This window comes from Nicotiana tomentosiformis, chromosome 9, assembly GCF_000390325.3.
Source record: "Nicotiana tomentosiformis chromosome 9, ASM39032v3, whole genome shotgun sequence".
NCBI classification, from domain to species: Eukaryota; Viridiplantae; Streptophyta; class Magnoliopsida; order Solanales; family Solanaceae; genus Nicotiana; species Nicotiana tomentosiformis.
The window spans coordinates 67,834,820-67,906,908 of record NC_090820.1 but is presented as its reverse complement, the minus strand read 5'-3'; the positions used below and the strand labels follow the sequence as shown (position 1 = coordinate 67,906,908).

At 38.9% G+C, this 72,089-nt stretch overlaps 1 pseudogene; it reads left to right on the top strand.

Moving 5' to 3' along the window:
• The first annotated feature begins 30,872 nt into the window (after positions 1–30,872).
• Positions 30,873–44,472, top strand: LOC104112950 (pescadillo homolog; annotated as a pseudogene).
• Positions 44,473–72,089: the final 27,617 nt, after the last annotated feature.

Genomic DNA, 72,089 nt, shown 5'->3' with positions numbered 1-72,089 from the left:
TGATATACAGGCCTATAAGGCTGACATGATCATTTGTATACTCAAAACATAAGTCGATAAGGCCATACAAGTATCCATATACAAGACATATGTATACAAGCCTCTAAGAGTACATAAATGTCATAAATGTCGGGACATGGCCTCGCCATATCAATCAATACATGTCCAAATCATACTGACCAAATAGGCAACTCCGGAGCAAGTGGAGTGCACAAACACCTTCCGCTGAGTTGATAGCCTACTAGGAGAACTCTTAACCTGTCTATCGGGACCTGCGGGCATGAAACGCAGCGTCCCCAGACAAAAGGGACATCAGTACAAATAAAGTACCGAGTATGTAAGGCATGAAAGTAGTATATAAAAGACATGAAAGAAACATGGAGTAAAGAACTCAACCTGTAATTCTGAATAGCTCTGTGAATCATAAAAACCTTATAATGTCATGTATATGTGCATAAATGCCATACCATGCATAGGTATATGCGTACATAACATCATCAAGCCTCTGGAGTCATCCCATAATATCATCTCAGCCACTATGGGCGAAATAAACAACGTATACCAGCTGATCAGGTGGTGGTGCGTATATAACGCCATAACCTTTCCCCATACCCCATATACATATAATATACGCGTATACAACGCCATCTGGATATGGGTCAATGTACAAGTATAAATGGATGCAATGTATAATGAAGTAAGTCAATAAGATTTCTCAGAATGTCATAAGATCAATATGCCTTCGGATGAACTTTAGAAACTTATGTATTTTTTGGATACCCATGAGCAAAAGATATAATAATCGAACACATGGGGGAATCAAGACATAGGAATAGAATCATTTATAAAAGTTGTGTGCTTTCTCGTTTCATTTGAATCATATGGATCATGCCAAAAGGAAAGAAGGGATAGCCTTAACATACCTCAAGTCGTCAATGCAACTCAACAAAAAGCGTATGACAACTAGCGCACCAACCCTATAAGAAATAAATACATTTACAACTAAGATGGCGGTGGTATATCACGTATCTCAAATGATAACTTGATTCTAACATAAAACGGGCAGCATTTCCCCTGATTTCACTGCTCCCTTAAGCCTACTATAGGCGAGATACAAACACAATACAATAATCAACTCAAAAACAACCCAACTACAATTGGGGACCTTCAATACAACAAAACCCCCCAAATATACCATAACACACCCAATCAATAAGTTATCAATTAACCTGAAATTGCAACGACGAGCGACCAGCCTACTACCCTACCACATGTGGCATTTATCCACGCCCATCATTCTTCCAAAATCTATAAATCTGCATCACAATAGAACAATAAGAGTAGACTACAAAACAGTCCACTAAAAGTGAAATAAATCGAACTCACGGCTTCCGATCACCGTCCCGTGAATTCTAACTGTTAGGAAACGAATTTATCAACCTTCTTTGATATATAAAATCTTAAATACAGAAATTAGACATTTTCCTAACTATGAAATACTATCCAAAACTAAAACTATAAAGAAAAGGAGAGGCGATATAGCGATACTTACGTCCTAGGGATCGTTCTATTGTTATCGCTTTTTGATTTCGTGCACGGGATGCTAATATCCTTTGAAACCCTAGAAGAGAGCTTGTGGATATATTTATGGATGTTCTTAGGTTGTGTTCTATGTCAAAATGAAGATAAACACGACCTAAGACCTATATATATCAGGTTTGAAAAAGTCAAAGAGGTGCTAGCTTGCCACCCTCTCATTGGCCCATCTTCCGACGCTTATATTTTTTTATCCGTATGTTTTATGAAAGAATGGTTAAGAGCGTTGGCAACTAAATTCCAAGAACTTCAATTTGGTATATAATATGTCCCAAAAGATACCCCATATAGCACACGAAATATATTGCTCAAAAAGCTCTGTTACTAGGCAAATCCTTTGTCGGTTTTTCCGCAACTTAAATCCGACTTTTCCCAAACTTTATATTTTCTATCCAAACATCATATATAGTTATATTAAGACATTAAACCTATTTAATAATGATTAACAAGTCTCATATTCATTATACGTCACCTTGGGACGCACAGGGTATAACAATCTCCCCCCTAGAAACATTCGTCCTCGAATGTTATAACTCCTAGAGATCTATAGAAATTTTGGCAGAGTCTCCTCTATAACGGTACTACTACCAACCTGTCAGACAGAAAACCCAACAAAATAAATTCACACAGTTCCACAATCATCAATAACACTAATGGCCTCGCACGACCAATGACAATAACTAACATAAGCATCAAATACCATATACGTACCTAAAGGCTGTGATGTCTCAGTCCGATCCTCCTCCGGAAGCAGAAATAAGTGAGGATACCTAGACTTCATGTCTTTTTTAGCTTCCCAAGTCATCTACTCCACATTCCTGTTCCTCCAAAGTACTTTAACTGAAGCTACGTCCTAAATTCTCAATCACCGAACTTGTCTATCTAGTATAGCAATGGGAGATTCCTCATATGATAGTTGCTCTATGACTACACCATCTATATTGCAAACTCAATAAGTGGAGGATGATAATCCCATCTACCCCTAAAGTCCATCACACAAGCCTGTAGCATATGCTTCAGTGTTTGAATAGTATGCTCAGCATGACCATCTGTCTGGGATGAAATGTTGTACTAAGACTTACCTGAGTCCCCAATCCTTTTTGGAAGGACCTCCAGAAAGTTGCTATAAACTGAGTACCTATGTCTGAGATAATAGATATAGGGACACCATGAAGTCGTATTATCTCATTAATGTAAAGCCTTGCATAATCCTCGGTTGCATACGTAGTCCTGACAGGCAGAAAATGGGCTGATTTTGTAAGTCTATCAACAATAACCCATATAGAATCGAACTTACGCTGGGTACGAGGTAAGCCTATGATGAAATCCATATTAATGACTTACCATTTCCAAGTCAGGATCTCAATAGCCTACAATAATCCACCGGGTTTTTGATGTTCAATCTTAACCTGCTGATAATTAGGGCACTGAGCAACAAACTCTGATATATCCTTCTTCATTTCATCCTACAAGTATATTTCTTTGACATCATGATACATCTATGTCGCTCCTGGATGAATAGAATAACGAGAATAGTGAGCTTCTCCCATAACCTGTTAGCGCAACCCTGCCACATTAGGAACACATAATCGACCTCGATATCTAAGGACTCAATCTCTTGTAATCTCAAATGGTGTATTATCCTTTTGAGGGGATGTATCTCTGTAATGAGCTAGCACAGGATCCTCATACTGGCGTTCCTTCACTTCAGGTACTAAAGAGGATATTGGCGTGTTGTGAATAGTAACTCCGGTATCACCTGAGTCTAGTAATCAAACTCTAAGACTAGCTAGCTGATGAATCTCATGGGCTATCTCACTCTTCTCTGGTTGTAATTATGACAGTCTACCCATAGATCTATGGCTTAGGGCGTCGACTACTACATTTGCCTTCCCCAGATGGTATAAAATATCAACGTCATAGTCTATCAGTAGCTCCAACCATCTCCTTTGGCATAAATTTAATTCCTTTTGCTTGAAGATATATTGAAGGCTTTTATGATCCATATAGATATCAACATTAATGCCATATAAATAGTGCCTCCACATCTTTAGTGCATGAATCACCGTGGCTAACTCTAAATCGTGGGTCGGGTAATTCTTCTCGTGCTTTCTTAGTTGTCTTAAACATAAGCAATAACTTTTCATGGTCGTTCTGTCACTTGTTGCATTAATACATGGCTTATCTCATTTCCCACAAATACTAGAATTTTCTGTAACTCATATGATCTCAAATATCATCTTTTGATTTTTTTTACTTCCCGTTCATTAGCCACGATAGGTGCCACTTTCTTATGGAGTGCATACAATATTGTTGTGAGACTATTGTTACAAGACCATTTCTTCTTTATGTCACTATGCTTAAGTTGAAGCATTCTTCCTTATTCCCTCAGCTAGTCTTTCTTTGTAGTACTTAAGAGAGACCCTTTGACTCCTGTAAAGCTGCGAGCTTATTACATCGTATACCCGAAAGAATTTTTGATGTTCTTACTCGCCTATAATTATCCTTAATTACTTACCTCTATGCCCCTGCGCTCGTAAGGTTGATTCTGAACTGAAATTTTTGACTATCTTTTGAGTGGCACCATTTTTTATTTTCGTAACACTTATAAGGTACCTTTAACAACCCCAACTCATTTCTAAATATTTATCAAGGATTACAATGTCATCATGTTTACGAGACCGAATTCACTATGTTTATCTTGCACAACCTACTGATTTGTCTGTATCCTCTTGTTTAGCCATGGCTAGGCTCTTCCTGAATCAACTACTTACTACTCGTTAGTCCATTCTCATATTTATATTCTGTGTAATCTCTCTTGGGTTATATCCTTTGTCTTAACTTACCCCGCACACAAGCTCCTTATGTATCCAGTGTTCATTTGCACTTATTTATCAATAACATCTGATGAGGGAACCCTTACTGCCTCTCCCCGTCGTCATGCTTACATAATGTTCTGGAGTCGTATCATATCCGTAGGATCTGAATAAATGCAATCTCATTCCTTTCGCCTTTCTACCACCTTCTTCCTTTACTATTCCATAGTTACCTGCACCACATAACTCCGACTTAATACCATATCACACCATATTCCCCCTTTAGGGGAGTACTAACATTTAATGCTATGAAGATTTACTTGTAAATGTTTTACCTCTTCATCTTTGGCGTCTTTTCACATTTCCACGGACTTTTACTTGCCTTGTGGTAACCTTTTTGCACCATGGATAACTGAATTTCTTACGTATGAAGGTGACACCTAGTGTAACTTGCACACTTAGTCCCTTAAGCTTAACTCTGCTCACATTTCTTGCTTTAGGGAAGCGTCTTCCTGAATGACCTTTAAAGGTTATTCTTTTGTTGTCCATTCAATTATCGCCGAAATGCGATCTTTAAAATTCTCATGATGTTGACTATTATCAAATCCTTCAGTCTCGAATTCATGTTCAGTTTATCTTATTCACTAGTCCATACTAATTTCTATTACTCCAGGGGTCTAACTTTTCCTTCTGGTAATCACGTACGAGTCACTAACTCATTTCTCAAAATGGGGACATGACTTTATGGCTTATACTCTTTTATTGTCTTTAAAGGCCTATAACCTCTTGTCTTTTCCTTCACTTGACTATAGAATATGTAGTCCTCTCATATTTTGATTTACCGTTATCATCCATTTATCACATTTTACTCATAATGCTTCATTTACTTTCTTCTTATTCTCCTGCTAATATTTTTGTCTATCACCTTATTATGAAAACTTCAACAAAATATTCTTTCACCTTTAGCCCCCTTGATTCACCTTACTGGCTCTTCGGGTCGTCTAACACTCTCTTTTTACTAGGGACGGAAGTCATACAAAGGTAAATATTTATCCCTTCTAAGATTCCAATGCCAATCTTCCAAAATTTCTGAACATTCTAGTATTCATATCTGATTGTACTATTCTAGAGTGCACCATTTGGGTGTCTCGCAATGAGAACTATTACCACGTTTGCAATATCCTTCGTAAATGTGAGCTAATGATAACAATCCATCCACAATTTTGGGTTACTCTAACCCCAACTGGATGTTGATATCCCATCATTCTCTTAAATTGTATATTTTAGCTCCCACGGGGCATAACTAAAATGAGTGTTGTCAAGTGAATATATCTTTGTTATTGTTGAAAGTAACTCAGAATGCTTATATTTCTCTGTCTGAATTATAAATATAGATAATCTTCACTATCTAGGTACCTCGTATCCTTCTTCACCTAGCCTCTTTTACTTGTTGAAACTTGTAACTACCTTCTGATTCTCTCATTGATTTTTACCATAGGGGTGGATATATATTCATTCCTTAGGGCTCCTTATCAAGAATCTTACACATCGTAGTACACACATAATCTACTGAAGACCTTACATTTACTCATCATAAGCATGATGCAAAATCGAGTTCCTCTGACACTACTCTTCCACAACCACATTCAATCTCTTATCAACTGTCTTTCTGGATATAGATATCTTTGTATAACGAATAAAATAGAATTTCGGAGTTTGAATTTCTTACAACTGAGCTCTACCACACGATCTAGAGTAAGAAGAAAGAGTGACAGTCCTAAATGCCCCGTAGCCTCCTACTTATAAGTGTGGTGCACAACACACCCATAAACAAGACTCTAATATACACGGCTTGTAGACTCCCTAGGACAGAACTGCTCTGATACAACTTTTGTCATGACCCAAACTGAAGGGCCGCGACGGCCACCCGATGCCTTACACAACCGAGTACCAACGTAACATATCTTTATTATCATACCGTCATGGGTAAGTGGGCTAGAATGGCCATCATGAGATAAAGGGAATAAAATATAAGGGAATACTAGACATAGGACGACCAAACATGATATAGAAACTTATACATGTGACATACGGGACTATAAGGCCGACATGATCATTTGTACACTCAAAACATAGGCCGATAAGGACATACAAGTATCCATATACATGACATTTGTCTACAAGCCTCTAAGAGTACATAAATGTCGGAACAGGGCCCCGCCATATCAATCAATACATGTCCAAATCATACTAACCAAATAGGCAACTCCAGAGCAAGTGGAGTGCACAAACACCTTCCGCTAAGCTGATAGCCTACTAGGAGAACTCTTAACCTGTCTATCGGGACCTGCGGGCATGAAACGCAGCGTCCCTAGGCAAAAGGGACGGCAGTACAAATAAAGTACCGAGTATGTAAGGCATGAAAGTAGTATATAAAAGACATGAAAGAAACATGGAGTAAAGAACCCAACCTGTAATTATGAATAGCTCTGTGAATCATAAAAACCTTATAATATCATGCATATGCATATAAATGTCATACCATGCATAGGTATATGCGTACATAACATCATCAAGCCTCTGGGGCATCCCATAATATCATCTCAGCCACTATGGACGAAATCATCAATGTATACCAGCTGATCAGGTGGTGGTGCGTATATAACGACATAACCTTTCCCCATACCCCATCTACATATAATATACGCGTATATAATCCCATCTGGATATGGGTCAATGTACAAGTAGAAATGGATGCAATGTATAATGAAGTAAGTCAATAAGATTTCTCGGAATGTCATAAGATCAATATGCCTACAGATAAACTTTAGCAGCTTACGTATTATTTGGATACCCATGAACAGAAGATATAATAATCGAACACATGGGGGAATCAAGATATAGGCACCCCTAGTACTTTTAAGAATAGAATCATTTATGAAAGTTGTGTGCTTGCTTGTTTCATTTGTATCATATGAATCATGCCAAAAGGAAAGAAGGGATAGCCTTAACATACCTCAAGTCGTTAATGCAACTCAACAAAAAGCTTATGACAACTAGTTCACCAACCCTATAACAAAGAAATACATTTACAACTTAGATGGCAGTGGTATATCACGTATCGCAAATGATAACTCGATTCTAAAATAAAACGGGTAGCATTTCCCCTGATTTCGCTGCTAACTCGAGCCTACTATAGGCGAGATACAAATACAATACAATCAGCAACTCAAAAACAACTCAACTACTATTCGGGACCTTCAATACAACAAAACCCCCAAATATACCATAACATACCCAATCAATAAGTTATCAATTAACCTGAAATTGCAACGACGAGCGACCAGCCTACTACCCTACCACATGTGGCATTTCTCCACGCCCTTCATTCTTCCAAACTCCATAAATCTTCAGCACAATAGGCCAACACGAGTGGACTACAAAACAATCCACTAAAAGTGAAATAAATCAAACTCACGGCTTTCGATCACCGTCCCATGAGTTCTAACTATTAGAAAATGAATTTATCAACCTTTTTTGATATATAAAAGCTTAAATACAGAAAGTAGATGTTTTTCTAACTATAAATTACCTTCCAAAACTCAAACTACAAAGAAAAAGAGAGGCGATATAGTGATACTTACGGCGTAGGGGTCGTTCTTATGTTATCGCTTCTTGATTTCGTGCCCGGGATGCTAAAATCCTTTAAAACCCTAGAAGAGAGCTTGTGGATATGTTTATGGATGTTATCAGGTCGTGTTCTATGGTAAAATAAAGATAAACACGGCCTAAGACCTATATATATCAAGTTTGGAAAAGTCAAAGAGGTCCTAGCTTGGCACCCTCTCATTGGCCCATCTTCCGACGCTTATATCTTTTTATCTGGATGTCGTATGAATGAATGGTTAAGAGCGTTGGAAACTACAATTCAAGAACTTAAATTTGTTATATAATATGTCCAAAAAGAGACCCCATAGAGCACACGAAATATGTTGCTCAAAAAGCTCTGTTACATGGCAAATCCTTTGTCGGATTTTTCGCAACTTAAATCCGACTTTTCTCAAACTTTATATTTTTTATCCAAACATTATATATAGTCATATTAAGACTTTAAACCTATTTAAATAATGATTAATAAGTCTCATATTCATTTTACGTCACCTTGGGATGCATAGGGTGTAACACCACCAATCTTCTCATCTTCATGAAATATCACATTGAAGTCTCCACCTACCACCCAAGGCAGCTTCATATCACTTGCAAGGTAATACAAATTATCCCGCAACTCTAATATCTCAAGTGCAGAACACTTTGCAGACACAAAAGTCATCATAACATGGTGTCCAATGTCTTGATGAAACATTTTAATTGTCACTTGTTTCTCAGTATCCATCACAAGTTCCCATTCCACCACAGCATCTATAAATAGCCAAATCTTACCATTAATATTTGACAATGCAGCTGCCATGTTTAGCCTTCTCGTATACCTCTAAATATGTTTTTATTTCTGAAATGTTTCCATCAAAGCAATCACAAAAAATCCATGTTCCCTTTGCATATTGATCACCCTCTGAAAGGCCTGTTGAGTTTTCACATACCTTATGTTCCAAATCAAGGCTTTAATCATCATTTGGATTGTGATACTGCCCTCTTGGGAAATATTCTTGTAGGTTGAGGTACATCTTTAGTCTTACCTTGCTTCTTACCTTTTTTAGCACTTTTATCAGTAGCTCTAGGTGATAAGTCTGTCTCTCTTGCCACTGCCTTAAAGTTCCCTACAATTGATCCTTCTTCTGCTTCCTCCTCAAGCTGACTTTGTTCGACTACTTCATTCTCAATTTACACAGGACTCACATTGTTTGTGATAATGTCATATAGAATTTGGTTTGGTAATTTCAATGGCACCTTAACTTGAATTTGCATATTTTGTCTAGTTCCTAAACTACAGGCCTTTGGAATTGCCTCAACTTCACCTGAAGCCTTAGGAATAATGGCTTGTTCCATTTGATCATGTGACAAACTATTCACCTCATTATATACCATTTCATTCTCTTCCTTGCCACCCAGTACCTCATGCATCACCTTAAACTGTAAATCATCCATTGTTCTAAAGCTAGGGTTCATTGTTGCATTGGATGCAGAAATTATTGTTCCATTAGTTTCATGAATCTTTCCATCAGCTGTTTGGTTCTGGGTCCTCACTGAATCATGTAATACCATTATAGGAGCATTATTAGTAGGCCCAAAACCTTCACCCTCCATCACTTGATTTGCAACTGAAGCAAAATTCTTGGCAGTGTTCCTAGGGTTCACTATAGCAACAGTTGCAGGAATTATTATTCCATTGAGAAGAGGGATTCTGCCTTCTGTTGTTTGTTGGTTTGGCCTCACTGTATCACCTAAGACCTAAACATTATCATTACCAATCTGATCACCACCTAAAAGCTCCACTGGATCACCTTCAGAAGTTGCAAAACCCTAAACAGTTCCACGAGGGTTTACTGTTCCATTGGAATTCTTCTTCCCAGATTCATCAACAACGTATCCACATGTGATTTTATCTTCCCCTAGTACTCCTTTATCAACTCCAATTGGTTGCATTGCATGTTGCTTCCTTGTTCCTTCAATAACATCAACCCTAGTTTTTTGAGAAATAGGGTTTACTGTAGCACTGTCCTCAATTGTTAGATTGCTTTTCATGTGTGTTGCTTTGTCTTTGGTTCTAGCACCTACATTAGCTCTAGAACTATCCTCCATATGTTCCACTTTATCACTCCACAATGCATTGCCATTATTTGTTGTTCCATTATGCTCTACTACATTTGTTTTGTGAGGGTACATCTTGACTCGACTGGTTCATGGTGACCTCTTTAGGAGCCCCAAACCTTCTTTGTACCCAATCAACTGTCCTTTCCTTACTAGCCTCCACCCCAATCCCTGTAGAAATAGGATTAGGGTATCCATTCTTTGCCGCTACAGTAATCCCAGTTGTCTTAGGAATGGAGCTGGAATTTTTAACATTCTCGAACTTATTCTTCTCCTGGTCCTTCTTGGATTCATTCTCCATTTGTTTCTTCTCGTTCTCTCTAACATTCACTTCTACCTTGCCATCAGTAAGCATCACAATTGGTTGTTCAATTTCTTCAACTTCCAATACATCAAATTTGTTTCTTGTAGACACTACCTCTTTATTTATCTTTCCATTCAATTTGTCAGCCTCTTGTTCCTTTTCATTGTCGATTGTATAGCCCCTCTTATCCCTTTGGTGCTTGTTTTGTCTTCTTTTCATCCACTCTTGCTTTGCAGGGTTAGGAATAAGTTTTCCAATCACCTTAACACTTGTGAGAACCTTAGTAGTGTTAGTTGCAGTTCCAACAACTTCCTTTCCTTTACTTTGATTTTCAATAGCTTCATCAAATTTCTTGTGTGACTCAAAATGTATCACCCAGCAGTCCAGTTCATTATGGCTTTGCTTCTTACATGTTTTACAATACTTTGACATGTAATCATACTTTATCTCGATCCACTTAGAATCCTCAGGCCCAGATTCATCTTCTTCCTCCACAATTTTAATTCTTTGATGCAACTTTGCTAACAAGTTCACCTGAACCTGCACCTTTGCACAACTAGATCTAGTACCATTTTGAGTAGCTAAATCCACATGTAGTGTCTTTCCTACTACACTTTCCAACGAAAAGACAAATTCCTTACAAAAATATTTTGAGGCAATAATGGAAAACTAAACCAAGCAATTAGAATTGGAGTTTCTTTATCAGGTTTCAACTTTGTACACCTCATCTGCCACATCTCGTCTTGTGTTTTCAAATAATACCAAATAATAAGAACGCTTTGAAAGTAAGTGAAAATAATCTTCCATCAGTGACAGTCTGATCAAGACATGATTGTCTTCAATAAGACCAATCAAACAAGCACCTTTGAGTTCACATTAAATAGTAATAGCTTTACATAATTCAGTGATCACAAGTTTTCCATAAGAGAATTTTCCAAGCACTTCCAATTGCAATCCTTTTTGAACGATGGATTGCTAAATTTCTATCTTCTTCCACTTGATTATAGGCTCACCGCGTAAAAACTCGACAAGTTTGATAGGTATTTTGGTGAGGGTTTGCATGGACGCATTTATGCTTTTGGTTGTAATAATTGTACATAGTTTTGCAGTGGATAAGGCTTGTAGGTGTTGTTTGGGGCTGTGAGGATGGTAGGGACAACTGACCATCCTCACTAGGAGGCTGGCCAGTGACCGACGAAGCCATGAATGTCCTGCTCGAGCGACGACTGCTTTTCTTCGCAAATTGACAATCACTAGAGCCCTAGGATTTTTCTTCTTTTGAGGGGTTCGGAGTTGATTTAAAAGAGTAGTTTTCAATTCGAAAGCTTAAGTTGGAAGAGTTTATCAAGGTTTAACTTTTGGGTAAACAATCTCAGAATAAGGATTTGATGGTTTCAATAGGTTCGTATGGTGATTTTGGACTTGGGCGTATGTTCAAAATTGAATTTGGACGTTCCTAGTAGGTTTTGGATCTATTTGTCGAAAGTTGGCAATTTGAAGGATGGGAGAGTTCACAAGTTTGATTGGGAGTTGACTTTGAGGCTATCGGGTCGAATTATTGTTTTGAGAATTATCACGAATCAAATTCCATAATAGGTCGTGATGGCGCCCAACTATGTTGCTGGGAAAGCCGATGCATGAACCTCCTCTAAATTTTCTATTTTATATTTTTAAATTCTTTCGAAGACACTCTTCTTCTTATGAAGACCCTCTTCTCTATATGACTTCCAAGTGGGAAACAAGAGAGAAACGTGAGGGTTTCTAAGTGTTTCAAACAGGGGCTAAGGCTGGGCATTGGGCAGGTCTTAGTGTGCAAGATCGACTTGTGATCTTTGCTAGACGAAGTGGACTGTGAACGAATTGTGTTCATAGTAAAGTGGGAAACAAGAAAGAAACGTGAGGGTTTCTGAGTGTTTCAGAAGTGGGCTAAGTCTAGGCCTTCGGGCAGGTCTTAGTGTGACAAGATCGACTTGTGATCTTGGCTGGTCGAAGTGGGCTATGAACGACTTGTGTTCATAGCAAAGTGAGGGGTCCTTTGTATATTTTCATATTAATACAAAGGTTGGGATTTTCCCGTACTTGTTTGTGTTCTCTTTATGTTGCTATCGAATTTTGCTTAAGGCCGAACTTGTTGGAAAGTTGGCCAAGTGTTGGAAAAGGCTGAGTAACTTGAGTGTCAGGTTGCTGCCGCACAGTGTCAATTAGGCGCGAAAATTTGGCCCAATTTGACCCTGTGACAAGCTGGGAATTTCATTAAATAAATAAAATAAAATTTGGAACTCATAGAAACATGTGCTTTTATTTACCAAATTTTCGAATATAAATAAATCATAATGTGAAGTGATCATAATAACGTGAATTACAATAATGAACAACCACTAGGAAACCCCAAAACTCAGTGTCACAAGTGCATGAGCATCTATTAGGAGGTACCATAATAATACAACATCTATCTAAAATGTAAAATAGACAGGATAACAATAACGAACATGAAGAAGACTCCGTGTGCTGTGGATCGTGACATGGGATGCAGCTCACCGTAAAGTCCCCGCAATAGCTGCGCCTTTGCGCCCAACGACCACTAGAAATATATACCTGCACAATAAGTGTAGAAGTGTAGCATGAGTACGTAAATTAATGCATACCCAGTAAGTATCTAGCCTAACCCCGGAGAAGTAGTGACGAGGGGTCAACATTGACACTTACTAGTAGTTCAATAAACCAAGTACAGTAAACGTATACAAGTACAAAGCATGGTAATTCAATAGTGAAAAAAAATATATGTACATGATACGATCCTCATCTGAACAATAAACACGAAGTCCTCAAATGGAGTATATAATATGGTCCCCACCAGATAAATCGTTACATCTCAAGTCAGAAAAACTCACGAGTACGCTGGCTTCTTGTCAAATATTATGCATAATTCTGCCGAGGCGAGCGGCCCGATCCCATAAGAGTATTTCATGAAATTTTCGAGGTGAACGGACCGATCCCATAAGAATATGTACATCATACTATCGAGGCAAACAACCCGATCCCACAAGAGTGTGTTAAATATCCTAGCGAGGTGAACGGCTTGATCCCATAAGAGTGTGATATATGATACTGCCGAGGAGAATGGCCTGATCCCATAAGAGTATGATACATGATACTGTCAAGGCGAACGGCCCGATCCCATTAGAGTGTTGTTGAGGCGTTCAACCTGATACCATTATAATGTGAAGCTTTTACGGGTCTTTAACCCCACTCACGAATATACGTGTAAGTTATGAGATTCAAGAAAACTTTCGATGAATACGCACAATACGGGAGAAATCCATAGGGGAAGTACAATTTTGACGGCTAAACAAGTAGCTCATCAAGTATCTAAACTAGCGAGTTTATTACTCTACGCGAGTCTAGTCTCAGGTCATAATGCAAATTAAAGCAATTATATAGGCAAGAATAACTCAAATAGTACAATTAAAGCATGTCGTGAGTCTAAGTCTACCCGGACATAATCAAGAATTCTAGCATACGCATGGACAGGCATCACCTAATATATGCGTAGCTCCCACAACATGTAGCATGTAATAAATATAACACCTACGGTGTAATGTTCCTCTCACAAGGTTAGACAACAGACTTATATCACTCCGAAATCCAATAACCGGCTCCAATGCCTTTCGAACACCTCAAACCGATGCCAAACGATCCGAAAAAAATCAAACAACGTGCAAACCAATCAAAATATACTCCAATACTCATAATTTAACAATTAGAAACAAATTCGCAACTCCTCAAGAAAAGTCAACCCCCGGGCCCACGAGTCCGGATTATGAAAATTATCAAAAATAATTATTACCCATAACTTATATAGTATATATTCTGAAAATCATCCAATTTCGTCCATGAATTGACCATAAAATCAAGTATTTACCATCTCATAATTTTGGGGCTCAAAACCCCAATTTCTACAATCTCAATACGGATAAAAATGATAAAAAAACAAAACTAATCAAGGATAAACATCAAAATAAATATTATATATTTATCCCCTTGTTGAGACAAAAATAACGCCGCAAAAATCACCTCAAACGGAGCTCTAGAACTCAAGATATGCTCAAAATGCTCGGTCTGTCCATTTAAAATACTGTCCAGGTGATTTTTGTTCTTTGCCTTGGCTGAACACCTTCATGTTCACGAAGAGCAATTTTTCGTGTTGACCAGTAAACCCAGAAATCCTTCTTCCCCCTTCTTCCTGTTCGCGAAGAACAAAGGTTCGCCCAGAAACCATCAATCTTTCTCGACACGGAAATGGGCATAACTCCCTCATACGATATCAGAATTCGATGATTCGTGTTGCTATGATTCCATAATTAAGATATGGATCTAATGGGTCAATCAAATCCAAAATCAAAGGTCGTTTTGTCAATATAGTATCCCTTATACCCAAGGAAACAACGCTGAAACATCAAATAAGAGCGCGACACAACCAAAACACATCTGAAACACATCTGAGACCCTGTCCAATCACATAAACCAGTCCCAAAACATAACTCGAACCTACTCGAGGCCTCAAATAACATCAAAACCATAAATCGCACATCAATTCAAGCCTAATAAACTAATGAACTTTTAAACTTCTAAAACTCATTTCGAACCATACCAAATCAACTCGGAATGACCTCAAATTTTGCATACAAGTCCCAAATGACACAATGGACCTATACCAATTCCCGGAACCATAATCTGGATCCCATATCAACAAAGTCAACTTTTTGTCATACCTATCGACTTTCTAAACCTTCAATATTTGAACTTTTGCTTAAAAGCATCAAATCAACCTACTGACTTCCAAATCCAAATCCAAATCCGGACATAGGCCTAAGTTGAAACTCATCATCAGGACCTAACGGAATAGTCAAAACTCCGATCCGAGGTCGTTTACTCAAAATTCAAACCTTGTTCAACTCCTCCAACTTAAAGCTTTTGAATTGAGAATTATTCATCCAAACCAACTCTGATCTTCCCAAAAATCTAATCCGACTACATGTGCTAGTCATAATACATAAAGTGAACCTACTCAAGGCCTCAAACTGCCGAACGAAATGCTAAAGCTCAAAATGACCGGTCGGGTCGTTACAAGAATGGGAAAAGGTTAGTTTTGTCATTTAGCACTTGCGTGCAAAGTTTGGATTCTTTCCCTATTGGTTCGACTTGAATCAGATGCTTAGTTCAAAGTTGAAAGTTCTTGAAGTTAATAAAATGATTTTGGTCTTCGATTATTGGTTTTGACGTTATTTGTGGCATTTTGAGCCTTTGGACAAGTTAGGATAATGTATTTGGACTAGCTGGCATGATTATATGGGTTCCCCCGGGACTCGGGTGTGATTCAAAAGGTGGATTTGGACCATTTTGGTTGTGTTGCATTGTTGATTTCTGGTATCGTTCTTATGTGCTTCGAGTTCGCAATCAGTGTATGGAATTTCGCAGAGTGTTATGGGCTGCTGGTAATTCATTCATCACGTTCGTGATGAAGTTCTCACGTTCGCAGAGTATTGTAGATGATGTCTATCGCGTTCGCATAGGTAAGTTCGCGAAGTGTTGGAGAAGGATGGTTAGCAACCTTTCACATTCGCGCTTGGTCTCTCGCGTTTACGCAGTTAAGAGGCCAATTGGACTTCGCATTTGCATGGTCTATGTCACGTTCGCGATGAAGGTTTTAGGTGCTGGGATGTTTTATTCTTCGTGAACATAGGCCTGAGGAAGCGTTCGCATAGTGTACAACTCTGGCAGACTATATACGTTACTATTTTCAGGACTTTGCCCATTATTTTATATTTTGAGCCCTAGACTTCGAGAAGAAAAGAAAAGGATTTTTTGAAGAGCAATTTCACTATTACATTGGAGGTAAGCAATTTTCATGTGGGTTTGGGTTTATATCTTGATTACCTATGGATTTCTACACCTAAAACTTGGAATTTTGAAAGGAAATTTAGGTTTTTCCCTACACTTTAAGAGAGTGTATTTTGGGGATGTGAGTACCGATTTGGACTCGGTTTTTGGAAACTAATTACATATTTGGACTCGACAGGTTATGGGACATCAAATTTTGGTATTGGCTTCGGATTTCGGGCACGTGAGCCCGATTAACTTTTGTTGACATTTGGGAATTTCTTCAAAGATCAAAGCTTATGGATTTGGATTGCTTCCTATGGTATTTTTGAATACCTTATATGATGTTTGGCTTGGATTTGCGTGATTGGAGAGCTAGATCGAGGTTTTGATGCTATTCAAGGTTGAATACTATCCCGGATGAGGTAAGTATCTTACCTAAGCTTGGTTTGAGGGTAAATTTCCTGTTAGTTTTGATATTTCATACATGTTAGGGGTGACGTATATGCGAGGTCACGAGCATATATGCGTGCACCATGGTTTTTCATGATCCGGTAGATCTTAGGCTATTATATGCCTTGTTTTGCTACCATGCTTCTTTGATATCGTGTTTTATCCATTTGTATGACTACTTGAGTTATCGTTCATGCTAGAAACTATGTATAGGCTATTTGCTTATTTGTGGAGGCATGGTAGGGTTATTTTTATATGATGAGCTATTAGCCTTAGGCGTAGTCATACTTTACATTCATGATATTATATCCGCGTGTTATATCTCTGTCTCTGTGCACTTTTGATATGTCATATCACATGTTGTTGGTGTCCTTGTACGTGACACGAGTTTGAGCTAAATTATAGTACGTTGGTATATTACGTGTGGTATATTGAATTATGTTTCTGTGAGAGGTTGGCTAATGGAGACTTGAGCGAATTGATAACTGATCTTGGAACATAGAGCCGTGTTGGATGTTGATATTGATGTGACGCGTGCGTAGGCCCAATGTTGGGCGACTGGTATTGATATTGAGGTGATGCATGCATCAGGCCCCATGTTGGGCTAAGTGATATTGATCTTTGACTTAGATCCGATCAGCGCTTGGGGAAGGACCCACCCCTCCGGAGTCATGTATTAACTATGGGCGCAGGAACAGGGTCCCATATGTGCTTGGGCTAGGAACTTGTGTCAGGAACTTGTGTCAGGCACCCATATAGTGTTGAGTGTATGTACGTGTGTGAGAGACGATCCATGGGCTTTGAGTTAGTCACTGTGAGCATACATAAAGTATGATTGAGGGGTACTTTGTACCAGACACTATGAATCTGCCCTGATTATGTATACTTGATATTAAAACTGTGATTCATTGTTGATTTGGCATGTATAATGGACATGCATGCATAAGGTTGTATTATCCCTCATTCTAATTGGTATTTGATGGCCCTATTTGATGTTTAGAGCTTGATATCACAGTTTTATCTTATTAGATACATGTCTAAGTGAATCATGTTGAAGTTGATGCCTTGCCTGTTATATTTCAAAAGCATGTCAAATTCTCCTCCTACTATGTTAAGACAAGCTTGTTATTATTTGAGATATTTTCTTTCGTATGCTATTATTCGGATGTTACTATTATTGTTGCCTATGGAAAGTGAGCATCGGACCTTTCCAAAATCGTCACTGCTTTCAGCCCGAGGTTAGGCTTGTTACTTATTGAGTATATGGGGTCGGTTACACTCATACTACACTCTGCACTTCGTGTGCAGATCCAGATATTGTTGATCATGGTAGTTGCCCCTAAGCCAGATCTATAGGTAGCAAAATTGTTTCATTCGCAGGCCTTGAAGTCCCATTCCTTATTTCATGTTAACACTTTTCAGTCTTTCGGATAGTATTGTATTTGATTCTGACCTTGTATCTACTTATTCTATAGAACTCATGTGCTCGGTGACACCAGGGCGTGTGATGGATTTAGTTGTATTGTTGTTATTCGGTTTCAGTTATTTATTGTCATTCGACTGTTAAGACTATTTCTTATTATTGTTTAAGTTTATTTCCACATGTTTGTTGATGGCTTGCCTAGAAAGCGGTGTTAGGGGCCGTCACAGTTCCGGTGGAATTTTTGGGGCGTGACATTAAATCAACAATGAACCACCTTTCCGTTCAAATTCAATACCAAACGAATCTAATCTAGCCAAATATAATTCAATAATATTTTTAAAAAATCCATACAAATCAATTCCAAACAATAAAGCTTCAAATAACCATACAAGTCCAAATATGTGATTAGATTCCAAAACAGAGTCCAAGTCGACTCTCAAATCCTCAATTTATACTCCCTTAAATTGTAGACAAAACCACAAAAATAAAACACATGTTCTAAGTGTATAATCCATGGGGAGTCAAGATATACAATTAAATCCAAGTAGAAACTACTTTATCCACAAAGTAGTGACGAAAATCTCCTAAAGAATCGCCTCTTGCTGAGCTCCAAAACTTTGTAAGAAAAAATCACAAAATCCCAAAACAAGTAAAACAAAATACAGTAGTTATTCCAGAACGAATCAGATACTAGATGATCCTGAAATCATCTTTGACAATCCCAACATAATCTATGCGAGATTTCACCTAAGATAGCCTTTTGAATCACTCAATTTAGCCTTAAAGTGAAAGAGAGATATGTTGTTTTGAAGCTTCAAAAGAAGTCTGAAAATTATGGATGAACTTAGGGATATAACTAATAATTTCAGAATTGTTGCACCAAAAAATTCAGCAATTACAAACTCTTAGTTTTGGCACCTGAAACTCATCCGGAACCTCCTGAACACAAACCTTATATGCATTTCAATCATAAAACACGCTATAAACTTGCTTGCGTACTAAAAATACCAAAGATATGTCATCTTAACCCGATGTTGATCGTGGTCAAACTCCAAATTCTTAACTTAACTAGTCTCTCAACCAATGACTAAAAACACACTCGAGCCACTCGGGCCCCCGTCTAGTAATACCAACAAGTAAAAATACATTATCCAAACTTATCCAAAGGCACGAAGTACCATAAATAATATCAAAACTAAGAATTGAAGATCAAATCATTCTCTTAAGTTTCAAACAACGCGTCTGAATCACACTTAAACATTCTGGATCACAATCAAACAGTTCACACAAGTTCCAATCAACTAAATGAACATATCCAAGTTCTCAAAACCAAAATCAGTGTCCGATAACACCAAAGTCAACTCCCGGTCAAACCTATGAACTCTCCAAACCTTCAAATTGCAAACTTTTGACAAATAAAGTCAAAACCTCCTAGGAACCTCCAAATCCAAATTTGAATATATGCTTAAGTCCAAAATTATCATATAAACCTATCGAAACCATCACATCCCAATTATGAGATCATTTACTCAAAAGTCAATTTTTGGTCAACACTTCCAACTTAAAGCTTCGAAATTGAGAATCACTCTCCCAAATAAATCTTGAACCTCTCGAAAGCCAAATCAACAATACACTCAAGCCATCATGCATCATATGAAGCTACTCAAGGTCTCAAACCACCAAACAGAATTCTAGAGCTCAAAATGACTGATCAGGTCATTACAGACAAATGATTAAACGTGAATCATATGAAGCACACAACCCAAACAAGGAAATATAGAAGCCTAAAGTATAATCCGATCAAAATCATATATGGAACTCACATATACATTCGTCACCTTGCATATACGTCACTTCTCACATATTTCAATTACACAAATAAGGTCATATCCTAAGGGTTATTCCCTCACAATAATATTAGGCAACATACTTATTTTAACAAGCCCAAATCAACATTCCAAAATTACCTTTCCCTTAAAATCACCTCCAATCGGCTCGAATCTAGCCAAATACAACTCAATAATATCAAACAAGCTATATGAATCAATTCCAAATAGTAAAGTTTCAATCTTTATTCAATTACCAAAAAGTCAACCTTAGGCCCACATGGTCAAAACCCAAGTCTAGGGATAGATCTCATTTACCCATAACCCCACGAGTCTAAATATGTGTTTAGTTTCCAAACCCAAGTCCAAATCATAGATCAAAACCTCAATTTTCACTCTCTTAAGTTGTAGGTAAAAACCCAAATTTCATCCAAAATTTCCATGTGTTTAGGTGTTAATAACCATGTAGATTTTTGAAATAATACAAAAAAATGAGTAAAAAATCATTTACCCCTTGGTCTTGTATGAAAATCCCCAACCAAAATCGCTCCTCTCCAAGTTTAGGGTTCAAAATATGAGAGAATGTTCTGCAATACAAGCTATTAACCAAGTTGCAGATGCCTCAATTGCGATATCTTGTTCGCAATTGTGGACCTCATAATTGCGAACCCCATGTCGCAAATGCGAATTGGCCCCCCTGAGCCTCAGAAGTCGCAATTATGACACACCCCTTGTGTAGCACCGAAAAATTTCAAAGTGCTTAAGCGCTATTAAGAAAGTTGATGTGTGCTAATTATATTATTTTGTGTGCAGATGAGGACTATTAATATGATGGATATTATAATAAGTGTACGAGACATATTATAAGTGATGTGGGGTCTAAAGAGAGCCCTAAGTCTAAGTCAAGTTGGAAATTACATGATAGACTATAGTTCCAAATGAGTATGCACAAGACCTAACTTTGGACGAGCATATATATATATATATAAAAAGATTTATGTGGTGGACAACCTATCAAATGAAATACCTTCGAGTCTAGTTTCTAACGCATCAAATCGTTCGTCATTTAGACATTCCTACAAGAAGTTATGATCAAATTACCAAAGGCTAGTAGTAAAGTACTGCCATAGCGTCCGGGTCCGCATCGGGGCTTCGAAGAGGGGTGAAGTGGGGATGCGAAGCATCTGGGGCTGCATCTGAAACCCCTAAATTTGGTCCTATAAGTACAAAGTCGTGTTAGAGGGTATTTTGGAGCTAGGATTTGGTGCTTTCATGGTGGATTCGACCTTTGAGACAACTTAAGAATACAATGTGAGTTTTTATGGATATTTTAAGTTAATAACATCCTATAAACACTAGTATTAACATCATTCAATCTTTGAAATCCCTATAAATCTTTCAAGTTGTGCAAGAACACCAAATTTTCCAAACATTGGATTTTTTTAGGAAAAGCTTTAAGAAGGTAATCCTAATGCTTCAAACTCATTTCTTATGAGTCGGTGAGAGTAGTTATAATATTTGTTTCAAGCTGTTATGGTTGGATAATTGAATTCACAAACCCTAGTTCGTGGCATGAATAGTGTTTTTGAGAAAATGGAGAAGATAAAGAGCGTTCTTTGAAATGAAATTAAAGAATGTGATGAACCTATGGAATCATTTTCTAGCTAAATTGAAAGTCTTCAACTAAGTAATAACCAAATTGAATATTTTGGAAATATTGGTTAATGAAGACGTTGAGTAGCAATTTGGAAGTATTGGAGAATTAATGTAGTATTATTGAAGACTTCAAATGGGTATTAATTGAGAATAGTAGAGCTGAATATGCTAGTAAGTGAACCTATCCGTCGATTTGAGTTGTTGGAGGCTAGTAGTCAACTTATGAGCCATAAATGAATATTGGTCAATATTTTAGGTCATATTTTGATGTAATTAGGATATCTAATTGTAGATATCGACTTGTTGGTGATGTTTGAGCATTTTAATCAATATTGAAACGATGGAAGAGGATTGAAAGCTTGTGAATGTTAATAAAGCGAAAGCGAGGTAAGTTGATTAAAACTTACTCTTCTTGAGGGATTTTCTCTAAAAGCATGTTTCGAGTTAATGCTTAAGTTGTTTGCAAATATGCTTTCGTGTTTGTGGGGACAAAAAAGTACGGTTGTCTCCATGTACTAAAACAGTATGTTCCATATGTAGTGTCATATTGTTTTATAAAATTTTATTTTAATCTTGTTGGAAAAATGACACTCAAGGTAAATGTTATAAGTTTTTATAAAAACTTACGTATTGATAAGAGTATACATATTTGAGTGCTAAAGATAAGTTTTCATGGAAAGGTATTTCTTTTGAAAATTGATGAGTGGAATAGCACTTGTGGTATCTTTTAAAAGATTGATGTTAAATTGCTAAAGGCTTTAACATGTAAAAGGTTGTTTATTTTATTTTTGTTCAAATGGTTTAGATTTTCTATTAATGTTATGATTTGATAAAAATAGATCCTTTGAGGCTACTATTCTATGAATCTATTTTTGAAGAATCAAATATTTTGGGAGTTACTTGTGTTCACCGAGGTTGGCTTCGGATATATCGTGTTCGTTGTCATGAAACTACACGTACCGGTGTAGGCGTAGATGGCCACTTTGTGGTATAGACTGCGGCAAAGTGCTCTCCCTCGAGAGGGTACTATTTTGTGCTATTATTAGCATGGTTGAGTCGATTCGTATGGCACTACGATGAGACGACTTGAGTAAGTAGGGTATATGATACTTGCCGCTAGGTACATAACCTAGTTGACCTTCTTATGTCGGTGATGGTATAATACTCCCAGTGAAAGGTAAAGATGATTTTCTTATGTTTAGGCTTAAGGAGCCGAAAGTGATTTCAATGACTTAAAGAAAATAAAATAATTTTGTATGATTTTATCCAAAATTTTGGGTTGATATAAATATTTTAAAAGTTTATATTGTGGGTTATATTTCACTTGGCTTTTATTTAAAATGACAAGGGTCATGAATTGATAAAATTTCTTATCGTTTTATATCCAATATTGGTGCATTAGTTTTATAAAGTTTGTCCCAAGAACTTAAGTTAGAAAGAGTCTATGAAAATTATTGAGTACCGTTGTGGTGTACTCAGCCCTTAGGAGCTTCCCTCAAGGGCCCCGCTTACTTTACATGTTTCAGGATGATGTATGATACGTGGCATGCGGTCAGGGTTAGGATGACTCTCTTCCTGAGGTATATGGTGAGGCACCACTCCTATTTCGCGGTAGCTATCATGTTGTTTTCTTAATTTACGCTAGTTAGGTATTAGCTCAAGTGTTTAATTATATTTTTTGGTATAGAGGCTCCATAGATAGTTGTGAAAAGTTGTAGTAATGGGGTTGTACACGACATACAAGAAAATATATTTATTTTACTTAGTCTCATTGTTATTATCATGAAAGGCGTCATGTGCGATTTTGAATTGGAAAATATTTTATCATTTAACTTTAAAATATATATATGATCTTGAAGGAGCTTCCGCATTTAAATTGATTTTCATGCATATGATTTGGGTGCATCATATAGTTTGGTTCGCTCGGGTCGGGTAGTGTGTCGGTCACGTAGTTTTGGGTCGTGACACCCTGCAAATGCGACACATCCCTCACAAATGTGATGATTGCAAATGTGACGCCAGCTTCGTAATTGCAAAGCTGGCCTCCCCAGACCCCTATCGCTAATGCGAGTATCAATCCGCAAATGCATACCTCTAATTTGAAAGAAGATCATCGCAAATGCAATGACTATAGCACCAGCAAATCCTAGCTTTACAAAACAATCTGAAAACAATCCAAAACTCAACTGAGGCCCCATTCCAAATATTCACACAAGTATATAAACCTCATATGAACACACCCGTAAGCTCAAAACATCAAGATAACATCTACAATCAAGAATCAAGCATCAAAAGTTCAAAACTCAAGTTGCACTTCTCTTAAGTTCAAGGACTTCTAAAACCTCCAACCAAGCGTTTGATTCATGCCTAACCAACCCGGATCGCAATCAAACTTTACACACAAGTTTTATACCACAAAACAAACTCATTCCGAATTCCGAAACAACGTTCGGAGACTGTTATCATCAAAGTTAACAATCGGTCAAACTTAAGAACTCTTCAATTCTACCAATTTCCCACTTTCCGCAAATAGGCTCAAAATCTTCAAGGAACCTCAAAATCCAACTCCGAACAAATACCTAAGTCTAAAATCATCATACAGACCTATTGGAATCATTAAATCACTTATTCGAGGTTGTTTATACAAAAGTCAAACCTTGATCAAATCTTCCAACTTAAGGGTTCCAAAATAAAACTAAGTGTTCTAATTCATTCCTGGACCCCAAGAGAACAAACCACTCATTCCCACAAGTCAGAAAATATCAAATACACATATGAAAAGCATAAAATAGAAAATAAGGTTAAAATACCTAAAACGACTTATCAGTTCGTTACATAAACTTCATAGTTCGGATCAAAAGTAATAAATATATGTTTAGACTGACTAGCTTAAAAGCAACCTTTCAAACTCCTTAATTGATAAGTCTGAACAGAACTAAATTTTGACTAGTCAAACTTGTTAAAAGCCGACAGTTATCGATGGTTCAGGGTAAAAAACTAGGCTAGATCTCTTCCCTTATAGATGGTTATTCTCGAGTTCTCAAATATTGTATCGGTCTTTATTTATTATATTATTAGATTTATTATGAATAAAGTAAATTCATAGTGTTTGCAATCTCTAGAAATGAGATGAAACTATTTACAATTTTAACATTTTCAGATAGCACCATAAAACAACATTTAATAATCGTTGTATTTAGTTGACAAACTAACTCCACAATGATCATAATGTAGAAATTTAATTAAAATATCTCGGTTGGTATAAAAAGTAATAGATGTACATTTAGCCTTGTAAGAACTAACTTTTTAATCCTTGATTGATAAGCAAAAATAGAACTAGATCTTGATCTAGCTTTCTCACAATAAGAGAAAATGTATACTCTTTGGCTAGTCGGCGCTATTAAAAGCTGACAATTATTGATGGCTCAGAAAAAAACTAGACTGGCCAAGTCTCTTCAGTGGTTACTTCTAGATGTTTCTTCTCTTTTCTCGAGCTTTTAAATATAGTTTTGACCCTGTTTATTTTATCATTAGTTCTACTGCAGATAAGAAAATCCACCATCTTTGCAACCTCTGAGAATAAAATGAACCTATTTATAAATTTTAACTTTAAATGTTTTATACACCAAACACATTTTAATAGTTTTTATGTGTGTGTTAAAGTTTGTAATATAAAATACACATTCAACTAATGTGCCCATTGATCAATATTTTAAAATATATATCAGATTAGGTAATGAATGTGCGTTTAGACTAACTTGTTTAAAGCTAACTTTTTAATTCCATGATCAATAAATAAAAGTAGAACTAAATTTCGACATGCTTCTATCACTTACAGAGGAATTCTTATCTTCTTTTTATGAGTTCTCAAATAATTTTTGCTCTTTATATATTATATTATTAGTTCTATTTTGGATAAAGCAATTAAGTCCATCATGTTTACAACCTCTAGAAAAAAGATGAACATATTCACAATTTAGCATCTACAAATAGAACCATAAACAATATTTAACATTTGTTTATACTTAGTTGGAAAAGTTTACAATTAAACTTTGCAACGAGAATAACGTAAAATTTTAATTAAAATATATAATAATTCGGACAAAAATTGTAACGACCCGACTGGTCATTATGAGCATTTGCATTTCTCTTAGGTGGTTTAAGGGTGCGAGTAACTTCGTATGACGTATTATGAATTGTGTGCATAGTTAGTTTAGTTCCGAAAATATTTCGGAGTGATTTGGAACACTTAGTTTCTAGATTGGAAGTTTAAGTTACAAGTGTTGACCAAGTTTGATTTTTGCGTATTTGATCTTGAATCGGAGTTCTGATGGTTCTGTTAGGTCCGGATGGTGATTTTGGACTTAGGCATACGTACAGATTTGGATTTAGAGGTTCCTAGATGATTTGGCTCTAATTGGCGAAAGTTGAAAGTTTGAAGGTTTAGAAGTTCATAGGTTTGACCCATAGTTGACTTTGTGGTTATCGATGTCTGTTTGGGATTTCGAGCCTTGGAATAGGTTCGTACGGTGATTTATGACTTGTGTATAAATCAGAGGTCATTCCGAGTTGTTTAGGCATATTTGGCGTAAGTTTGGAAGTTTGAATTTTGAAATAGTTCATTAAGGTTGAATTGGTGTGTGATTCGTGGTTTTGATGTTATTTTGTATGATTTGAGGCCTCAAGTAGGTGCATATTATGTTTTGGGATTGGTTGGTTTGATTGGACGGGGTCCTGAGGGTCTCAGATGTATTTCAGATGAGTTTCAGATCATTTCTCTCATGTTTAGAGCTTCAGATTTTCTGGTGTTCTAGTGTTCATCGCGATCGCGGAATATATCTGGGTGGCAGGTGTTTTGCCCTTCGAGTTCACGATATAGTTGTCGCATTCGCGGAGCCTGATGGTAGGCTATAATCTCGTGTTTTAGTTTCTTATTGCACTCTAATTCACTACACTTTATTTGTGTTGGAGCTTTAATTGGTAGTATTTTACACTTATTGCATGTTTTATACCTTGTATGAGTGATTTCGAGTGATGTAGATGTTATGGAGCTAATTCGAGCTATTTGGAGTTTTGAAGTCTGAGTAAAAGCCCAAGGGATTAAGCCGGATCGTATTCGGGGGTCGAGGACCAAGTCTAGACGTCAAAAAAAGCAAAATCTGTACTCTGAGAAAACTTCACAACTGCGGCGCGTGGCGTGCCACGACTGTACAAAACTTGCTGCCTGACACATGTTGAGATCTCTGGATCCCCCCACTAATGCCCCGCATGGCGCGTCGCCCCATGCAGCGCGTCTGTGTAATTTTTACAGAGCCAATGTCATATTTCGGCTAGGAGAAGGTGGTTTCGTCTGGGCCCGATCCTACTTGGTATAAATACTTGGAAAAATATTATTTTCTGGACTTTTGACATACTTTAGACTTAAGGAAGCTAAGGAGGAGTTGGAGGAGCAAAAGCACAAGGATTTCATCATTCCTTCCTCACTCAAGACCCTAGTTTGGATTGAATATATGTTTCTCCATACTTTAATTATATTTGTGATGAATTTTTCCATGATTATGGAGTAGTTCTCTTTAGGGTTTGATGGATTTAGTGTATTGATGATTGTTTGTGGATTATAACTCTAGTCTTATGTATTGAAGCATTTTTGGATGATTTAATTGTTGCATCTATATTCACTAGTTCACGTAATCGAGAGAGGCATAACTTGTGATATCCTTGCATTATATTGTTGGTTGAATTCATTAATTCTTCTGAGTAATCGAAAGTGGCTAGTTGAATAATTGATTAAACGTAGTTAGGAGGATAATAGAGAGAGGTTCTCCTAAAGACCAATCCGCTACGCATTCTTGCATATCTTCACATGCTTAAATTGGTTCATCTCGTGAGGTTGAGACTTAATCGAGAGAAGAGTTTCTGTTGAACGTGTGAACTAATAATTGAGTGAATTCGAGAGACTCACTTAAATATTAGAAGTGAATTATGTAGAGTTAGATCCCAAATAATTATCTTGGACCTATCCTATCAAAACCCTATCTTCTCCCATTGATAACCTTCTTTGCTTATTCCTTGCTTCGATTGTCATTAGTCAATAGCTTTAGACTCTTAGTTAATTTTAGTTAGAAATTATAAAAAACTCTCAATTGTTAATCATCCTGGATAGCAATCAAGTTAGAAACTACGAGAATATTGTTTAAATCCAATCTCTGTGGATACGATATTATACTCTACTATATTTGATTAGCGAGCTTAATTTAAGTGTGTGTTTCGAGCTCGTCAAAGTTTGGCATCGTTGCCGGGGATTGCCAATCAATAGTGTTTGAAATAGTTTGTAGTGCTAATTCAGGAATTTTTTATTTTATTTTATTTTTCTCTTTTTACGGTTGGTGTTCGTTGATGTGCGCAGGTTATAGGTTTAGATTGGTGCATGACTCGAGCTTCTACAAAAGAAGTTCTACCATATGAACCAGAGATAGAAAAATAACTGTGACAGCTCAGGAAGGAAAGAAATCTCACCGAGACGTTAGAAAAGGTTGGGCAATCCTCAACCAAAGAACTTATGGCTGAAAAAGGTGATGATAATATAGATTTGGCTGCAAGGAAGGCAGCCCAACAACGAGAAAAAGCTGCACGGGATGCTGCGAAAGCAACCATTAGAGATGCACCGATTATCTATGGATAGGAGATGGGTCGGAAAATTGTGCAAAATCAACCCTTGGTTGCAGACCAGTTCGGAAATATAGCTCCCATGCTGTCACGGCCCAAAATCCCACCACAGGCGTCGTGATGGCACCTAGTCTCTAAGACTAGGTAAGCCGATTTCAATTACATTTTGAAGCCTTTTTTTAAAATTAATAAGTAACCAAAACTAACAGCGGAATAAATATGAATATACAACCTCCCAAGACTGGTAGTAGTGAGTCACGAACTCTAACTGAATACATGGAATGATCACGAGGACCGAATATGCAATATTGTTTGATTACAAATTAACAGTACAATGAAATGAAAAGACCACAAGGGACTGCGACGACCAAGCAACTCTACCTTGAATCCTTACGAATCCGCTTTAACTCTACTCAAGTTCGATATCTCCAATACCTGGCTCTGCACAAAAATGTACAGAAGTATAGTATGAGTACACCACGGTCGGTATCAAGACTAATGAGTACCCAGTAAGTATCAAGACTAACCTCAATGGAGTATAGACAAGGTACAATCAAGACACTCACTAGTCTAATAACCTGTGCAATATAAAATCTCTAATGAGTACCCAATAAGTATCAAGACTAATCTCAATGGAGTAGAGACAAGGTACAATCAATCTACTCACTAGTCTAATAACCTGTGCAATATAATATACAAAATAATATGAAACAAATAACATTAAGGCAACATAAAATAACCAATGATATGCACAGTAAGACAATAAAATCACCATTTAATATCGCTCAACAATTGATAAATACAATTACACCCAGTTAAATCAAGTTCTTCCATTAGATATCTTTCACATATAATTCTTACGAATAAAACTTTTTTTCAAATATAATTTCGTTGAATAAATATCTTTCAAATATAATTCTTTCATATAATTCTTCTTGAATAAAAATCCCTTCAAATAAATATTTTGAATATAATTCTTTCGATTAAAGAGTCACCACGTGACACCTCATTTCAAAATCATAAAAATACGAGTCTCAGTCCATTTTCATATTTTTCTTAAACACGGGTCTCGGCCCATTTTTCATATTTCCACGGCACCTTGTGCCCATAATTAAATCATAATATTTCCCCGACACCTCGTGTCCTCATTTCAGATCACAACTGCAAGGACAATTCACGTGCCAAATATCATTATCATTTCATCAGAGCACCTCGTGCCTACATTTCATATCACAACTGCACGGACAATTCACGTGCCAAATATCATTATCATTTCATCACAGCACCTCGTGCCCACATTTCATATCACAACTGCACGGATAATTCACATGCCAAGGGCGACATGTGAACTGACATCGACTAGATTTGTAATTGGTGCTCCCTCGAGGTTAGCCCGAGGCACCTCGATCCCAAGGGCGGCTATATTGTCATTTTCCCCGTGAAATCCGAGACCGTTGTCACCATGTATAGGCGTTGCTTATGAGTTTGATATGTTTATCCTGAAAAGAAAAATTCTTACGAGAACAAGTGTAAAGCAGTGTGTGTTATCATAATCAGTATTAAGCAATCGGTATTATCCTCAGCCCCACGGTGGGCGCCAGACTGTTTACCCTTGAAATTGGATAACAATTAATCTTATAATGTGGTTTTAAGAACACGTGATTTCACCTAATACTACTTGATAAATGTGAGGATGAATAATAGAAATTAACAATAAAGTAAAGCAAACCGATGTTAGAATGGAACTCAGCCCTCAAGTTTGGACACCCTCGAACTGATTGATGTAAGAACAATTAAAGTGTAATAAACTGATGAACAATAATGCGAACGAGAAAGAGAATTGTATTGCTTTTATGCCTGTCAACAGTATGTTACAAATGATTAGAACCCCTTTTATATAGTAGAGGAATTTTCACTTATGGTACAATTTTAATTACAGAAGGAAACCCCATGATTAGCTGATTAACCTTTTCTAATTTGATCCGTTCTAAGATTTACGCCATGATCCTCGACCAGTCACCGAAACTTACGTCATGGTCCTCGACCAGCCACGGGTATCTCGCCTTTCTGTTATTATACTATCTTCGATCTTGCTCGATGTCTGTCTCATTTGGTTTCGATCGCTACTAGCCTCGATCTCGACAGGTACCCCGGTTCTGAACTCGGTACCTTAATCTCGTGATATGGCCTATTCCGTTACGAGGCCGTCCTTCGATGTAAACTCCCGGTCTCGGTCAAATAGTAAAATCGAATGGGCCCGGTTTTAACCGTATACAGATAGTCCTCTTATTTTTTGGTGTGTAATGATAAGAAACGATTTGAGCCATCGATTTTCATCATCCTTGTGACGTAAGCGACGAAAGTGAATGAAACGTCCCGTCTGTATAGTTACCAAGGTATTAAATACACGTTAGTCAATGGGCCGCCAATTTTGAACCATCGAAATTTATAAATAAGCCCTCTCTCCACGATTTTGAACTTTGACTTTCAAATTTCTAATCTCCAAAGCTCAAAACACCAAATCTTATCGTCTCAATCTATTTTTAACTTCAAATCCATACAAAAATGTCAAAAACATGGAAAACTGTTCCTCAAAATCATCGAGAGCTGCCCTTGTATGTTAAACGCATATATAGCCTCTAACGTGAGTTTTTGCAGGAACATTTTGATTCTGTAGCTATGCCGAAGCATTACAGGCCTGCTGTAAGTTTCTAGCATTTTCTTTTAGTGTTGTTTAGTTATGTTTCGCCTTTTCAATTTTGATGCAATTTTCCCCTAGGGCTTTGGTCCCGCAGCTTGTGATGGGTGGGTTAGACCCACATCATAGGTTCGAGCTCTGCCGCAAACAAAACCCTGGCATTTAAGTGTAGAAGCATATAGTGGCGTGCTCATTCGAACCATGCCCCACTGGCCTTGGGGATTTCTCGGTTACTAAAAAAAATTTGATGCAAATTGTTTATTGTTTTCAGGGCAAGAAAAAGGAAGGAAATGCAGCAAGATATATTACAAAATCACAAGCTGTGAAATATCTTCAAGTCAGTTTATCACTGTTCAGGTTTTTCCCTTTTCTCTCTATTTATTTTTTTTGTCTATTCTTATTCCCTTTTTGGCTGTAGCTTATATTATTAACATGTGGAATAAGCAATGGGAAGAAACCTTTTTGGTTCTTTGTTAGTGTTTACCCGAAAAACGGATAGAGTTAGAATTTGTACGTAGTTCTAAGGGCACGTGGTACAACTTGTCACAAATCGTAAAGGGAAAAATGTATATGTTTATATTGACTGTGAAGACTGAAATACAAGCAAAGTTGAATGGAGGACGTTTTATGGACTTAAGCAAGATGAATCAATTTATAAAGCTAAAAAGGATAATTCTTCAATATGGGAGTGTATTGTATCTGTGTTACCATGTATGAATGACTTCATCCCTTTACAGGAATAATAACCATCCCTCTTATAGTGGAGAGATCCTACTTTGGATATAATAAAAAATACATAGTGGGAACCCATGATAAACCAGCTTTTCCCTAATTTCCGTTGAGATTCCCTTTCTTAGTGCGGCTGTAACGACTCTTGTCTCTTGGCTCGATCTTGATCGGACTTGGTATCTGTCGGTTTCCAGGCTTAGAGCTCGATGTGGGCTCGAGCTCGATATTAACTCGGGGTCCGGTATTGGTTGGCCTCTGGCTCTTAAGCTCGATTCCATCGCTTTTTATCATAGTTCGATTTGGATTCGAGCTCGATAATGACTTCGAGCTCGGTATTTGATCTGTCCCTGAAACTCGAAGCTTGTTTGTGCCTTCTTCGGATCTCATCTCGATATTATGAAGACTCTCTTCGGTCCATTATGTTCTCATCTCGACCAGTCGTACGAATGCCGAAATTGGTTTCAACCGTATACAGTTAGAATGCTCTTGTATTAAAAAAAATGATTTTGTGGTGTATCTGTTGATTTTGGGCTATTGGTTGTATTCAGTGGTGGAGCCCTTTTGTTGAGAAATTATACCGTGCAAATAGGGAAAACCAATTTTTTGGGTTATATATTAGCTGTTGAGTGGAAAAGGGGTTCAAGAATTGCAACTTTGTGTTTTTCTTTTGAGGTATAAGCCTTTTGGTGTCTTTATTACTATGCAGTCAATGTCAAAATTTTCAGACTTTAATTTGCATGGTAGGGATTTAAGGAAGACTAAATAAACTATACTTCAATTCTGAACACGTTGGAGTATGTTATATGAGTCTGCTCTATTATGCCTAGCCTTTATGGAAGATCATTACTAACTTTTGTTGTTTTCTCTGTGGACACAGGAAGCTATGCATCCTGAAAGGTATTTTCCCCCGTGAACCAAAGAAGAAGGTTAAGGGAAACCACCGTACCTACTATCACACGAAAGATATTTTGTTCCTCAAACATGAGCCCTTACTAGAGAAGTTCAGAGAAATGCGAGCATACGAGAAGAAGATTAAAAAAGCAGTCTCAAAGAAAAATCGGGATCTTGCTGAATGCCTGTTAACTCGAAAATCCACTTATACCCTTGACATGCTTATTCGAGAAAGGTTAGTGTATGCAATCATAGACATTATTGTTTTTCAAGTGAGTCAGCAGCATGTTGGGTACTTTAACTACTCTTGTTTATCATGATTGCTAGGTACCCTAAATTCATTGATGCACTTAGAGATTTGGATGACTGCCTTAGTATGGTGCACTTGTTTGCTGCATTGCCTGCTGTAGAAAGAGAGAAGATACCGGTAAACCGTGTCCATAACCGTCGAAGGTGAAAGGCTCTTTGACAGTGTTATTTATTTACCTATATGCATGCTTATCAAACTTACTCTTCATGGATTAGATTGAGCCATGAATGGCAGGCCTATATTTCGCGCACCCACAAACTACGGAAAACATTTATATCAGTGAAAGGAATATATTACCAGGTATTATGACTTTGTAGTTCGTGTAATTCCCACAAACCTGGTGGTATATTTTGCTTAGCTTGATTTACTAATGGATCTCTGCAGGCAGAAATAGATGGGCAAAAAATCACTTGGTTAACTCCACATGCATTGCAACAAGTACTTCCTGCTGACGTTGACTACAACATCATGCTGACTTTCTTAGAATTTTATGAGGCCAGTAACATTTGTATACATCATTATTTTGAATTGCTATTTGAGGTATTTTTGTTGCTTGTAAGAGTAATTCAACTTAAAACCCTTTGTAGTAGAAGTCTTGATCATTTTCTTGAGTCAGCAACTTGTACTGGAGAGATAAGTAAAATAGGAATTTGCGTTGGTGAGCCATCTTTTTAACTGTGCACCTTCCCAAAGCAAACTTGGCTAGGATGTTAGATTGAAACAGAAAAAGTAACCTCTGTGTGTACAGTTATACCATGGTCTCTTGCCCATTCTCTTGCAATTGTGTACAAACACTAGTTAGTTGAAGTGGATTGTCTAGATTGTAATTTACATTAGTAAAGTTGTATGCTTCTCTGTTGAATTTGGAAAGGGAGAAAATTTTGCTTGCTTCTGTCTCTGTCTTTCATAGATTTACATGGGTAGAGTTGTATGCATATTCTTAATACTTACCTTTTCAATGAAGAGCTGTATGCATATTTGTTGAATTTGAAGAGAGTATTTTCTTGCCTCTGAGTTGATTTCTCCAATACATTATTATATGATTGTTGTCAAGTTTGAGATGTTAAAATTTTCGAATGCAGACACTCCTAGCTTTTGTTAATTTCAAGCTTTACCATTCAATTAATGTGAAATATCCTCCCATTCTTGATTCTCGGCTTGAAGCTTTAGCTGCCGGTAAGATTTCATCTTGTCTTTTTTACTTGATTTTTTATCAGCTGGTTAACAAGATTATCGCAATTTTGCAGATCTTGATGCATTATCTAGGTACTTCGTTAACAGAGCCTCCATGACAGAGTCAAAAGCTGCTAGTGTCTCTGAATCTGATGTGAGTAAGGACCTGAGAGAGGGGACAAATTATGATGAATCTGAACTTAGACTGGCTCAACTTCAACAACAGCTTCCTTCCAATGAACCAGGTGCAATAATGCACCTTGTTCAAAATGCTGCAGAAAGTGATGAAGATGATTCCGAAACCAGGGAATGCAAAGCACTTTTCAAGGATATCAAGTTCTTCTTGAGTCGTGAGGTTGGAGATGTTTTCTCTTAAATTGGAATAATATATTTGAAATGGTGGTTTTTCTAATATGAAGAAACTTATTTTTTCCTTTTAATAATATATATGAAGAATCTTATATTGACAAGAAATTAATTTTTTCTTTGCCTCCATCTTTTTCTGCTATAATCTTTCATTTCCAACCGTAGCAGGAAAAAAGGAGTGTGGTGGTTTGTCGTACTGTTATAGCATAGGAGCATAAGTTCAAAGTAGAATTGTTACTGGGATGAAATTCATTAGGATAATAGTAGAGACATGCATTTAATCCCATAAAAGGACAATAGTTTATTTGTGTCATCAAGGAACTTTAAAACCTTTTATTGTCTGCGACGTTATTTTCGGATTGGTTATGGTATTTTCATTTCTAACATAGCCCTATAGTTTATTTTGTGGAGGTGCTTGGCTGTGTCGGCTGTAGACCATGAGGGATCCGTGTAGCTATTTTGAGCAATTTCTGGTTGCTATGCCTACTATTATTGATTTTTTCATCTCTTGTTTTGGATTTAATTCCTCGTTATGTTGCTCTTCATCTTATTCATATTCATTTATTCTTTCAAGTTTTGGCATTTCATTTTTCATGGAAGAATAAACCTCAGAATCTGTAGCTTCTATGCGTATCCTTTTCCTTTTTTTTTCCTCTTCTCATTTATCATGTTGCTTTTACCTCTCATGCTTAGGTTCCGAGAGAGTCACTGTTGCTTGTTATCCATGCTTTTGGTGGTATCGTTTCTTGGGATGGATGGAGAAGGGGCACCATTTAAAGAGACTGACCAGAGTATTACTCATCAGGTAAGATTACAAAATTGAAATTTAATAGCAATAAACCTAGTCTCAAAACAGTTATTGAAATTTTGCTTTAACATGTGTCTTGTGAAACTATATATGTGATATATACTTCTCCATGTGTTTTCAGCCATAAATAATGTTTTCTGTTTTTAATTTCAAAATCTTCTAAAATGATGTATTTTACTAATTTGCTCGAAGCCTTCCTTTAATGTTTTCACGTGTAGAAAAATAACTTCTCATTTGCTGGTTTCTTCCATCTCTTCCTCATATTGTAGAATTTACAAAAAAGAAAAATGTTACCATTTGATAATAACATAATTTGGACTTGTGCTTCCAAAGCCAGTGTTGTGGTTCTGCTTGGCACACTTCATAATAGGAAAACATTGACTTAGCAAATATTTAGTAAGTTGCATTTTATGGTCATGCAAATGGGTCCTATGTAAGATGATGATGATGATGCATGTGTGTGTACACATGCATGTATATTATATCTGTATGAGGTGCTTCTACTCTCTCCGAGAGTGAAGATGCCACCGGGACCTAGGTGGAATGGTGAAAGAAAGAGAAGGGAAAGTAACGAGTAGAGGAATTGGTCCACTCATTAGGCACACGACCTGCCTGCATCTTATGTAGTGGTCGCGACGCCTTATAAAGCTCGCTAAGCCTCGCTTCCCTCTCCCCTTCACTTATTAAGTGAAAAAAGTTGTCGGCATATACTATGTATGTATATCTGACATTTTATTAGTAGTGCCCAAAATGGACTACGTGCCATTCTATTTGATATTGAAGAAGTGCTAGTACAATACACTTTTAACCTCTTCCGTTTAGGATAAATCCTAATAGTACCTAGTGTATACTCATTTCGCCATGTGCTGGTTTATCTGGGAGTGTAAATGCAGTTTATAAGAAATAATTGTTCGTTAAAGTATTAGTTAGTAAAGTTCATTGTATATTTAATATCGAGATATAGTTGATTGATTGAAGTACTAGACTGAAATAAAAAATTGGTGGTCATTTTTGAGATTCTAATTGTATATTGGACTTTCTATGTCACCTTGTTGCTGTATTTTGGTTTTATGTGAGAAAAATTAAACCCCGCATGTGTCAAGCTCAATTGTGCAGGAACGGTATTATAGCTGCTAATAGGTTACAGAAGCTGCGACTATTACATGCTGCTTTTCTCTTGTATATTCTGCATCATTTTTTTAAAACAAGGTATTATTAACCATATGAAAAAAGTTGGTGCGAAAACATTTTATTATAAATCACAGATTCTTGAATAAAATGAGATAAGTTAGTGTTGTTAGGATGTTCCTGATCAAAAGCGTGGTTAGGATGTCCAGCATCTAAATGTTAGGGGAAGACATACAGTTGCGTAATATCTAGTGTTAGTCATGGAAATCTTGTGCTTAGGGTGGGTGTTCTTTCACATACAGTGAATCATTCTTTTAGTTTTACATTCCTCGTGACATATGTTCTTGCATTTATGCTCATATCATCATATGCTTGTGTAGATTGTTGACCGCCCCACTCAGGGCCACAAATTCCTTTCCCGAGAATATGTTCAGCCACAGTGGATTTATGATTGTATTAATGCACGCATCCTTTTACCAGTTGATGAATATATCGTGGGAAGGTAAGCTTTAAGATAGTGTGGATTTGCCTTAGGTTTCTATTATTTATTTGCTAGCAATAAAAGTCAACTAAATATTGTAATGGACGCATAACATTGTCAACAGGATTTCTCCACCACACTTGTCACCTTTTGTTGATAATGAGGCCGAAGGATATGTTCCTGAATATGCAGAGACTATCAAGCGTCTACAGGCAGCTGCAAGACAAGAAGTGCTTCCAATGCCAGGGGTGGGCAAAGAGGATTTGGAGGACCCTCAAAATTTACTTGTGGAATGTGCTGAAGCTATTGAAGCTGCCGAGAAAAAGCGCAAGGTACAATTTAGTTGAGGGATGAAGAAGAAGATAAGTGGTTTGATTTGCCTTAAAAAAAAAAAAAGATTATCCCTGGTAGTGTAATGAAAAACTCTGGAGCTGCATTTGCTTGAAATACGAACTAATTTTCATGTTGCCTCTCCTAGAAGAGCAGTGGCATTTTAAACTTGCTTAGTGATGTTTTAATTCTAGATACCTATATCTAATAGTTTTCAGCTGATTTTCCATCATCGACCCATGACCCCTTAAACGCGCCCCGTGGTGTCCCGGCAAGCCTCCCAACGCCTAGCGCCACGGTCGGCCCCGTGGTCTCGGCAGCGCCAAGTGACAAGCGAGCATGCGCCTTTGTCGCCCCACCGATAATCAATGCCACCGCCCAGCGGCTGGCCAATGCCATCAGTGCTGCGCGCACCGACAATGCCGCGCGCACAAATCATCATGTTGCCATCAGCGCCGCACACCCAGACAGTACCCCGCGCGCAGACCCAATGCCAAGCACCAGCGCCCAGCCGCTGGCAGATTCAAATAGTGCCGCGCGCGCCTACAGCAATGCTCGCGCAGACCCTGCTGCTCAAGATAAAGTTGCTGCCATCGAACTTGCTTTCATAGAAGACTAAGTCCTTTTCATTGTAATTATAGAGTAGTTTTACTTCATTCATTTTCAGTGTGCTTCTACAGCTTTCTTAGGTCAACTCATGTAACTTTGGTTTATTTTTTTAAGCATTATTAAGGGGACCAAAGCATTCAAACATTCAAGCATTCAAACAATTCTCAGTACAGTGTCTCTCCCCCCCGACACCGCATTGCATCTTGTAATAGCTTTCATCATCATCATCAATACAATCATCAACTTTCATCATCAGTTGCTCATTTTCCGCTGCTCAATTGCTCACGACATTGGTTTTCCCGTATGGCACTGACAATCTAGTCTAGCGTATGGCGAGGACCTCAGTTGGCGCATAGCAACCGCACTGACATCGGTTGCTTAGCCTTACGTCGCCCTTCCAAGGAACTTCAGGAAGGCGCCGCGTAACAGTTGGTATCAGAGCCTAGGCTCGACATCGGACGAGGAACTCATTGGCATCATCATCACCATTTCTGACCATGGTGAATCACGGGGATCGCATCACGACCCTAGAAGAGATGATTGACGCATTACGACCCTAGAAGAGACGATTGACGCATTACGACCCATCGTGCATACGTTGCCTGATCTAAAAACCAGCCTAGTGCAAAGGTTGGACGACCTGGACCGCAGAATGCGGCAGGCCGAAGTTGACATAGCAAACATTAGTCAAGACTCTGAGGAAGACCGGCAAACGGCTGCCGTCGAGGCAACCAAAATTCATGGCCAATTCGAGGACCTCCAACAGGAGCGTGCTGAGGATTTAGCCCATCGAGAACTAGAGGCAGACAGACTGACAGTCATGCAGCAAACCATAGACAACTTGACAGGCCAGCTCAATGTTGTCAATGCTGCCCTTCAAAGCCTGCTCAAAGGAGGCGAAAACCACATCAGGGGTGCCATGAACATTGCCCCCATGCCACAAAAGCTGAAAATTCCGGAGCCCAAGCCATACAACGGAGCCCGGGACGCTAAAGAAGTGGAAAACTTCATCTTCGACATCGAACAATACTTCGATGCCATTGGACATTTGGAAGAATCCAAAAAGGTAGCAACTGCTGCCATGTATCTTCAAGGCGATGCAAAACTCTGGTGGCGAGTCAAATACGAAGCCATCAGGGCCGGTGAAGATACTCTCCAGACATGGGCAGAACTGAAGGCCGCCATACGCCTGCAGTTCTTCCCCGAAAATGTGGAATACAATGCACGGAGAAAGTTGCGTGAACTCCGCCACACCAGGTCGGTGCGGGACTACGTGTGTGAATTCTCCGCACTCATGCTAAACATACGGGATATGGGGGACAAAGACAAACTGTTCGCATTCATAGAAGGTTTGAAACCTCATGCTCGTATGGAGCTGCAAAGACAACGGGTAGATACCCTGCCCAAGGCCATTCAAGCTGCTGAGTGCCTTGGGGATTACCAGTTGGAAACTCAGAAGGATAGGCCCCAGCCGCCTGTCCGAGGGGGATACAACGGGAGCCAACCTAGCAACGGTGGCCCCAACAGAAACGGAGGAGATCGAGGTACATCCAAATCCAAGACTCCTTCCTCAAGCAGTAACACTACTGCATCAGTCAACAACCATCAGGGGAGAAAGCCCCCATCAGAATGCCGTCATTGCGGCGGGGAACATTGAAACAATCAATGCCCCAATACACAAGTCAATGCTCAACAAACTGTTGACGATGACGAGTCAGATGTCGACGACTCAGACGACACCGATCCAGTAGGTGCCTTCAACGCATTTGTCGGCTCCATTCATGATACCTTGGCGGGAACCAGTGCTGGCAACCCCAAGAAGAAGGCATTCTCAATCGACAAGAAAGGGAAAGGAAAGGCGGACGAGAGGCCTCTCACATCACAAAAGAGGACTTTAATGTTCGTTGACATGAAAGTAAACGGCAGACCTATTCGGGCATTGATAGACACGGGTGCTAGCCACAACTACCTGGCCTCAACTCAGGTGCAACGCCTCGGTCTAGTAGTGCAAAAATGCAAGGGTCGTGTCAAGGCTATCAACTCTCCATCTCAGCAAGTGAGTGGAATAACCAAAGAAACGCCAATCCAGCTTGGCCCATACAAGGGAATATTGGACCTACGCATAGCTATCATCGATGACTTCGAACTGATAGTGGGATTGGAATTCCTCAGGCAGACCAACACCATCCCGGTACCATATGCCAACATGCTCCTAATGATGGGAGACAACGGGGCCAAACCCCACACTATACCGTGCATATCCAAGAAGATGGCCGCCGGAAACATCACGACCATGCAGTTTAAGGAGGGAACCAACAGACCTGAACCCACAGTTCCGGCTGCCCTCAACATCATCAAACATGCATCACATCATCGGGGTCCAACAGCTCATGGCGCCCCTCATTGTGTGAAGACTTGTCAAGCATTCCCAAAGGACAAGTCGGATCACCCAGCACAAGCGGGACTCTTGGAGCCGCTACCTGTCCCACAGAGACCTTGGGAAAGCATTTCCCTGAATTTCATCACAGGATTACCCAAGGTCGGAAATCATGCAACCATCATGGTGGTAGTAGACCAGTTTTCCAAGTATGCTACCTTCATCGCAGCCCCACAGAACATGTCGGCAGAAGAAACAGCTCGACTCTTCTTCTCCCATGTTGTCAAACATTGGGGTATGCCCAACAACATCACCAGTGACTGCGACCCACGCTTCACTAGCAAGTTTTGGACCCAACTCTTCAGTTGCCTCGGATCCAAATTGAGTTACAACTCAAGCCATCATCATCAGCAAACACATGATCAAACAGACCGGTTCAATGACATGCAGGAGGAATATCTCCGCCAATTTGCTAGCGGGTCACAAACACATTGGGTGAAGCTTCTGGATGCTGCTCAGCTGTGTTTCAATTCACAAAAGTGCGCCCGTACAAACAAAAACGCTTTTGAAATTGTTACCGGACAGCAACCGCTACTCCCACATAATGTGAATGCACCAAACATACTATCATCTCATCGAGCTGCCAGTTTCTCTACAAAATGGGAACAAACTTTGAAGATAGTGCGGAGCTATCTTGTCAATGCCCAAGACAGGGCAACGAGGCATGCCGAACAAAACCGTCGCTTTGCCCAACATCAATCAGGGGACAAAGTGATGGTAAGAACCCCGAGGCAGAACTTGTTTGCAAAGAAGACCCAAGATCCTCGCCTATTGCCAAGCTACATCGGGCCTTTTTCCATTGAAAGGCGCATCGGGAAATCCACATACCAGCCTGTTGGAAAATCCATCCAGTCTTTCCATGTCAGCCGCCTCAGGCCATTTCAGAAATGCATGGAAGATCATTCAGAAAGACATCTCACAGTACCGAGGGGAACAGACCTCCCAGCCATCAAGAGCCTGACCAATCATCATCATCCTGCAGGTAAGGCTCCGAGGACGTCGCCAACTCAGGTGGGGGAGAATGTCATGGGCTGCTTTCCATCATCGACCCATGACCCCTTGGACGCGCCCCGTGGCGTCCCGGCAAGCCTCCCAACGCCTAGCGCCACGGTCGGCCCCGTGGTCTCGGCAGCGCCAAGTGACAAGCGAGCATGCGCCTCTGTCGCCCCACCGATAATCAATGCCAGCGCCCAGCGGCTGGCCAATGCCATCAGTGCCGCGCGCACCGACAATGCCGCGCGCACAAATCATCATGTTGCCATCAGCGCCGCACACCCAGACAGTGCCCCGCGCGCAGACCCAATGCCAAGCACCAGCGCCCAGCCGCTGGCAGATCCAAATAGTGCCGCGCGCGCCCACAGCAATGCGCGCGCAGACCCTGCTGCTCAAGACAAAGTTGCTGCCATCGAACTTGCTTCCATAGAAGACTAAGTCCTTTTCATTGTAATTATAGAGTAGTTTTACTTCATTCATTTTCAGTGTGCTTCTACAGCTTTCTTAGGTCAACTCATGTAACTTTGGTTTATTTTTTTAAGCATTATTAAGGGGGACCAAAGCATTCAAACATTCAAGCATTCAAACAATTCTCTGTACTGGTGTCTCTCCCCCCCGACACCGCATTGCATCTTGTAATAGCTTTCATCATTATCATCAATACAATCATCAGCTTTCATCATCAGTTGCTCATTTTTCGCTGCTCAATTGCTCACTACATTGGTTTTCCCGTACGGCACTGACAATCTAGTCTAGCGTATGGCGAGGACCTCAGTTGGCGCATAGCAACCGCATTGACATCGGTTGCTTAGCCTTACGTCGCCCTTCCAAGGAACTTCAGGAAGGCGCCAAGTGACAAGCGAGCATGCGCCTTTGTCGCCCCACCGATAATCAATGCCAGAGCCCAGCGGCTGGCCAATGCCATCAGTGCCGCGCGCACCGACAATGCCGCGCGCACAAATCATCATGTTGCCATCAGCGCCGCACACCCAGACAGTGTCCCGCGCGCAGACCCAATGCCAAGCACCAGCGCCCAGCCGCTGGCAGATCCAAATAGTGCAACGCGCGCCCACAGCAATGCGCGCAGACCCTGCTGCTCAAGACAAAGTTGCTGCCATCGAACTTGCTTTCATAGAAGACTAAGTCCTTTTCATTGTAATTATAGAGTAGTTTTACTTCATTCATTTTCAGTGTGCTTCTACAGCTTTCTTAGGTCAACTCATGTAAGTTTGGTTTATATTTTTTAAGCATTATTAAGGGGGACCAAAGCATTCAAACATTCAAGCATTCAAACAATTCTCTGTACTGGTGTCTCTCCCCCCGACACCGCATTGCATCTTGTAATAACTTTCATCATCATCATCAATACAATCATCAGCTTTCATCATCAGTTGCTCATTTTCCGCTGCTCAATTGCTCACTACATTGGTTTTCCCGTACGGCACTGACAATCTAGTCTAGCGTACGGCGAGGACCTCAGTTGGCGCATAGCAACCGCACTGACATCGGTTGCTTAGCCTTACGTCGCCCTTCCAAGGAACTTCAGGAAGGCGCCGCGTAACATATCTAGTGTTAGTCATGGAAATCTTGTGCTTAGGGTGGGTGTTCTTTCACATACAGTGAATCATTCTTTTAGTTTTACGTTCCTCGTGACATATGTTCTTGCATTTATGCTCATATCATCATATGCTTGTGTAGATTGTTGACCGTCCCACTCAGGGCCACAAATTCCTTTCCCGAGAATATGTTCAGCCACAGTGGATTTATGATTGTATTAATGCATGCATCCTTTTACCAGTTGATGAATATATCGTGGGAAGGTAAGCTTTAAGATAGTGTGGATTTGCCTTAGGTTTCTATTTTTTATTTGCTAGCAATAAAAGTCAACTAAATATTGTAATGGACGCATAACATTGTCAACAGGATTTCTCCACCACACTTGTCACCTTTTGTTGATAATGAGGCCGAAGGATATGTTCCTGAATATGCAGAGACTATCAAGCGTCTACAGGCAGCTGCAAGACAAGAAGTGCTTCCAATGCCAGGGGTGGGCAAAGAGGATTTGGAGGACCCTCAAAATTTACTTGTGGAACGTGCTGAAGCTATTGAAGCTGCCGAGAAAAAGCGCAAGGTACAATTTAGATGAGGGATGAAGAAGAAGATAAGTGGTTTGATTTGCCTTAAAAAAAAAAAAGATTATCCCTGGTAGTGTAATGAAAAACTCTGGAGCTGCATTTGCTTGAAATACGAACTGATTTTCATGTTGCCTCTCCTAGAAGAGCAGTGGCATTTTAAACTTGCTTAGTGATGTTTTAATTCTAGATACCTATATCTAATAGTTTTCAGCTGATTTTTCATTTCTACTACACATTTTCTCCTGCTTAACAGAATTTGGTTGGTTGGTGCAGATGTCAATTCTTCAGAAGCAGTATCATGATGAACTGAAAAAAGAAGTTGGAAGTAGCCAAATTTCTGCTGCTTCCGATGTGAATAAGGATAGTGTTTCTGAGGACATTGATACCGGAGGAGATTCTCTTCCAGATATAAGTCAAATTTCCAAGGACGCAGGCAGCATGTCCGATGTTCTCATGCCTCGTAAAAAGAGGAAGCTACTAGATGCTATGAAGGTAATGTTTTCTTTGCTCTCATAGTTTCAAGTTCTGTTATCTGTAATTTAGCATTATGAGAGTTTTGTGCATTTTATAACCTCAGCCACATCTTGTAACTTGTTGTTTGTACATTTTATATTGCCACATCTTAGAATGTGCTCGCCGTTTTGTGCATTATGAGAGTTTCTTTGTCTTGATTCATGTATATAACGGTCTTGCAGAGGGGCAAAGAGAAGAAACAAGCTAATGTTGACCGTTTGAAGCAGAGGAACAGAATGATTAAAGAAGGAAAAATATCAGAGAAATAAGGAAGCAGTTAATTATGCCGTCATTTAAAATTTGTGTTCTGGTCTTTCTTCTGCTTTTCTTTTCGACTGGTAATTCTATAATCTTGTATATTAGTTTATGTACTACCAGTCGGCTAAAATTTTTCTGTCATGGGTATTCTTTATTTTTAGTATTGTATGTTTTAATTGATTACTGTTCACTCAGCGGGTTAATACATACTCTTTTTTTCCTGGACTTGCAAAAGTATTCTTTTTACCCGCCGGGTAACATTCGACACATTTCGACATATAAATAGTGTCAGATTCTCCTAAGTTTTAAAGTGGTTTGCGTGTCATAAACGAAAGTTGAAAAGCATGTAGTAATTTTTAAAAAAGTAGGTCAAAGTTCTCATTTCTCAGCGACGTTTATAATTCTCTTTTCTTTTGGGGGAGCGTGGGATGAAATGTGACAAAAAATGTCGGTGTTGCCAAGTGGGAAAAGAAAGGCTCTCCCAATGATACTCGGCCTTCAAATACAAAACTGCTTCCTGGGGATCAGCATAGATTAGCAAAGCAAAATTTCATCGTCACAACCCCAATAAAAGTGTTCTTTCCTTTCTCAATTGTGAAGTAATTTGTTGTGGAATTCATCGTAGTCAAGATGGATTGCTATTATGTGGTCAATGAATTCATATTAATGTCAGGAATTGTCGCACGCTAATATATATATATATATATATATATATATATGTGATAGTGGCATGCTTCTTTGACCAAGGAATGCATTTATTTTCTATCAAGTAAAACCAACCAAACCTCTCTTTATCTACTTAAATTTTATCCATCATGTGGTTATGCCTTACTCCGTCCATTCTCTGATTCATAAATGTGGTACTATATATTTACTGTATGTTTGTATTTTCTACATTAAGTTCACATGAATGTTGACTTCTTGTACTCTTTTCATGAGGTCAATTACTTTTTCCTTTATATGTCCTATTGGGTGGGTTTACGGTACTTTACAACAACCCATTATAATCTTACTAGTGGGGTCTGGGGAAGGTAGTGTGTACGCAGACCTTACCCCTACTCTGGGGTAGAGAGGCTGTTTCCGATAGACCCTCGGCTCGCTCCCTCTAAGAACTCTCCATCTTGCTCTTAGGGTGACTCGAACTTACAACCTCTCGGTTGGAAGTGTTGGGTGTTCACCACTAAAAATTGGTTCGGCATTGTTTATGATGCAAAAGTTCCAGATTTCAAGCAAGGAAAAAAGGACCTTTTTTAAGCGTATAATTTACTCTTAAGGCATAAGCGTATAAGTAACTCTTAAGGCATCTTTTAAATATTGTTGTTGAGTTATCATATATTGTTGAATTTGATTTGTTATATCATATTCTCTTGGTTTATCTTTACGTGAATTTGTATAAGAGATTTTTACTTTTGTTATAAGGGATCAGAGAAGAAAGGACATTTTTTAAGCGTATAATGGTAAAGATTAATGATGATGGAACCAATGACTGATTGTCAATCAATGACTATTTTTTTAGAAGATTAAAAACCCTCAGGTGAGCAAAGATTAAAGAAAAAGAGATTTTGTTAATATATAAAGGCGGGCCAAGAGTGATGACATGGCACATATTATAAAAGGAAATTATCAGCTATGGCCATTTATAAGTAGCTTATTATAAAAATTGGTCAATTCATAAAATATTACTAATATTAGCCAACTAGCGATTTATAAAAAAAAAAGGTCAAAATTTTACTTTCTTTTGAGTGGATGTTATTAGAATAGATTAGGTACATTTTAAGGAGTTTGAATCTCAGTTTTGGGATGATTTGACAGAGTTTTGAGGCGGTTAGAATTGAACATACGAAGTAGAAGATGAAACATGAAAATAATAATATGTGTATCACGCTGTGTATCATTTGTGTATCACATATGTATCATATTTGTATCAAATGTGTATCATATATATACCTGTGTGTGTGATACATGCATGATACATGTGTCACAGAATTATTTTTTGAACTCGATTTTAACTACGGATTTTGATACCAAATCAGTCCAAATCACATCCAATATTCCTCAAAATTGACTCATCTATATGCGTTTAATGAATTTCAACTATATCCATTAAAAAAGATCCTTTTTTTTCCTTAGATTTTTGGAATCTTATATATATATATATTTCATCATCTTGTTTGCTATCTCATCCATGAAATTTTCATTCCGTCTTGCATCTAATGTTGATCACGCTTAAAAATATGGAAGGGAATTTTTGCGTCTGATTGTTGAAAAGAAATAACCTTATTTATTTAGGTTTTTCATTTTTATACGTGCTTGACTAGTTTTGGTAAGTCTATGATTAATGGCCAGATATTGATAAACTAGAACTTATTTGAGACATTTTTGTAAGATTCCCTATTATAAATTTGGAAATTGTATTTATCTATTTTTCAGTTCTTTGTATTTTTATCCTTTTTATTCACTCATTGTTTTGTCGATCTTTTTCTATTTATGTTCGCTATTATGATAACAAAACTACTAATTACGATTGCTATTTATGTTCTCAAAGTCGTGTTCTGCGAAAAATTGTGGAATCGCTGTAATATTTAATAAAAACAATGTACTCTCTTTTTCAAAGGTTCATAATCAATCATGCACTCTCTTTTTCAAAGGTTTTACGTGATTGTTTACCCTCAAAATCGGATAACAATTAAATTTATAAGTGATTTTAAGAATATGCGGATTAATTTGATACAAAATGATAAATTGAGTTAGAATGGACAAGTAAAGATACATTAAACTTAAACCACGCGAGGAATATGATTCCAGCCTTATTGAAATATTCACCCTCGATCCGGGCTCACAGTGGACAATATTGATGAACGAGAGAAAAAGCTTACAATAACAGTGAAAATAGTAGTATATTGCTTTAGAATGCGTGTTACAATGTGTCTAATGAATTATCAGATCCCCCTTTATATAGTAGGAGAATCCTACTCTAAGTACAACTCTATAAAAGGTAAAAAATCTTCTGTTTAACTGATTGCCGACCCTTCATCGATACGTGCTGAGATCCACGCCGTGACATCCGGCCGGTCGCGGATATTACGGCCTTCTGTTATTTGTGCTTGATTGCCCGACAATGTTCTCCGAAGTCTTTCAGGATTTGGATCGACCTCGAATCATGACCCCGATATTCTCGGGGGCAGACAACGTGCCCCCGGAATCTAACTCGATGAGACCTTTGCTTCGATTCCGATCCTTCGCAATCATATCTCGAGCTTGTTTTACCCTGTTGGAGGCCAGAGTGTATCATCAACTCAGTTTTTAGCCGTATATAGATAGTCCTCTCGTTTCTCGGAGAGCAAGCTAACGGGAAACGACATGAACATCCCGATTCCTTCTTCAATACGCCGTAACATAAATGACAAAAAGCCCAAAACGTCTCGTTAGTCATGTCATAATGGCATTAAATGCACGTCATCCGCCGGTTGGCTTTCCTTGAGGCGAAACGTCGCGGAACCACTATAAATAATCCCTATTTTGTTCATTTTTTTCTTTACATCAAACCGTCTACCTTCATACCTTCAGGATTTCACTATTCTTTTTCACATTCTAGCATTTTTACCTTCATTACTCGAGATTCCTTTACAAACGTTTTTACTCATCATTCGTTCAGGCCAACACGTCTGAGCTTCCAGCTTTTAACCTTTCTCTATCTCCTTCAAGCTTTCCCCTATAACAATGGCAATAACCTCAAAATCTGTTCTCCAAAAGGTCGCTTCTACCTCCCAAACGACTGCCTGAACCAATAAAACCACTTCCGATGTGGTCGACCTCGGGAGATCCGCTGCTAACGTAGTCATCAATGAACCGACTCCTACACCTCCCTTGAAGATGTTCATTCCCGGGGGTTGTTCGGTCGCTGACGACTTCAAGGTCAAGAAACCCTCTTCGGTGCAGGGTCGGTGTGAGGAGACATCGAGATTTATTTGCTCGATCACCGAAGACGATTTCCCCTTAGTCCGAAAGGACTGCAACTGGGCCAAAAAGGACATAGTGGTCCCTGACTCTCAGGAGGCCATTACTACACACGTTGAGGGATACCTAAGTGTCTACACTTATCCCTTTACGCTGGGACAGGTAGATCCAGTCATCATTGACTTCTGTAAGAGGTACGAGGTATGTCTCGGCCAGATTCACCCCTCGTTATGAAGGATCGTAATCCTCCTTCAATTTTTTGTGAACAAGATCGACTCCTGTCGGTTCACCGTAGATCATCTGCTCCATTTTTACAATCCCCGAATCTTCCGAGGGGGACTGATAAAGCTCGTGCGTCGGGCTAGTAAGGCCCCATTCTCAAGCATCGATGAAGACCAGGATCGAGGTTGGCAAGGACGTTTTGTCCGAGTGAGGACCTCATACTTGATTCCGGCCAAATCTAGGCCATTCCCCGAGAAGTGGAATGCGTCACGTAAGTACAACTTCTCTTTGAATTTTATTTCATGTTCATCTCCCTTTTTCCTCATTGGTGTTTGTGGTGGCGCAACTGTTGCTCAAGTCCCGAATGTCGTTCCTCTGTTAAAGGAATGGATCGAAGGCATTATCTCACAGATGCCCTATTCCGAGCACTCATGGCATAAACTTTCGAAGGGCCGTTAGGAAGCCCGTTCCCATGGTAAGATCTCTTTCCCGAATAGGTTGCGCTATGCTTCTTCTTCTAGCATCACGTTCTTATTATTTTTTCTTTACTTCTCTTTTGCAGGTTTTCCTAAGACCGTCGAGCTTAGGCCCTCGGTTGGGGATGAGGACTTATATGCCGATTCTTCCACTTCGGGACAGCCCGAAGCCATAGTGGGGGAGAAGAAAAGGAAAAGGGCCCCGAGTTCCCCGAGTTCGGAGAAAAAGAAAAATGAGAAGGAGGCTGGTTTGTAAGCCAAAGGAAAACTCCAACCAATGAGTGCTTGACTCGGAATCACTCTTTCGGCTCAGAGACGAGCTCGAGGAGGATGGAATCTTTATGGCCCATGAGCCATCTGTCCCCGAGGAATGGGTGGCAGCCGAGGGGGAAACGACGAAAGCTAATCCCCCTCAGGTTCGCGAAGGTGATGCCGAAGTAAGGGTCGAGAACTCGAGAGATGCTGGCCCTGCTCCGCCCGGTGTTATAGATATTTCGGTATCACCTTCGTTCACAGAATCAATGTTCGTTGAAGCTCGAACGACGAAGGAGCGATCCCATGAAGGGGTCCATGGAGTGGATGATCCCCTCCGAGGCTTTTTTGACGGTGTAGACTTATCCGCCCTAGAGGATTTCACCGGATTGGGTGACTTAGAGGTGCCGAGGAAAAGTCCACCCTCGGAGGCTGGCGGGTCAAGCTTGAGCTCGAGATTGACTAATTGGTTCCCTGCTCCGAGCACGGATCCTGGTCGGAAGTGGACTGTCGTTATCACCGTTCCGGAGGATGCCCAAATCCTTTCCACCCCCGTAGGGATAGCTAGTTACCTCCGGTGTCTGGTAACCGAAGAAGACCATGCAAAAATGAATGAGGTAGACGCGCCATGCCTGTTCAACGAAGCACAACAGGCGCTAAACCGGGTAATTCTTGATAATTCTCGATAATTCTAATATCTCTTATAATATTAGAATTAATTCTTGATAATTCTAATATCTCTTCTCGTATTTGCAGGCCTCGGTGCTCCACCACGAAACCTTCTTCAGGTACCGGGATGAGCTGAGCCAACTCGAGGCCGAAGTCAAAGAGCTTGCTGAGAAGAGAGGCATGTATAAGCTTCTCAGCGAGCAACGTGAAGGAGAAGTCAAGAGCCTCCGAGCCGAGTTCGACACGTCTCAGAAAGAACATGCCGACCTATTGGAACATGTAAAAATCTTTGAAGTTAGTGATGATGAGCTAGACATGGTGTCTAACAGTCAGAATCCACAGGTCCAGCAGAAGATTGATCTGGTTGACCAGCTCTAGGCTGAGATGTATGAAGTCAAGGCCATGGCCGAAGTGTGTAAGGGAAAGATGGACTAATTGGCTTTGAAAAAGGAGACTGCTCGAGAGCAGCTGACCTCGACGGAGGCCCAACTTTGATCGGGGAAGGAGAAAGCTGAGACCCGATCCTGAAAAATGGAAGACCTCCAGTCTCAACTGGGCTCAGCCGTTGCCGCACGGGATACCCTTGCCAAGGAGCTTGAAGCAGCCAAGTCAGCGGCGAAAATAACGAGGGCCGACGCTGAAGAGACATGTCACGCCCCAACCTCGGTAAGTGCGACCGACGCTCAACCGAGTGAACCCGACTAAGCAAGCTTGTTAGATACTTTCTACCCAATTAACCCATGATAAGAGAAGGCATGTTTTTATTAGCTAAACAGTAGAAGGACCATATGCATAGACATTACTAAACCATTTCATTTTTTTTGCTACTTCCTGTTAAGTTTCAAAAGGCATACATTTTGTGATTTAGTGGAAAAAAAATCCAAATACAACTTAATCCGTTTGACCTTTCTAGAACCCATGTACAACCCACATAGTATCTACGGATCCTCTACAGATACAAATAGAGTAAAGATGGTGCCGGCAATAAGGCTCTGGCTATACCTAAAAATGTGACCACAATATAAACAAAAGGTACAATACTTGACCCCGGAATGAAATGGGGCTCACCGAGTCCGCTGAGAAGAGGATGCAGCACTATCTGTGATCAACACTATCTGCTATGTAACCACCTGTATCCATTTAAAGATGCAGCGCCCTCGGAAAAAGGGACTTTAGTACCGTCGAATAGCACTAGTATGTAAAGCTAAACACCCACTCAATAGAATGAATAATAATACAAGAGGAACAATCAAGAATTCAATAAGGGCTTCAAATAATATTAAAACAACAAGTTAAGGATCATATACGTTTTCAAGTCAATTTCCATATTATTAGGTTGGGTGGTCTTTAGTACCGATATTTCACAATTCACAATACCTCTGTATTCTTACACGGAGTCCGATCTCGGCCCGATAAGCTAGGCCATCTCATTTGAGACATTATCACAATTTCATTATAATTTCCAGCATAGTGCCACCATGTGTGCAGCATGGCGTCCGATCACGGCCCGATCGGCTAGGCCATCTCATTTGAGACATAAACTATTTTCATAATTTCATCCACAAATACCACCGTATTCTTACACGGAGTCCGATATCGGCCCGATCGGCTAGGCCATCTCATTTGAGACATCACCTATATTCAATCAGTCATCTCAATTCATATTTCTTTCCCATACTTTCAATATAATGGCACAAGTGGCCCCAATTATAAAGTTATTCTTGGCGCTAGGCCGTATTTCATAATTTAAGTTCTTTTCCACATTCCAACATTTTTATTATCAACAACAATAAGGCTTCCCATTCAAGGCGTTAAATTCACATATGAGCAATTTGAGAGTCTCAGGCACATAGAGGCTTTTCATACAATTTGGTATAACAACCTTTATTTTGATCTTGACATGAAGTCTTAACATTGCTAGCACATATTCCACATTTTGAACGCGTACTCTAATAACAAGATATCATGATGAATCATTTAGAATAAAGATTGAACTTACATTCTCCAACACAAACACATTAGAAATCGCCAATTCTATAATAATCAAGGGCTTACTCCAATTACATGAACACCGTGAGGTTCGATTCTAAGAAGAAGGGGGTTTAGCCAACATACCTCAATTGAGATTCTCAAACTCTAAAATGATCCGAAATTCTTAGGAACTTTAATCTATTTTAGAAATATAACAAGTTGGACCAAAATTTGGAAGATGGTCATGATTCTAGCTTATTTGAGCATATTATCAAACACTAGGTATGCATCAATGTTTTAAGGCCCTTTTTGTGAAAGATTCCATCATTTCCCAACCCCATTCTCTATCATTTTTATCTCACAATCTTCCCACATACTACAAGGATACATGCATGCAAGGTAAGCACTCCCATCCCCATGAATTACCTTACTAATGGTCCATTCTAGTCACATTTTGAAATTAAGAGTTTGGGTGATAGAATCTTACCTCTTAGGAAGAAGGCCTAGGTTCCTCTCTTGATAATCTTTAAGATTTTAAGTGAGAATTGAAGAGAAATGTGATGAAAATCACTTCTCCCTCTAGGACCCTCTCTCTCACTCTAACAATATCAGAAAAAATGATTAAAATGGTCTATGGGATGTGTTTTAACGAAATAGGGTCGGGTTTAAAACCCCCAAAATTGAAGCTCCGGAACGGGTTCTGCGGTCGCATATGCGACCGCATAGTGTTTATGCGGTCCGTGAAATGACCTCAAAATGGGGGTCAGAACTGGAAAGAAACTGATCTGGTATGCGGTCACTATGCAGGCCGCAGACCTGTTCTGCGGTCGCATAATACACCGCAGAACGGTTCTGCAGTTGCATAGTGTATCGCAAAATCTCCCTCCAAAAAATCCCAAGGTTGGATATGCGACAAGAATGCGGCCCGCGAAACGTTTATGCGGTCACATAATGGCCGCAAAATTGGACATCAAAAATGCCCCAGAAATCTGTCTCACTCTGCGACCAGTCTGCGGTGTGCAGAGTGGTTCTGCGGCCGCAGAAATGCGTACTTAAGCCCACATTTTCCTTCAACTCTCAGCGCATTGTTCAATCCGAAAAGTCTGAACTGCTTATTAACCTCTACGCCTACTTTGGCATCACGGAAATTCGGGTCTTTAGGAAATTTTTTATGGGACCTTACAAGATGATGGCCCAGTACAAAGCTGATGCTGAGGTAGCTCAGGAACGCCTAAAGGTTATTGTCAAATATGTGAGGTGGTAGTCCCGAAGGGAGGCTCTCGAGGAGGTTTATGCTCGGGGGTTCGATTTATCGGCCGAGTTTGAAAATGTTAAGAGGCTGAGGCCAAGAAGTTGGCGTACCCCGAGTATAAGGAAGATTCCGAGGGTTCGGGCGGATCCGAAGACGGGGAAGACTCCGATGGCCTCGGTGACGAGGCGGGCTCCGGCGAAGATCAGGCTTCTTAGGTGCCTTGTAGAGTTTTCTTTGCTTTTGTACTTTCGCATTTTGTTGAGGCCGTTTGGCCTTTGTAAAGATTTATGTATATATATACAAGGCTTTTTCCCTTAGACAAATATCAAGCTTGTTTCTTTTTGCTTTTTTCTTTACGACTGCAAAGATTTCTAATGCCTTAGAACGTAATAATGAGGTTTTATTTGGAAGTTCGAACAATGCTCGTTCTCGATATTATTTTGCTTAAGACTCGTGGGGGCTTGGTATGACCGGAAGTTTTCCCTGAAGTGTTTACTTAGAATGTTTTATAATTTTGTTGAGGGTAACCTTCGAACCAGTTTAGAAATTTTGAAGGCCTTATGTTTTGGTTACGGTTCTCGAACGTCTCTGAGCCGTTTAGGACGGCCGTAGCCTTTTAAGTTCGGGTTTTTCCCAATGGGATTATTACCCTGAGCCTTCCGGGCTTGTCGGGACAACAGTCCCCGAATAGGGATGTCCATAGCCTTTGAAGTTCGGGCATTGTCTAATAGGTTTTGTGCCCCCGGACTTCGTAGCTCGAGCTGTCCGGGCTTGCCCATGACGATAGTCCCCGAGCAGGGGTGATCTCTTGGATTTGGACAGAGGTGACCCCTGGGCCCGATGTCCTTAAGGAACAAAATACAGTAGTTTTTAAGAGACAAAATATGTATCTGCAAGGTAGAAATTTTCTTTTATTTCTGTGTAACATACAAGATTGCAAATGTGTACAAGTTTCATGTTATGGATTAAGTGGTCTATGTGGGCACAATTCATTTGACCGTTTGGCCCTTATAACAACTCCTATCTACCAAGTCCAGCCTTGTTTGAGCATGAAGTCTCCTTCCTTGCTAAAATAATTACCCGAGGGTGATGGCCTCCAGTATTCGAGACCGATCTTAGAGAGGGCTCAGATACTGTTGCTGGGAACCTTAACTCCGGTTCATAGTCGGTCTTCAATTCTAAGTTAGCACGATCCACTATTGCCTCGTTAAAAACCTTGCCAGAAAACCCATTTGGGACAAAATTGGTTCAAGGGAAAAAGAGTGCAGCGCGTTCTTTCAGGCCTAATAGTTGCATCATTCCTTAGTCGTTACCTGCAAGCATTAGTCCAATCCCTAATATATTTAAAGAAAAGTAATAAATGAGGTCGTACCTTAGCAGTAGTATCATTTTAAGTGGGTTATGTTCCAGTTCTTTGGTAGCTGCTCACCGTTCACCGTTTCGAGTTTGTACGATCTTTTGCCGGTGATCTCGATAATTCGATATGGACCTTCCCAATTTGGTCCCAACTTCCTTTTGTTCGGGTTCCGGGTGCTCAATGTTACCTTTCTTAACACCAAGTCCCCAACATTGAAGTGTCGAAGGTCGGCTCTCCGATTGTAATATCTTTCGATCGGTTGCTTTTGGACGGCCAACCGGACGAGGGCGGCCTCACACTTTTCGTCTAACAGTTCCAGATTCATACTCATGGCCTCGTCGTTTGACTCTTCGGTCGCATATCGGAACCTGAGACTCGGTTCTCCTACTTTGACCGGTATAAGAGCTTCGGCACCATAGACCAACGAGAACGGGGTGACCCCAATACTAGATTTTGAGGTAGTACGATATGCCCATATGACTTCGAGCAAGATTTCCTTCCATTTCCCTTTGGTGTCGGTCAACCTCTTTTTGAGGTTTTGGAGTATGGTTTTGTTTGTGGACTCTACTTGCCCGTTTCCGCTAGGGTGATAGGGCGTTGATAGGATTCTTTTGATCTTATGGTCCTCGAAAAACTTGCTCACTTTGCTACCGATGAATTGCTTTCACATTGTCACACACGATCTCGGCCGACATTCCAAATTGGCATATTATGTGGTCCCATATGAAATCAATAACCTTCTTCTCCCTGACTTTCTCAAATTCCTGGGCTTCCACCCACTTAGAAAAATAATCAGTCATAAATAAGATAAATTGAGCCTTACCGGGCGCCCAGGGCAGGGGAACAACGATGTCCATTCCCTATTTCATGAATGGCCAGGGTGACAATATTGAATGCAGTGGTTCTCCGGGCTGATGGATCATCGGAGCATGCCTCTGACATTCGTCACATTTTCACATGAACTCCTTTGCGTCTTTTCCCATGTCGATCCAGTAGTAGCCGACTCTGATTATCTTCCGAACTAACGACTCGGCGCCTGAATGGTTCCCACAGGTGCCCTCGTGGACTTCCCTCAAAATATACTCGATGTCTCCCGGTCCTAGACATACCACGAGTGGACCATCGAATGTGCTTCTAAATAGGGTACCGTCTTCGGACAAGCTAAACCAGACCACCTTCGTATGCAGAGCTCTCGATTCTTTAGGATCCTAGGGAAGTTTTTCGGTCTTCAGGTAATCTATGCATCTATTTCTCCAGTCACAGGTTAAGCTTGTCGAGTTTATCTCGGCATGGCCTTCCTCCACTGCCGATTTCATTAGTTGTAAGACCATTCCCGAGTTGAATTCATCGTCATCGACCGACGATCCCAAGTTAGCAAGAGCATCAGCCTCGCGGTTTTTGTCCCGAGGTACACGTTATAAAGTCCATTCCCAGAACCGATGTAACGTTACCTGCAGCTTATCCAGGTATCTTCACATTCGTTCCTCTTTGACTTCGAACGTTCCATTGACTTAGTTCACCATAAGGAGGGAGTCACTCTTAGCTTCGACCACCTCGGCCCCCATGCTTTTAGCCAGTTCAATACCTGCAATCATGGCCTCATACTCAGCCTCATTGTTAGTCAATTTTACAGTTCTAATAGATTGCCTAACGATATTACCCGTTGGTGGATTCAAAATGATGCCAAGCCCAGACCCTTTGTATTCGAGTCACTGCCCATAAAGAGGGTCCAGATTACGGAAGAGGTCCTTGAGTTCAACAATAACTCCTTCTCGACCTCAGGAATTAGGGCCGGCATGAAGTCGACCACGAAGTCTGCCAAACTTTGAGATTTGATGGCGGTTCGGGGTCGATATTCTATGTCGTACCCGCTGATCTCCATGGCCTATTTGGCTAATCGTCCCGAGAGCTCGGGCTTATGAATTATGTTTCTTAATGGGTAAGTAGTCACAACACATATGGGATGGCATTGGAAATACAGTTTTATCTTCCTAGATCTGCTTAGCAAAGCGAGCGCCAATTTTTCTAGGTGAGGGTACCTAGTTTCGGCCTCTCCAAGAGTTCTGCTAACATAATAGATAGGAAATTGCGTACCTTCCTCTTCCCAGACAAGGACTCCACTTACCGCTACCTCGGATACCGCTAAGTACAGGTATAACTGTTCGTATGCTTTCGGAGTATGAAGCAAAGGTGGGCTTAAGAGGTACCGCTTGAGTTCCTCCAAGGCTTGTTTGCACTCCAGGGTTCATGAGAAGTTCTTCTTCTTCTTCTTCTTCTTCAATAGTGAGAAGAACCGATGGCTCTTGTCGGAGGACCTCGAGATTAATCGACCCAAAGTGGCTATGCGCCCGGTTAACCTTTGAACGACCTTGACATTATCCACAATGGTGATGTCCTCGATGGCCTTGATCTTATTGGGATTAATCTTGATTCCCCGGTTGGATACCATGAATTTGAGGAATTTCCCGGACCTGACTCCGAATGCTCATTTCTCCGAGTTCAGCTTCATATTGCATTTCTTCAATATGCTGAAGGTTTCCTGCAAATGTTTCAAATGGTCCTCTACTCGCAGGAACTTAACTAACATATCGTCAATGTAAACCTATATTGATTTTTCTATTTGCTCTTCGAACATCCGATTTACTAGGCGTTGGTAAGTGGCACCAACATTTTTTAGTCCGAATGACATTACGTTATAGCAATAGGTACCGTATTTAGTGATGAATGACGTTTTTTCCTGGTCGTCCGGGTCCATATGAATTTGGTTGTATGGCGTCGGGAAAACTGAGGATCTCGTGGCTGGCCATTGCATCGATCATGCGATCGATGTTTGGCAGAGGGAAAGAGTCCTTGGAGCATGCCTTGTTCAAGTCTTTATAGTCTAAACATATTCTTAATTTATTCCCCTTTTTAGGGACTACTATTACGTTTGCTAACCAATATGGGTACTTAACCTCCCGGATGGACCCTATTTTAAGGAGTTTGGATACCTCGTTCTGATGAATGCATGCTTGACTTCGGACTGAGGCCTCCGTTTTTGCTTGACCGGATGGAACTTCAGATCCAGGCTTAGTTTATGAGTAGTTATCTCTGACGGAATATCTGTCATATCGAGATGGGACCAAGCGAAACAATTTATGTTATCTATAAGGAATTGAATGAGTTTTTTCCTGAGCTCGGGACTTAACCCCGTGCCCAGGTGTACCTTACGATCAGGTAAGTTTTTGATCAATATGACTTGCTCCAGTTCTTCGACTATGGATTTGGTGGAGTCAGAATCATCAGGGACTATGAAAAACCTAGGAACTCTGTAGTCGTCGTCCTCATCCGTCCCCTGCTTTTTCGGTTTGATCGAGGCTGGTATCGGTAATTGCTATTTGTTTTCATCTTTGGCCACCAGACTTAGACCCTTCGATGTCGAAAGTGCGGATATCGGGATCACCTCGTCAACTGCGAATATCTCCTTTGCGACCGGTTGTTCTCCATAAACTATTTTAATCCTTCCCGACGTGGGGAATTTCAACACCTGGTACAACGTCGAGGGTACTGCCCTCATGTTGTGAATCCATAGTCTCCCTAACAGAGCATTGTACTTTATGTCTCCTTCGATCATACAGAACTTTGTTTCCTAAATGGTTCCGGCGGTGTTCACCGATAATGTTATCTCCCCTTTAGTGATCTCACATGCCATGTTAAATCCATTTAGAACCCTGACCGCAGGCACGATTTGGTCTTGTAGACCTAGTTGTTCCACGACCCTCGATCTAATGATATTGGCCAAGCTACCTGGATCAATTAACACACGCTTAACTTGAGATTTATTTATGAGTACAGATATTACCAGTGCATTATTGTGGGGCTGCACGATACTTTCAACGTCCTCGTCATTGAAAGACAAGGTTCCTTCTGGTACGTAATCTCGAGTCTATTTCTCCCTCGTGATGGATACTTTGGTGCGCTTTAACATTGGCCCCCTGGGGAATGTCGACCCCACCGATGATCATGTTAATGACGTGTTGAGTTTCCTCCTGCTTGATCTTCTTACTAGAATCACTATTCCTAAAATGGGTTTTGGCTCGATCGCTCTGTAACTCCCGAAGATGTCCGTTATTGAATAACCGGGCTACTTCCTCTCTCAATTGTAGGAACTCTTCTGTTCTGTGGCTGTGAATGCCATGATATTTACATATTAAGTTGGGATCCCTTTGGGCTGGATCGGACTGTAGAGGTCGAGGCCACTTGGTGTGTTTGATGTTTCCGATGGCAGATACGATAACATCAGCATCGACGGTGAAGTTGTACTCCGATAACCTCAGCGTTTCCTTAGGCCCGATGGGCCTATCGAAATAGTTTTTGCTCATGAGTCCCCAATTTATTTGACCCCGATCGCTTCTACTTTCACTTCTCACAGGGTTTCGTCTAGACCCGTTACCCCTACGATCACCGTTGTACGGTTGATACCGATCCCTACTTGACCTTGATTCATGATCAATGTCTCTTTTGGATCTGGCATTTGCTCGGACGGGATAAACAGACCCGGAATGGCCCCCAAGCTGATCATCTTCAACCCTAATTTTTGATTGGTATTGGTTATGCACATCGGCCCAAGTTACAGCAGGATATTCTACCAGATTTTGCTTCAACTGCTGCGAAGCCAATGATCTTCGAGTATTGAGTCCTTGGGTGAAGTTCTGAATGGCCCAATCGTTTGCCACCGGCGGCAGGTCCATCCGTTCCATTTGAAACCTTGACATGAACTCCCTTGAGCATCCCGTTATCTCTTTGTTTTACCTTGAAAAGGTCTGACTTCCTGGTCTCGACCTTCATGGATCCGGCGTGCACTTTTACAAAAGCATCTGCAAACATAGCAAATAAGTCAGTAGAATTGGGGGTAAGTTGTGATACCATATCATAGCTCCTTTTGACAAGGTCTCTTCGAACCTTTTTAGCAGGACAGATTCTATCTCATCATCTTCCAAGTTGTTCCCCTTGATGGCGCACGTGGACGAGGTCACATGTTCATTTGGATCAGTTTGTTCCGTTGTACTTAGGAATTTCAGGCATGTAGAACTTCTTTGGGATCGGCTTTGGGGCTGCGCTCAGAGGAAAAGGTTTTTGAACAATCTTTTTGGAGTCTAGGCCTTTTAGTACCGGTGGTGCTCCGGGGATTTGGTCGACCCTGGAGTTGTAGGTCTCCACCTTCTTGTCGATGATGATTTCAGTCTTATTGAAACATTCACCCTCGATCCGGGCTCACAGTGGACAATATTGATGAACGAGAGAAAAAGCTTACAATAACAGTGAAAATAGTAGTATATTGCATTGGAATGCATGTTACAATGTGTCCAATGAATTATCAGATCCCCCTTTATATAGTAGGGGGATCCTACTCTAAGTACAACTCTATAAAAGGTAAAAAATCTTCTGTTTAACAGATTGCCGGCTCTTCATCGATACGTGCCGAGATTCACGCCGTGAGATCCGGCCGATCGCGGATATTACGACCTTCTGTTGGTCGTGCTTGATTGCCCGATAATGTTCTCTGAAGTCTTTCAGCATTTGGATCGACCTCGAATCATGATCCCGATATTCTCGAGGGAAGACAATGTTCCCCCAGACTCTGACTCCATGAGACTTTTGCTTCGATTCTGATCCTTCGCAATCATATCTCGGGCTCATTTTTTCCTGTTGGAGGCCGGAGTGTATCATGAGCTCGGTTTTTACCCGTATACAGTGATAAATCTTCAGTTAAGAAAGTTCCATTGAAGCAATTTTGCTATTACGATCAATCCTCATATACGAAGTATAAAATCAAAAGGAAAGCATACAATATAATTTTTGCTTGGTTGTCTTTGAAAATGGAACGCCAAATTCTTTAACACTTTCCGTTTTCCATGAAATATTTTTCATTTTTTCGATTTTGTTTTACTTTTTTTGAAAATCAATGTTTGGCCATAAAATTTTTAATTTTCACTTGAAGATGAATTTTGGAATTTTTCAAAAATTTGAAAAACTCCAAAAAATTATTTTTCAAATTTTTTTCACTCTGATCACTCACAAAAGTTCTAAAAAATCCCAAGTTATATTTGTCACACTCCGTAAATTCGAACTAGGTGTGGACATGTTAAATGAGTATCAATGTGTCACCTTAGACGTATGGAGTCCTATTGGGATAAGTATGGGTGAAAATAGTTATTTTGGAATCAATACAGAGAGTGAGGTGCATAAGATTTATTAAAATCGATTAAGTTTATGGAAGGTTTGTCTTCGAGACTAATTTAGTGAAAATCTCTTTGGAATTTGAGAAAATACAAAACATGAAAGTTATATCCCTTTGAAATATATTTCGAACGATATATTGTGGAGCCCGAAAAGATCTCTGTGCAAACATTTATGTGCGTGTTACTGGACAATGCGCAGTATGCGCGCCCAGGTGCGCGCCCGGATGGCCCCATGCGCGGCCGTGCACTTGTGGCAGTGCTACTACCCTACTGCACATTTAGGTGCGTGTTTGGGCCTTCAGATGTGCAAGAACGCACCCAGGGGGTCATTTTAAAAGCCCTACTCCGTCCCCCCACACCCCAAAATACAAAAACTTGCTCTAGAAAGGGAAGTTCTCAAGAACCTAACTCCTCAAAGATCTATCCACCATCCAAGGTAAGTCCTAATGGTGATTCTAAGTTAATTTTAATTCTCCAATACCTTATTAATATGGGTAAACCCTTCAAATTATTAGATATTCGATTGAGACATCATTGTTGAGAAAAGAAATCCTAGAACTCGAATTCAAGAGGATTGAACGTCAAAAGGTAATATCTTTACCCTCTAATTGATTATAACTTTGGATTAATGATTATAGACTCTAAGTTCATGAGATATGAGTTGACGAGTTTGATAGAAAAGCATGAACGGTTATAGGTTTGGGTTGTTGATTGTTGATTATTGGTTAAGGGTATTGTTTATCTTATGGGTGATGAAGAATGATATTGATTATAAGAAATTTGAGATTTTAGAATTTATTTCGGAGCAAGAGAATGGGTTGTTGGGTGTAGAAACACCAAACATCATTAATGAGGTCTATGAAGCTTTACACCCATAAGGTGTTTGATAAAATGCCTAAGTGACCAAAACATGAGTATTATTGCTAATATGAAATTCCTTTGACATGTATTGATATAGATTAAAGTTGAAAGGGTTGACGGATGTTGTATTATTCTCAAGAGAAGGAAGTTAAGGTATGTGAGACTAACTCTCTATGTTTGGGAATGTTAATGATTCTCCCTACACTACTATCTTTTACGACGTTACTAACTGCCTCAGAAATATAGTTAAGCTTAGTTCCTTGAATAGTTGTAGAACTTCTATTCTCTAGCTTCGTAATCCGTTCATGACTTTTATTCCGAACATTGTGAGATCAGTGTGTAATCAATATAGATTTGTGTTTGATGCCCATGAGTCTCAGTCTAGATTACTTAGCATGCCATAAATAGTTGATGCATAAGATCTCATAATCAATTCATGAATACATGTCTCAGTCTAGTTCTATTTAGCATTCTAGTATCATGTAACTTAGTATGGTTCATTATTTCAGTATCATGTATTGCAGTATGATTCTCAGTTCCTGATTTTAAATCCATGTATTTGGGTCTGAGGCCATAGTTTATGCTTTATGTTTGGGCATGAGGCCGTAGTTTATGCTTTATGTATTTTTGGGCCTGAGGCCGTAGTTATGTATACGTATACTTGGGCCTGAGGCCGTAGCTTGTGCACATATATATATTGGGCCCAAGGCTGTAGTTTATTCAGATAAACATGTGGTTCATCATTCAGAAGAGGGAATATTCATATCCTTACTTCCTTTGTTCAATTATTAGTTATCATTTTAGTTATTAGTTATCAGTTATCATTTCAGTTATCAGTTATCATTTCAGTTTCAACTATCAGTTCTCAGTTATCAACTCAGTTTCAGTTTCAACATTTATAGTTCTTTCTTTCAGTTGTTTTACATACCAGTGCAATTCAAATGTACTGACGTCCCTTTTGCCCGGAGCCTGCATCTCACGATGCAGGTAATGATTTATAGGTTGACGACTCAAAGCGCTAGGATTCTCGTACCAGCTATTTGGTGAGCCCTAGTTCTTTCGGGGCATTATCATTACTTTATAGTCTTCAGTATTTTTCGAGTCAGCGTTTTCAGTACTTCATTAGAGGCTTCATAGAGTAGTGTAACAGTTAGACAGAGTCACAGGCTTTTCATGTTAAGCAATGTTGGGTACAGATATACTTCAAACTTATGTTAGTGTTTCCCCATATTGATTTATATTATTCAGACTTTCAGTATATCAGCATGTGTTAGTTTATCTTCCGCATTCAGTATGTTATGATATCACATGTTGATTCAGCTAGCCAGTTGTTCGCTTGGTCACATGTAGTCAGGCATCGGGTGTCGTGTTACGTCCAGGCCCAGGTTCGGGGCGTGACAATATTCATATCCAAACACAACTCTAATTTTTAAATACCATTTTCACTTGATAAAAAATTTCAATTTTTTTTCCGGAATTTTACCATTCTTATGTACGAACGCCACTTAGTTACTCTCTTATTCTTTCAATTTTCCGCAAATGCTACTGCAACTTTCTCAGCAGATCTTTTAAGTTGCAACGAAAAAAAATAAATAACGACAGTAACCATAAAAAATAATCTCAACACATTTACAGGAACTCTAAAAAAAGTTCTCTTCCTTTTTTGTCCTTGGTTACATTTTTGTTCTTTTTGTCAGATTGCAAATGACCGATTAATCCTTTTGTGGAATGGGGTCTTTAAACAGATTCCCGGGTAAATGAGATTCTCCAAGATTTATACTACTATTATGTATTACTCTCTTCGTTTCAATTTAGGTGAACCTATTTCTTTTTTTAGTTCGTGCCAAAAAGAATGACTCATTTTCTTATTTGGTAATAATTTATCTTTATGCAATGATTTATAGTCACGCAAAATATATGCGCTTCATTTTATACCACAAGTTCAAAAGTCTTTTTTTTTTAAACTCTGTGCCCAGTCAAATAAGTTCACATAAATTGAAATGGAGGGAGTATTAAATTTAGTTTCAAGAATAAGTTCGTGTCTTCGTTGGATAAAATGGGACTGAGTGAAGACTTTTGTCAAGACTTGGCCATAATCTTAGCCATCCAATCGTGAAAAGTGAGATTCGTGTGTCTTATCGAAATAAATGGTGAGGGAATTAAAAATTTCTTGATATTATATATATTCCTATACATTACGTAGACTATTTGATTTTAATAGATCCATATTAAGTAAGGACTAACATATTATTTGACTCAAATGTATGTTATTTATAACAACTTTACTTTTTCATAGAAAAAATATGGTATTTTAAATTTACTAGTCTATATATATATATATATATATGGTATTTTAAATTTACTAGTATATATATATATATATATATATATATATATATATATATAAATGCAGGCCTTAAGATGGTGACGTGGCTATCTCTTAGATCAAGAAACCCTCTTATCCTTTTTCTCCTTTTTTGTTATTTTTCCATATTTATCTATTTATATGCTATATATTAAAAAAACTAACTCTTAATTATATCTGTGTCGTTTCCTCTTCGATTTTTTAACAGTTACGCCTTTTCCTTTAAAAAAAAAAGTTGCGTCATTTTCTCTCTTTGAGGCTATTTGGATTAAATGGGCAATGAAAAGGGAAAAGCAAGGCTACATCTCTTCTCCACAGCCATTTTGCTAGGAAAGACGGCAATTTGAAAGAGAGGTTTTTTTGTTTTTTGAGGTCATCAAAGGACAAACAAAGTATGGTAATTCTCCAAATTCATCGATTTTATTCTAACAATAGTTGGACTTTTTGATGTTACTATAAGGTATAAAGAGAGGATTTTTTTTTTCTTTTAGGTCATCAAGAGAAAAAGTATAGCAATTCTTCAAAATTGTTGATTTTGAATTAACGATAGTTGAAACTTTAAACTTTTGACAGTAACATTTCATGACTGCAAGGTGATAAAAATTAATTAGTTTATATTTTACAAATAAATATTTTCTCATTTCTTTTCGTATGTCTTAATTTTACGATACCCTTCTTCCTTTTCTAGCTTCCCTATAATGCTTTTATGTATTGAACATCATGAGAAATTTCACGAAATTTTAGGTATCAAAGTAATGTCATTAGTCATTATTAAGAGTAGAATATTCATTTATTCTTATAGTTTGCGTTTATTTTTTCCTTTTTGTTGTTATTAACGGGGAAATAATTTCATTCTTCATTTTGTGCTAATGCGACTGTAACATTTTGTGATTTTGATAACTTTGTTTATTTTTGTTTTAGGTCCATGCGCACATGTACTATATTTTTTCGCTTTGTTTTGCCTTTCTAAATCCATGCGCTCATAGAATAGTCTCCCGTACATTTTATTCCATGCCTTTACGTGTTTAAAATCATAAGAATTTTCAAGAAACTTTAATTTATATGATTTAAAACTATTGGTTTAGTCATTAGTGAGAGTAGGACTATTTTTATAGTGTTTTATTTTTGTCTTTATGTTTTGTTAGTTACCAGGTAATTTATTAGTTTTCTTAAATTTCATCGTTACTGTGTGCTTTTTGGGGGTTGAAATTTTTTTGAGATATTGGTTTTCTTTGTTTTTATAATCAAGTCGGTACTCTTAGGGGGAGGTTGGAAACTATACATGTGTTATGCTTTTATTTCCCTTTTTCTCTTTCACTTTCTCCATAGAAAATCTATATTTTTTATGCTTATTTGCATGTTAGTTCTACTTTTTGTGTGTTGTGGAATTTCATTTCCTTGGTAGGAACAAATATTGTGAACTAAATGTTGGGCTTAATGTCTATACGTGTATTTTATTTATGTACGTCAATTATTTTTACGTTTTTTATTTATCTTCCAATAAATTTAAGATTGTTAAATATGTAAGGAAAAAAAAACATGATTGCGCGAAGCGCGAGAAAATACACTAGTTTTAAAATAAAAGAAATCCATCAAAAGCCCTTAGTATTTGCCCGATTAATCATACTAATAGCTTCAATCGTTTTCGAAATTTGTATAGTTTGATATTTCACCGCTTACTAAATTAGTGGTTTAGCCTTTCGCGCTTCCCTTAGTCGGCCTATTGTATCGTCTCGGCTTCGTCCTAGAAGGTACTGCTTCCGCCTCTTTAGGCATGAGAACGCTCATGACTGGAATATGGATCTCTTTATATGGTTGTCGACCTTCTAAAAGCTTCCCCACCCCAAAAGCGACTAGTCGCTTCCAAAATGCCTCTTCTCTAATTTGTTTGCTTCATTTTGCCCCCTAACATACGCTGCTAAGAAATCCTTTTTTAATCAACAATCCCAAGGTGGATGCCACTCATATGCTGTGACAACACGAGAACATAGTGATACATTTGATAAATTTTCGAGTTAGTTTGAGTCTTGGAGAAAAGCTGAGGGACGAAAAGGCTACTGAATTTAGAATATGGCAGTTTATAGTCGTTACCGCTACTTCCCCTACCCCCATTCCTAGGGGCGCATGAGGGTGGGATACAAGTGTAGACATATAAAATTTATTAAGTTTAATCCATACAAAATTTGGATTGAATCTTAGTTTTATTTGGGTTAAATAATTAATTTGGGCTTTACATTAAATTAGTCCATTTTATTATTTTTAAGCTCAAGTTCCATTTCATCTTCAGGCCCAGACTCATGCCATGTGTCAAGTGACATGGCATATCCAGTCAAACTCAAAGCCAACAAGATGACGCCACGTGTAAAACAATATGGCGATCCCAGTCTAAAATAGTGACCAATCAAGAGTTGCCAAGTGTCTAAAATGACATGTCTTGGCCAATCACAAGCAAGCTTATCACATAGCTTGTAAGATAAGTTTGATGACTCACATGAGCCAATCATAATCAAGCAAGAGAGTTCTTATGTAACTGGACTGCCCATTCTCTACAACTATAAATAGAGGGGTGGATATTTAGAATTGGAGAAGAGCATTCCGCAATTGGTGAAGGCATCCACAAATAGAGAGATCAATCATCAAGTGCATAGTTTTTCAACAAATGAGTGATCAATGAAGTTCTTCCCGGAGATCAACCCGTAACAGCAAAGTGCTGCTTGACGTTCTTGGCGGTTAAATACATCACAAGGAGGTCTGCATCGTCCTACATTCGAGAAAGACGCTTCTCAAGCCCTCGAGTCACGGAGAATTTTAGAGAGGAGAATAAAAGGATACATAGAATTGTACTCACAAATATTTATCAATAAAATATATCTTTTCTTCATATTATTTTTGTTGCAGTTTATTTTTTCGTACTACAAAAAATTTGCGAAGAAATTTTGGCAAGCCCAGTAGGACAAATTCTGCATTTCATCTCTCCTTCTTGTAAGTTGAAAACTACAAACGTTAGATCTACTACTGCAAAGGCCTTCCGCAAGTGTGATCATGTTTCATGCAAAGATGCTACTGCTGCCGCATCTGCTGAGCTCATTCATATTGGCCCAATCACTCGAAGCAAGTTCAAGGCTAGTGGCTTGGACGGATCCGAATAATTCGCCTCCTTGGAGATGGAAAAGAAGAGCATATCTCACATGACATTTGCAACTACAATATTTGGGGGCAACTATAAGGCTCAGTAAATTTTCGGCAAGTAATTTAAGGTTTTGTAGTGCCAAGGTAGGCTAATGTGTTTGAAAATTATAAAAGATGAGCCGCGGTGCAGACTTTTTGGGTTGAAAAATGCACTAAAGTGTTGATGGAAATTTTTGACAGAAGAAGGCAATTCTGCAGTCAAGTTCGCGATCGCAGAACTCTTCCGCAGACCGCATAAGCATCGCAGAGTGGAACAGCAAAATGGGCAAAATTTGAAAACTATTCTGCTGGCCGCATATCCATTCTGTTGGCCAGATAATTGATTATACTGCCCACATATCTATTCTGCTGGCCACATATCGATTCTGCTATCACATAATTGACTTCGGGGGTCATTTTTTAAAATTTTCTTATCCGACCCTATTTTGATATAAGGTCTTAGGGGGTCATTTTACACGATAAAATTTGATATTTTAGAGAGAGGAGAGAGCTATTCCAGAGAGAGAAGGAAGGGCACCAACATCTTTATGCTTAAAATTCTTGCTCAAGCTTTGGGGATTCAAGGGAGAAATCCACAAGATCATCATCTAATAGATAAGGTTCTACTCCCTAGCCCTAAATTTCGGGATTCAGACTGAAAGTTGGTAATGAGAAATATGATTCTTGGGTTATGAGAGTTGTTATTTATGTATGCACGTAGCTATGAGGATGGCGGGGAGGTAATTGAGCTAATATGAGTAAACTCTTGGTATTGAATTGGTTGTGGGGTGAAGGAAATCTTGTAGAAGAACCTTGTAGTCAAATTTGTACACCTAGTGTTTGATGAAATGCTTAAATGAGGTGAACCCCCGAATATCTTCCTAATTATGGTTCAATTTTGTTATGTTTCTAAATAGATTGGGATTGTTAGGATTTTCGGAACATTGTAGTAATTTAAGGAAACCTCAAAGCAAGGTATGTTGGATAAACTACTCTCTTAGAATTGAATTCCATGATGTTCCCGTAAGTTTCAAGTATAGTTGGCTCAAGTTCCTTATTCCCATGTTCCAAGTTGTTCCCAATAAATTTTATTGTTCCGAGTAAGCAGATTGTCGAAAGATGTATGTACTTAAAACGTGTTCCAATTACTCCTATCTCATCATGATCTCCTTCGGGAATGTGTTCAAGTATGGTTTATGTGTTAAAGCGTTATAACTTCAATTCATGTTTCAAATGAAAGTCCATTATGCGTAACTTGGAAAGAATACTCAATGCGTCTAAAAATCCTATTGATCATATATACTTATTTCGAATGCTCATATTGTTGATAATCTATAAAAATGCTTGAAAGTGAAAGAAGTGAGTTGGAGATATAAAGTGTGGCCACCGTGCCAAGAATGAAAGTTATACTAGTGACTAATGGTGCCAATGAAATGAAATGATTTGAGAAAGGTTATGAAATGAGCCTTGATTCAACTGTTTCAAATTGACTTCGAAAATAGATTTACCTAAAAGCTTATGTCCTCAAGTCGTGCCCCAATGTGGTTGTTTTAACTAATGCTATGCTTTGTAAGTATTTCCAATGCGTTTTAGGCTCTTACATATTCATGAGTTGATTGCCCGTTTGGGGAAAAACATTTCAAGAATAAATGGTGTGTCACTCATTTATGATTTTAACTTGTGCTTCTATTGCTAATCATCTTGCTCCATTTATTTGGAAAGGCAACTATTGTATTTAAAGCCTTCATTACTAATGAACTTAAAGTTATAATTTTCGGAATATTCTATATGTTGACGCTTATGATGATGATCCTTGAAAGTAAAGATATGAAAGTGTGGAATATGAAATACATCCATCGTGCCATGAAGGAAGAATCATATGTATAGCCAAGAGAGCCAATGAAATAATGATGTTATAAGTGGTTGAAAGTACCAATGAAGCTATATACGGTGTGAAAGGTTATGGGATAAATGCAATTGTATTTCTGTTTTCCTTGTATGAAAATCAAAAATGTTTTATGGAGTATCGTTAGTCACCGAGTAAGGGTAGGTGGAAACAACCTAACCTCGAAACTACACGTGCCGGTGTAGGAGTGATTGACGGATAAATCCCCGTATTGATGTGATGAAATTATTCTCCTTAATTGGGGTGAAATGATTGCTAGCGAAATATGATGTCGACCCACACAACATTGTGGTGAGACGACTTAGTCGATCGGGCCAAGATCGGATGCCATGCCACGCACATGGTGGTGTTGTGATTGTGATTACACCTCCACCCACACACATTGAGGTGAGGCGGCAGGTCCTCTTTGTGTAGAGATTATTGTGATTGTGATTGGATGTCTCTTGTGAGATGGCTTATCCGATCGGGTTGAGATCAGACTCCGTGCTAAAAGTACAGTGGTATTGTGATTAGATGTCTCTAGTGAGACAGCTTAGCCGATCGGGCTGAGATGGTACTCAGTGCTAAATTCACGGTGGTAATCGATACTGAGATAGTGATTGTGATTGTGGTTGATGTCTTTAGATGAGACGACTTAGCCTATGGGGCCGTGATTGGACTTCGTGCTAAATTCATGGTGGTATATCGGTATTAAAGATATCCCAACCAAAAATAATATTATCTTCATAACAAGAACAACAATAAGCCTAAACTTATCGCCTTTATTGAATACCTAGAAGTGATCTATGATTTCAAAGAATTCATCTTACCACCTTAAGTTGAGTCTTGAAGGTTGAAGAATAAATCCAAGAGTAGCCTCACACAAGAGTGCAAGAAAAATCTCACAATGTTTATTGATATTGTCTATAATAATCTAAGTCTAAAAACAAAGAAGACACCCCTTATATAGGTAGGATGGGGTCACGAAATTAAGGCTAAAAAATAAGGAAATAAAGTCCTAAACTATTTTGGACAACAAGTCCAACTACCTTAGGAAAATGAAAAATATTAGGAAACAAAAACCAAGCCAATCTTGAAAAGTAACTCCAACAATCTTAGGAAAAGGAAAAGATAACCTTAACTACATAGGAAAGCAATAAATCTAGTACCAAAATATATGAAAATAAGTTAAAATCAATCTAAGATAGGATCTTGAAAGTGATAGTATCCTAAGAAACTCAACTCTATTCAAGGACAAGGATGAAGCTTTAGAATCTCAAAGATGGTATTATACAAGATATCAAGCTAAAGAGTTGCAAAACAAGGCCATTAGACTTCAAGTGCAAATAAAGAAGCTTTTAATTGTGGAGGACGAGCTCAAGCCCAAAGGAGATAAATTGTACAAAATTTACAATTATTTGGTGGCCCAAATTGAAGTCCAAGAGGAGGAAGATTGGGTCCCGAACTTGGCCTTTGAAATCTAGCAAAATGGCACCCAGAAAAGCCCAAAATGAGCTTAAAAGAGGTCCAAAAGGGGGTGTTTGAAAAGGAGCCCAATTGGAGTCCAAACCAATAGCCGAAACTAGTAATTTTAAGGCCCAAATATGCCCCAAAAGAATTTGGCCGCCCCTACCTAATTTTGTGATTTTTCTTATTTTTTAGCAACCACCCTACCTAATTTTGATGACTTTGTTACCCCTTAGCAATCCCCTACCTAATTTTGTTGACTTTTGTTACCCCTTAGCAACCCCCTACCTAATTTTAAGGACTTTTACTCCAATAAATAAGGAATTTTTCTCATTCATCAGACACTTCATTACTGATTAAGTATATCATACTTTGATAGTTCTTTTGAACCTTTGTTACTTGTGCTTTGAGATTTATCTTTCAACCTTTACTAGTTCATAGTTCAAGTTAGTAAGATTACTTCTCTATTGTGATATTTTTTATTCCTTTGTGGTATTCTTAGAAGGCGATTAATACTAGTTATTAATTATTGTCTCAAGTTACTCGTAAAGAGGTCATGATCCAAATCTATTATTTTGATTTGCTTTTAAGTAAAGACGTTTGATTTTTTCAATAAATCAAGACGTTGTTGCTTTGATCTTGTCAAGGCTATAGAACTTGCATTCTTTGAATTCTTTCCTTGAATTTTCCCATATCCTTTATTTTCTTCCCTTTAGTTCTAGTTGTTCAATTCCTTATTATTATTGCTTCCACATTTACTTTTCAAATTCTTACTCTAGTTTGGATTCCCGACCTAGTCGTTATCAAGTGGTATCAGAGCGGTTCTATCAAAGTTTCGTTCTTGATAATTCTGGGGATTTCTTGAATACTAAGAGAAAAAAAATAGTTAATAAAAACGAAAATCAGTTTAAAAAAAAAAGAATTGCTTGCTCTCTCCAGGAACTTTCTTTTTTATCTAATTTGTTTCCAAAAACTATCAAAGGAAACAAGAAGAGGGGATCCCAGATTTCAAAGATAAGACAAAAGTTCAATATTTCTTACTCTTTCTAATCTAAATATATAATCCTTTCCTTTTTGTTCGTGTCTTGTTTCAACCGAGTCTAATAGTTCTAGGATTTGGTTCTTCTTTCATTTGTTCCCCAAAAATTTGAATTTTACTACTAAGAACTTTATACGAGTTGGGTTTAACTATAAATCTACAAAGTATTTTGTTCAAAGGTTATTTTGAGAGGAAAAAAAGGCAAAGAGAGGTGAGAGCATTATAGGAAAAAAGTCAAATTTGAGAGATACATATTTTCCTTAATCTATGTCAAGATGTTTTAAATAGGTAGTTACAGTTGAAGGAGGAGAGCTATGACTCAACAACTTGAAAAGTCGAACTTATAGTATACCGAATGGAAGAAAGACAATGGTAAAGTTATTTTTCAAACAAGAGCTAAAGTGATGTCTATAATTTATGCCCTTTGAATTGACAAAGCATTTGGCTATAACTTAATTATCACTTATATGGTTGCGAAATTGAACTTGCCTTGTGTTGAACATATTGAACCCTACATGTTGAAAGGAGTAAAGTTAGATAAAAGAGTGTTCTTTCCATTCTCTATTGGAAGGTATGAGGATGTGATTTGGTGTGATGTCATTCCGATGAATAGTTTTCATATCTTGTTGGGAAGGCTATGGTATGTCTATAGAAGTGCTTCATATAGTATTGAAAAAAATAG